At 38.6% G+C, this 72089-nt stretch overlaps 1 protein-coding gene across 1 annotated transcript; it reads right to left on the bottom strand.

The window, feature by feature from the left end:
• Positions 1-5146: 5146 nt before the first annotated feature.
• Positions 5147-31894, bottom strand: YEATS4 (YEATS domain containing 4). The gene is made up of 7 exons (XM_037847719.1): positions 31623-31894; positions 28868-28987; positions 19334-19400; positions 19149-19243; positions 15077-15169; positions 14904-14991; positions 5147-6432 (listed from the first exon to the last, which is right to left on the bottom strand). Exons 1-7 carry the CDS (start codon positions 31671-31673, stop codon positions 6263-6265), a joined length of 684 nt encoding a protein of 227 aa, XP_037703647.1. The 5' UTR covers positions 31674-31894; the 3' UTR covers positions 5147-6262.
• Between the last annotated feature and the right edge of the window lie 40195 nt (positions 31895-72089).

Below are 72089 nucleotides of genomic sequence, written 5' to 3' on the forward strand. Positions count from 1 at the left end.
CTGTCAGTCCTCAGTGTTTGTAGAACACCAGCAATAACCCAGGTGGAGACGTCAAACATTTCTGCATTTTCCCCTAGCTCCTCAGGGGAGCCTACATATATGTTTTTATTCTCTGCCCAAATTACTTTGGGATGTATTGTTATTTCACACTAACCTGTACAAACCTACCACATCTCACTTCCTATTCAAAGTTCCATGTAATTATGGTGTTTGAATAAATTGACTGAACAAGTTAAATTATTTAGTGGGCTGTAGAATATATATATCCTGCACCAAATAAACATCTCTTCCCTTGGTCTCACACAGAAGTTGAAGTTTAAAACACAGTCAGTATCATCCTTTACTCTTTGGCCTGATTTGCCTTAGCCCTAACCAGATCTGCTTCATTCATATCTCTAATTGAAGTCTGGACTATATTTCTGCCTTTTTAACAGTTGCTGTACATGCTAATACTGACATTCATATCTATGGAGCTCTAGCTCTGAGTTTCAGGTGTCACACAGATACCCAAAGTTCCAGAGACTGATCAGATTATACACAAAGTGATCAGCATCTCAGAATTTGGAGACAGCCATCACAATTCAGGAATAGATGTGACCGCTTGTAAGAGCTTACAGTCTAGGGACCATTACAGTAAGTGTTCCCCTGATAAGCTGTGCTCTAAGATTCAATTCTGAGTTTACACATTGTAGTTAGTCCATATTGGTGAGGCATTATAATGACTGTCTTTTCGTTTCTGGCGTACTTCACTCAAAATGCTGTCTACAGGATCCATTCACCTCGTTGCTCAAATGCATTCTTATCATTAAAACTAACCATCAGTGGTTGGTCATTATACACATTTACTGTCATAGATTCCTTGTAATTTTAAACCCAGACCCTGGTAACACCAATCTGGGTCATCTGGTGGTGGTGGGAGGGCTTCAGGAAAATGGACGGAGAATGATATGTAGTGTGATTTGGGGGCTATCCTTTGAACCAAATCAATGGAAAATTTTCCTTCCTTGTGATAAGTGCACCTGGCTAAGCACTATTTGGAAGTGTTTACCATTCTGAAAACCATCACAAGGCCACTGTGAATGTCTTGAATTCTGGGTCTTTCCCTGGGGCCAGACAATCCCTTTGCAATGTATCTCTTGGGCAAACTGCAGTTACCTAACTAGAAGACAGCAAATATAAAAAATCAAGAGAATTTAATTTTTCTTGCTTGCTAGATAACAAATTAAACCTTATTAGAGTTTGGGGGGAGGTGGAGTGGGGTGAACAACCAATTAACCAAGTTAAATTCCTTGTACCTGTTTGCTCTTCGAAGCAGTCTGCAGGTGAGTTAGTGCTGGGCAGCAGAAACAGAGAATTGCAGCTGGGATGCAGCACCACTTTCTGCTTTTCTTCCACAGAGGTAGGACTCAGGGTCCTGGAGAAGCTAGGCCAGGGGATCCAGCTGCCTCTGGCTTCCAAGGCAGATGTAAGTGCTGACAGAGCATGATAATTAGAAAACAGATGTGAGTTGACCTTCCAAAAATGTATTTCAAGGATTCTTAATCTTCACAGGAATCCTTCAGAGTGACAGATGCCACCTTTGGGCAGTGATGCTCATGACACTTTAAGAAGGCCCCGATCCTCCCTCCACAGCTCTTGCCTTGCACTTTCAGACAGCTCTCCCCTCAGCATCCATTTCACACATGGTCATCTTTCTGCACGTTTCCTGTACCTGTCCCCACACACAGAAAATCATGGCTTTCATAGACATAGCTACCTTTTCCAAGTATTGAGTCCAGTCCTCTCCCATTTTTGCCAATGGATCCATATTTGTTTGAAATTGTCACTGTTCACAGAGTATATTTCTAGCTCCAAGTACTTTTTTTGACACCAAATGTTGGTTTGGAACCACTGAGTACATTATACTTTTGCCCACTTAAAAACTGAAGTTAGAAATACTGGAGTAGAAGGTGACAAAAGCCAACTGGGGGAACAAGTTTTCATGTTATAATTACCATGTGTTGTTAAGTTTACCAGAGGGGCTAGCTCTTCTAGGAGGAAAAAAGATTTCTTCATTTGCACTTTTTACATAATGCCCTAGACAGATTTCATTTAAACGGGTCTTTTCGACAAAAGGTATGTTGCACAAAGCACCTTCCTTGTGTGGCCTCAACACCTTCTTTGACACTTTGAACGTTCCATAGCCTAGGTTGTAGCCCTGTTCACGTGGTCTTGATGGACTGTTCTGATTAGTTTTCAAATGTGCCTGAGCAGCTCTGGGGAATAGCTTATCAGTTTGGGTCTCACCATAGAGAAATGGATTTTCATTAGCAGTTCTACCAAAATCCTTCTTGGGCTGTCTCTAGCCTCTGGCAACACAAAACACACTCCCTCAGGCTCTATTGTCAGTCTTTTTCTTTATTGGTTACTAAAAATAATAGAATTATTAATTTGTGATTATTATGGTCATTTTGACTGATTATTTCAATACTCATTCCAACTATTATGTGACACATACAACAAAAAATATAATAGGAATACGTTACCATGTGGTAGTTACAGGGCAGTGGATTTGGGCTCATTATTAAAACTTCTAACAAGTGGACAATCAGGATCTAAAATGGGTTGACTTTCAATTTCCCAATCATTGGAGATGGCCTGAAATATCCAGAAAAGGCAAATCTATAGTCAGAAAGAAAATCAGTTGTTCTCTGGGGTGGGAGTGGGAACAGGAAGTGACTGCAAATGAGAACAACGTTTCTTTTAGTGGTGAGGAAAATATCCTAAATTAGATTTTGGAAATGGTTGTACAACCCAGGACCATCTGTTAAAAAGACTATTCTTTCTTCATTGGATGGCCTTGGCATCTCCATCAAAAATCAATTGGTCATGCAACTTTGCAAATAAACTCACTACCCTCCCCCCTACATGGGACATGACTCCTAGAGGTGTAAGTCTCCCTGGCAATGTGGGACATGACTCCCAGGGATGAGCCTGGCCATGACATTGTGGGATTGAGAATGCCTTCTTGACCAAAAGGGGGAAAAGAAATGAAATAAAATAAAGTTTCAGTGGCTACGAGATTTCAAACAGAGTTGAGAGGTCATTCTGGAGATTACTCTTATGCAAGCTTCAACCAGATATTGCAAGTCGCCACACAATGCCAAGCCCCAACCAACAATATTCCTGAAAACCCTAAAGAATACCCTGGGCTCTTTCTAAGACTCTATAAAACTTTTACTTATGTTTATTTTTTCAGAAACTTAAGGCCTCCAGATTTTTCCTTTGCCCAGTAAGCCCTGAAACCCAGAGGTACCAGTCTCTCCAAGAACATCAACCAGTTCCATTTCTCTACCCCATAAGGTTGACACCCCTTTCCAGCATGAAGAACCCAAAATGGTCATTGTTCAGACATCCCTGAAGGTGGAGAGAATGATCAAATGAGAGGGAAGAGGTGTAACTGAGAAATTAGGATTTGACAAATGATTATGACTACTCACTCATATTTTCTCTTCCGTGTCTAGTGTATCACAATAGCCAGAAGGAAATACCAGAAATTGTTCATCTGTAATCCAGTAGCTTTGATCTTTGATAATGATTGTATAACTATATAGCTTTCATCATGTGACCATGTGATAAAAACCCTGTGACTGACACTCCCTTTATCCAGTGTATAGGTAGATGAGTAATAAAAGAAAGGCATGCATGAAAGAAATAAAAATAATAAGTTGGGAATATAGGGAAAAAATACTCCTATGTAAACTATGGACAATAGCAATAGTCCTACTTTAATAATCTTTCATCAATTCTAACAAATGTAATTACTGTTAAAAAATAGAATTACAAAGTGTTATCATCTGTAACAAATTTTCCACACCAATGCAAGTGTTTGTGGTAGGGTGGTATATGGGAATCCTGTACTTTTTGCATGGTTGTTCGGTAAACCAACAACTTCTCTGATAAAAAAAAAAGAGAGAGAGAAAAAAATCAATTGGCCATGAATGTATGGACTTATTTCTGGACTCTAAATTCCATTCATTGAACAAAATTTCTATCCTTATGCCAGTACCTTGCAATCTTAATTACTGTAGCTTTTTTGTAAATTTTGCAATTGGGAAGTTCTTTTTCAAGATTGTTTTGGCTATTGTGGTTCCCTTGCATTTCCATATGACTTTTAGGATCATCTCCATTTGTGCAAAAAAGTAACCTGGGATTTTGATATGGATTGTGTTGAATTTGTGGTCAACTTGGGGGGTGTTGCCATTTTAACAATATTAAGTCTTCCAGACCTACCCCCATGGACTTTGGTTTTATGAGGCAAAACATTCTTGGGAGCTACTCTGACTTTAAGAATGAAGAAATGATCTTTAATGTGAGGGCTCCTCAAGTGGAATGGGACTTTTTCCCCTCAGTGTTTTTCTTATCTATCCCCAGGCCTTACCCTACCACGGGGAATCTCACTTTAATGGGCCTGGCTGGCATTGGGCTAAGTAGAAGGGAAAGTTGGATGATGCCTGGCACAGTAAGAAGTACTACCCCTCAGATGGCCTGACAGAAATTTCAGACCGCAGAGACCTTTGCAGACCTCCATGTGTTTGTAAATGTCACACCTTAAAAAATCAAAGAGCAATGGAGTAAAAAGTAACAACTCACCAGGGCAGATAGAGTAATATATATATATATACATTTCAAAGTGCTAGAGTAGCTAGTTCCCATTCCACAGAGAACAGAGAATCCTGCATTAGGCATAAGTGTTAGAAACAAGCATTATACAAAAAATGCTCATCCGGTTCTGGAGGAGAAAAGAATTTATTTACGATCTTGCAAGAAAGGACACACAGCCAAAAATGTGGTAGGCTGGTGCGCCAGAGGAAGAGAATGGCGATCTTTAAATCTTCTACTCCTAATGTGCGTGTCCCTCCCATTTCCCCATTGACTGGGTACTACAGAGGTTACAGCCTATCCGAGAGAACTAACTAATTCATTTTTGAGATTTTAATTTGTACAGCCTATCCAAGACAGCCAACTAGCTCATTATTGAGATTTTGAACTGACCAGCCTATCCGAGAGAGTTCAGTTAAAAATTTTTTTGCTGGGAGTTCCCGCCTCTGATTTTACCTCATATCTCTTATCATTCCAGTAACCATGGTTACTTTTCCATATAAGGAGCTGGCACAGATTCTCTCTTTCTTCCCTTTACCATAGGGCTTGTTTAAGCTGATTCTGCCTCCATTTTCCTTATTCCATGCTGTCTCTATGTGAAAGCTAAACTTATCCCTTTCTTACAACAGGCATGACTGTCACTCTTTAGCAGCTATGTAACTTATGTTAATATTACATGTTCTCCAAAACACTTTCCTACCTGTTATTGTTGCTAGTTTGCCAAAGATGGTTCAGCCAATATGCCCTTAAAGATGAAGTATTACTTAATGTTCGAACTTGACAAGCCTAAAAATAGAGGGTTCACCATGGGGAGGTCATCAGGAGAGGCTGAGGAGAAGGTAGAAAAATTACAGATGATAGGGCAAACTGATTTACAGCTGCTTCCTTTGTGTCTCTGGAATATTCATGAGGGATTAAATATTTTTCTATGTGAAAAATAAGCACACCGTGGTATGATTTTTGCCATCAAAAGCTTCTGTGTTGCACTTCTATTTTTTGTTTAATAAAGTTGTGGCAACATTAAAAAAAAAAAAAAAGAGCTTCTGTGTGCTACAATGAGTGCCAGTAAGAGATGTGTGTGGTCTTAGTGCTATGGAGATATATTAATTACAATGAGGGAGCTTCAGGAGGTCTTCAAAAAGGAAGCAACAAATCAAGAGTTGGAAACAGGATCTGTAAACCACATTTACTGAGCAATTACTGGGCATATCATGCACAAGAGTTAGAATGGGGGCAGGTAAGAACTTGAGGAAATTAACTATACACATTAATTCTAACTATGGGAGAAGTTCAAATTTGAAATTATGATGTTTTTTGAAAGGATAATAAGCTAAGTATTAATGCAATAAAATTTCTTTGAAAATTGTGCTTAACAAAGAATTACCCTAAAATGAGTTGGTAAAATGCCTATATACCATCCATTCTTATTATACACATAGATTTCACATTTAAGGTTTCTTGAATAGTACAAATATTCGACCCACAGCTGAGAAATCCATGGTCGACAACTATATATACAGTTCCTCTAAGAAACATAATACCATTTGCATTAAGCCCATTTAACCTTTAAAGTCCACCTTATTTTTGATTTAGCTTTCTACCAAGTTCTCTTCAGAACAGTTTATATCTCTTTTGTCTGATCATCTTCTTCAAGTTTCCTGATTTCATTTTTTAAACAATTTATAGTTTCACGACTTGCTTTTAATCTCTCTTTAAGCTCCGCAATTTCAAAGCTTGTTTTTTTCTTGGCAGCTTCTAATTTTTCTCTAGTTTTCACTTCAAGTTCTGCAACTACAGAAAACAAATACTTTATGAATTATGTCATTTTTTTCTCACATGTCTAATACATGTCATAGACTCATAAACATTACATTTCTTTGGAAAACATGTCCATGATGAAATGTATACAACTTGAGATATATAACATTAAACCCAGGAAAGTCTTGAATTCCCAAGGAGAGGATTTAAGAAGTTTTCTACAACCAAGAGTGAAATTCTGGACACTAATATTTTAACTCACAATTAAGACTTTACAATACCATTTCCTCATTTTTCTCCACATAGAATTTAATTTGAAAATAACAGGGCATAGATATCCAGAAGACATCCAGCTAATAGCTAACTTCTTAAATATATGTATAAGTGAAACTTACATAACCAAAATAATACTGTCAAAACAATATGTACACCCCTTTTCAAAAGAGATAACAATAACTGCCTGGGTTTGAATTCCAGCTCTTCCACTTATTAGCTATGAGATCTTGATTATTTAGCCTCTCTATGCTCATTTCTTCAATTGTACAACAGAGATTATAAAAGCAAATACTTCATAATATTATTTATTGAGAAGATTTTAAATGAATTAATGTATATAAAGTACTCAGGATAGTAATGTTTATAAAGTACTCAAAATGGAACATAGAAAGCTATATTAACTATTATGATGCTATCACAACAACATTAAATGGTATTTAAAACATTCCACCTGGCTGTATATCAAAATACTAAAAAATGTCATTACTGCAAAACAGAATACATTTACTTAAATATTCCATTAGGACAGTGGAGCATAATGATTTACAAAGAAAAAGGTCTACTTTCATCCTACATCTCCATCTTGTGGACATTTTCGGTAATTGCTGCTGATGACTATTAAAGAGCAGTTCAACTTTCGTTAATATAGGATGGTCACTAATTGTAAGCAGCATAGTTTGGTGAAAAAAAGATCAGTGTTGAAATCTGAAAAGACCTGCACTTAAATACACCTTTGGCTCCTTATCAGCTGAATGCTGAGGATTAAACAATGCATTTCCCAAAGAATTTATGGAGATAAACTATAGTAATATATGTAAAGCATACAGCACATGAAAAACATGCAATAATGAATACTTTCATCACTCATTGCTGGTGACCTGACTTTTGTGATATACTTAGTAACAGAGGTAAATCTAAAACCCTTTACAATTTCCTTGCTTTTATTTTAAAAATTGTTTTAGTTTTAAAAATAGGTAGTATATACACGTGATATAAAACTAAAAGGTAGAAGAGGGTAGACAGTGAAAAAATGTCTCCTCCCACCGGTCCCTATACCAATCAATTCTTCCTCCCCGAGATTATTGCTATCAGGTTTCTTTGATATACTTCCAGAAATAGTCTGTTCATATAAAAGCATAAACAGAAGTACAAATTTCCTTTTATTTCCCCTGACACAAATACCATACAAATTTTTCTGCATCTTACTGTTTCAATTGACATTCTATCTAGAAGTTCATTCTAGATCATAGAGCTGCCTCATTCAATGGCTACATAGGGTCTCAATGAACAGATATATGTAATATGTAATTCATTTAGTCTACTGATGTATATTCAAAGTCTTTGCAGTTTTTTCTATTACAAACAATACTATATTGTGTATGTTGTGCATAATTATTACAGTTACTAGTAGGATAATCAGTATACTTGTAGGATAACAGTATACTTGTGAGAAAACAGTATACTTGTAGGATAAATTTTTGTAAGTGGAATTGTTACATCAAAGGCTATATGTGTTTTTAATTTTGAAATAATACCAAGGGGCTTTCAGAAGGTCTACCAATTTATAATCCCACCAGCCCTTTTTTTCTGTTTCTATACCCCACTAATTTATTAATTATCATTACTATTCCTTACAAAAACAATCACTACTATTAAAAGCTAGATTATTAATGTTTAAGTTCACTGATAGAAATATCTTTATAAGCACTTAAGATTCTCCATAATGGGCAATTCTTATTCTAAAAATTACTTGAAATCTTTAGAGTCCAAGTTCTGAAGACTGCTTGGCTCTGTTAGTAACTGACCATGTGAAGTTGGGCAAGTTTCTTTAGCTTCCCGTGCCTCAATTTCCTTATCTCAAATATGATTACCTAATAGAGTTGTTGTAGGATTAAGAGTTTATACTTGTACAGATTTAAGAGTTCCTTGAAATAGTAAGCACTCAATAAATGTACCTGATAATTCTATTAGCAATTATTTAGTGTAATGACCTCAAATTGGTAGAAGTATACATATCTTTTTTAGGCCTTTCATTAATATTCCCAAATTTTTTCCCTAAAAGACTGAAGCAATTTATACACAAACAACACATGAGAATGCAAAGTTTACAACATCCTCCCCAGCACTGGGTTTACCCATTAAAAATCTTTTTGCTACTTTGATAGCAAAATTTTGGTCACTCATTATAGTTTTAACATTTTAAAAATTATTAGCAGTTGGAGGTTAAAATAAGGGAATGTATAAAACAGTGAATCTTGTGGTGGACAATGTCCATGATTAACCGTACAAATATTAGAAATATCTTTCATGAACTAGAACAAATGTATGATTCTATAGCTAGAAGTTAATAATAGATGGGTATATAGGGAAAAATATACCTAATTCAAACTATGTACTACAGTTAGTAGTATTTTAACATTCTTTCAATAGTAAAAAATGTACTATACCAATACTATGAGTCAATAATGGAGGAGGGTTGGTAAGGGTATGGGAGGATTTGAGTTTTCTTTTTTATTTCTTTTCTGGAGTAATGAAAAAGTTCTAAAAATTGAAAAAAAAAATTGTGGTAATGGATACACAGCTGTACACTGGTACCATGGGCAATTAATTGTGCACTTTGGATGACTGTATGATATCTGAACAATCTCAGTAAAACTGAATTTAATAAAACAAAATTATCAGCAAGACAAATCTTCTCCCATTTTATACTAGTTATCTCTTCTTCCATCTGTCTGTCCATGTCTTTTGCCCATTTATCTACTGAAGTTTTAAAAAAAATCTATTTTATCTGATTTAGGAGTTGTTTAAAAAGATATTAATCCTTTCTCATATGTTCTGCAAATTTTTCTTCTTTGCCCTTTTGAAATGCATAAATTAAATACTTTTTTATGAAGCCAAGTCTGTCTGTTAATGTGATTTTTTTTTAACATCTTAAATTTAGAAAGTCCTTCCTAACCAGGGTAGATAATTCGTTTCTCTTTTTAAAAAAATTGGCTGATTTTTAAAAAGTCATTTAATTAATTTCAATTATCTTTAATTAAACTGGAGTTTGTTTTGGTAAATGTTAAGAAGCAATGATCTACATTAAGTTTTCTTCCCCAAAGCTTACCAGTTGTTGCAACACCATTTATTGAATTATCTTTTTCTTCACTAATGATTTGATACAGTGTATAAGAAAATGAACTGAAGATAATATGAAAAGTGTATTTTACTGACAAAAATGTCTGCACATTATACTGCTCCATCCATGAGCTTTAGCACATTAAGGTAGTTATGCAAAAGCCTTTTTATAAAACACAGTATTTGTATCAACCTCATTATACATAAATGAATTAATGCTATTAGTTTGTTGAAAACACAAAAAATGTGGGCACCTGAATTTTAAAAAAGACATTTCCTCTAGGAATTGGGTATATTTTCATGATACGGGAGGAAGATTTATAAAGGAGAGAAAATGACCAATAACAAATTAAAATAGCATGTAAGTAGTGCTTTTTACTTTTTCAAAGTGATCACACACTTAGCTGCTTTATGTTCTTTGATAACAAAGTAGGCCAAGTAAATATTTTTACAAATGTGGAAATAGAAGTATAAAAATTTTAAAAGACTACCAAGTGGCAAAATTATTGTTAGTATCCAGATCTTTAACTCCTAGTCAATGGGCTTTTTTTGTGCAAATACAAACAAAACACAAATTGTGCTATAACCATTAATTGTTGAATAACAACTCTCTCTTCTCCACTTTATTGCTGTATTATCATTCCCTGACTCCTCCTTCTATTGGATCGCTGCTTTCAGCATACAAATACACTGGTTTATTTCCCTCTGAAAACAATACCCTTTGACCACAATCTCACTTCTGCTATTGCTTCAAGGACTACTGCTCCCCTTTACAGTGGAGCTCCAAGAGAGAGTTGTCCTCTGGAGTGCCTGTCTTCAATTTCTCTAATCTCATTCTCTCTTCATCCACATCAACTGATCTTCTGTTCTCATTATTCTTCTCAAACTGCTACTGTTAAAGTCATCAAAGACTTCCACCTTGCTTTATCCAATTTCTTGGCCCTCAGCTTACTTGACCTATCAGCAATATTTGACACAGCCTTTCTTCACTTGGCTTTCGGGACATTATATATTCCTGGTTTTTCTTCTTCAGTACTCACTCTTCTTTCCCAATTTCCTTTGCTAGTCATCTCTCTACCTCTAAATGTTGGAGTCCCTGGGGCTCAGTTTTGGATGTCTCTTCTATCTTCATTCAAGACCATTCTGTCTCACAATATATAATTCCATCTTTACACCATTAACTTCCAATGTATATCTTTAGCCTAGACCTCTCCTTGAATACTATATTTTGGGGTGCAATTCCCTTAACAACACCTCTGCTTAGATGTCTACAGACATCCCATATCTAGCATGTCCAAAATTGCACCAAAATTGCACCTAAACGTTAGGTCTTCCAAGGCTTTCCCAACTCTATAAAAACATATTCTTGGTTCCTCAGGCCCAATACCTTAACAGTCATCTTTAGCTCACCTCTCTCACATTCTATTATTCAAATCATTAGCAAATCTTATTTGTACCTATTTTAAAAACAGAACTGGAACCTGACCCATTCTCGCCACCTCCATTTCTACTACTCTGGTCCAAGCCACCATTCTATCATTTCTGGTTTACTGCAACAACCTTGTAACTATTCTCTCTGCTTCCACCTTTTCTGCTTTGCAGTCTATTCTTAACACAGCAGTTTGGGTAATCTAACTTCTCTGACCTCATCTTCTACTCCTCATTCCCTGGTTCACTCCACTCCAGCCACACTGGCCTCCCTGCATTTCCTGAGGTATGCCAAGCATGCTCCTCCCTCAGGAGTCTTGCTATCAGGTTTCTTTGATATATGGAACTTTCTTTCATCAGTCACATGGCTGACTCTTTTACTGCTTTCAGTCTTTGCTCAAATGTTACGATTTCAGGAAGTATTCCCTAACTATATTTAAAACTCCAATCATCTCCTCCCACCAAGGGCAATCCCTCTGCTACTATATTTTTTTCCATAGCACCCAATCACTACCTTATACTTTATTTAATCTATTTATTAATTATTGTCTTTCAACAACTAGAACATAAGCTCTGTGAAAGCAGGGCTTTTTGTCTGTTTTGAATACTACTCTACTCCCAGCATCTGTAACAATGCCTGGTATGTAACTGGCACTCAATATATATTATAAATGAATGAAGATTTATAACAATGACTGAATGAACAGGGACATAAATGTTAACACAGAGATAGGAAATCGGTTTCATCTTAAGTGCCAACTCTAAATGACTGGCAGCATGGAATGGTGAGTAGAGGATTATGAGTTCACACCCACTCAAAAGGAAAATGTACCATGATTACCAATATGGCAATCACCACCCCAGCATTAATCTGAAACTGTAGGTTAAATGACATGGGTGAAAATATGACATAAACTAGTTCACAGTGCACAAAAAATATTTTTGGCATACCTCATTTTATTGTGCTTTATAGACACTGCTTTTTTTTTTTTTTTTTAAATTGAAGGTTTGTGGCAGCCCTGCATTGATCAAGTCTGTTGGTGCCATTTTTTCAACAGCATGTGCTCATTTTGCATCTCTGTGTCACATTTTGGTAATTCTCACAATATTTCAAACTTTTTCATTATTATTATATTTGCTCTGGTGATCTGTGATCACTGATCTTTGATGTTCCTCTTGTAACTATTTTGAGGACACCACGAATCATGCCTATAAAAAGACAGTGACCTTAATCAATAAATATTGTGTGTGTTCTCACTGTTCCACCAACCCTTCCTGTCTCCCTCTCCTTGGGCCTCCCTATTCCCTGAGACACAACAATATTGAAATGAGGCCAATTAATAACCCTACAATAGCTTCTAACTGTTCCAGTGAAAGGAAGAGTCACATGTCTCTCACTTTAAATCAAAAGCTAAAAATGATTAAGCTTAGTGAGGAAGGCATGTTTAAAGCCAAGACAGGCTGAAAGCTAGGCCTCTTGCACCAAACATTTATCCAAGTTGTGAATGCAAAGGAAAAGTTTTTGAAGGAAATTAAAAGTGCTACTCCAGTGAACACACAAATGATAAGAAAGCGGAACAGCTTTATTCCTGATGTGGAGAATGTTTTAGTGGTCTGGAAAGGTCAAACCAGCCACAACATTCTCATAAGCCAAAGCTTAATCTAGAGCAAGACCCTAACACTCTTCAGTTCTATGAAGGTAAGGAAGCTGCAGAAAAAGTTTGAAAGTAGCAGAGGTTGGTTCTTGAAGTTTAAGGAAAGATGCCCTCTCCACAAAACCAAAGTGCAAGGTGAAGCAGCAAGTGCTGACGTAGAAGCTGCAGCAAGTTATCCAGAAGATCTAGCTGAGATAATTGATGAAGATGGCTATACAAAACAACAGATTTTCAATGTATACTAAAAAGCCTTATATTGGAAGATCCCATCTTGGATTTTATAGCTAGAGAGAAGTTAATGCCTGGCTTCAAAGCATCAAAGGACATGCTGACTATTGTTTAGGGGCTGATGCAGTTGGTGACTTTAAGTTGAAGCCAATGTTCATTTCCCACTCCGAAAAACTTGGGGCCTTAAGAATTATATCTACTCTGCCTGTACTTTATTAATGGAACAACAAAACCTGGATGACAGCACATCTATTTACAACATGGTTTACTGAATATTTTAAACCCACTGTTGAGACCTAATGCTCAGGAAAAAAGATTCCTTTCAAGATATTACTGTACATTGACAATGTACCTGGTCACACAAGAGCTCTGATGGAGAGGTACAAGATTAATGCTGTTTTCATGCCTGCTAATACAACATCCCTTCTGTAGTCCATGGATCCAGGAGTAATTTCAACTTTCAAGTCTTATTATTTCAGTAATACATTTTATAAGGCTATAGTTGCCATAGTGATTCTTCTGATGGATCTTGGGCAAAGGAAATTGAAACCTTCTGGAAAAGATTCACCATTCTAGATGTCATTACAAACATCAACCGATCATGAATTCATGATTCATGGGAGGAGGTCAAAATATCCACAATAACAGAAGTTTGGAAGACACTGATTCCAATTCTTATGGATGACTTTCAGGGGTTCAAGACTTCAGTGGAGAAAGTATAACAGCAGATGTGGTGGAAACAGCAAAAGAACTAGAATTAGAAATGGGGCCTGAAGATGTGACTAAATTGCTGTAATCTCATGATAAAACTTGAATGAATGAGGAGTTGCTTCTTATGGATTGGCAAAGAAAGTGGTTTCCTGAGATGCAATCTATTCCTGGTAAAGATGCTATGAATATTGTTGAAATGACAACAAAGGATTTAAAATATTACATAAACTTAATTGATAAAGCACAGTAAGGTTTGAGAGGAGTGACTCCAATTTTGAAAGAATTTCTATTGTGGGTAAAATGCTATCAAACAGCATTGCATGTTAAAGAGAAATCTTTCATGAAAGGAAGAGCCAACTGATGAGGCCAACTTCATTGCTGTCTTATTTTAAGAATTTGTCAGTCACCCCAAACTTCAGCAACCACCACTCTGATCAGTCAGCCACCATCAACATCGAGGCAAGACCCTCCACCAGCAAAAAGATTATAGCTCGGTGAAGGCTCAGATGATGGTTAGCATTTTTTAGCTATAAAGTATTTTAAAATTAAGGTCTGTACATTTTTTTTTTAGATAATGCTATTGCATACTTCATAGACTGCAGTATGGAGTAAACATAACTTTTATATGCACTGACTGGGAAACCGCAAAATTCATATGAATTGCTTTACTGCGGTGGTCTGGAACTGAACCGGCAATCTCTCTGAGGCATACCTGTAATTTCGTTCTTTGAGGTTCTACACACAAATTTTGTTAGGAAAAATTAGTAAACAGAAAATAACTGAGTGACAGGTTAAGCAAGACTAAGGAAAATCTACGCTTAAATGTAATTAGTAACAAAATACACAAATAAGTATTTCAGTGCCTATAAGAGCCTGTCTTGACCTTTTTGAAAATAGGCCTACTTTGGGAACAATTTAAATATCCTTCTTGCAAGGTTCTACAGTTAATATATATTTTGTTTTTTAACTCATAAAATTTACTCACATCATTAAAAAAAAAACGTAAAAACCAGTCTTCATACAATCCTTTCATCATTATAGAATACTTTCATTTTTCAAGATAAATTATGAATACATGGCACTTACATTCTGTTTCATGCTTATAGGCTCCTAATGTTAGCTGACGAGATGTTGTTAATAATTGTTGCATCATGGCTGTTGGATCTTGAAATATCTAATGGAATAGAATATGAATTCAATAACTTCAAAGGTCTCCAACTTAAAATGCTTTTAAAACTGTCATTATAAAATCCTCTTACCATTTCATCATAGAACTCTGAAACCACTGTTTTTTTCCCCAGCATTGCATTAGTGTCTGACTGAAACAGTTTTAATAAATGATACAGAGTTACCTGTGAAATAAAAAAAGATGTGATATCTGTGCAATAGTTTTCTTTATCATCATGAGATACCATCATTTCTGCAATTGAATTAGAGACGGGTTGGTAAACATACCACATTCGGGATCCTGTTTTAACTGCAACTCACTGTGACAAATCATCCAAACTCTGTGTACTTTTATTTTCTTATTAGATACCACTATCCATTCGCATCTACTTAACATGAATGTTGCGAAGAGAAAGAATAGGATGAGTAAAGATCTGTTCAAGTTTCTCTAAAGAGTGACTGTATATAAAAACAACATAAGATACAGCTATAGAAATTAAGCTGGAAAATCACTAAGATGAATTCCTTTACTTATACAAGTGATAATTAGATCAATTTTAACAGTTTTGTGGAGATTAAATCTGACAAATATGTGGTAAAAAAGATTTAATACTTTCAAAAGGAATGATCAATATAAAATACTCAGTGAGAGCAAGATAATCTCTTCAGTGATCTCTAAGATTATTACATAAGTGACATGTAATAAACAAAAAGTAGGTCAGCCAACAACTCACTTTGGCAAAAGCAACAAGTGTTCAAAATACTTAAAAACAGGTATAGTCACTAATGCAAAATGTTAAAAATGGGGGCGGGTATATAGGAATTGTATTTTCTGTGTGATCCTTCTGTAAACCTACAACTCTAATAATAAAAAAAAAAACAGGTGCAGTAGTAAGGCATCAAAGAAAGAGCTCTGTAGCACAATGTGTGATTACTTTAGGAAAACAAACAAATAAAAGCTAGTTGGCAAAACATGAGCGTTCAAGTGGAAGTTGTAGAAACCAACTGGAGGCCACAAAGAATTTTCCAAAACAGCTAAAATTATAAGGTAAGGCTCTTCTTCAAAACACTCACGAAATAGGGAGCAAAGGGACCCTGAAAAAAAAACAACATAAAAATCCTTGCAACTGAGTGAGAGATGAACAATTTGAACAAGCATTACTGACTCCCCCAGCTCAAGTTATAGAAATGCAGATTTCCATGGACAAGGCTCAACCAGAGGAAAGATCCTACTTAAAGGGTATCTTTCAGGTTCAGATGGTGTTTGCACAAAAGGGAGAAGGAAAATCCACAGAATTCCACCAAAATAACAATAAAAATACACAATCTGAAAATGAGAGCATATGCCATATTTAAAGCAGATAATCTGAGAAACTGCAGAATAGACAGAAAACAGATGAGACTACACTGATGGATAAATCATATAACAGAGAAACACCACAACCTGAAAACTCAGAGAAGAAAACTGCTCCAGAGGTGGAAGTCAGCACTCCCAGTGGAGCCCCAGAGAGGCTCCAAGCTCAGAGTTGGCAGGTATTAAAATCAAGAATGCTGAGGGGCAGCTGGGCCTGTTGAATGCCCCTTCTGCTTCCAGTCATACACAAGCCAGCATAAAAGGTCTCTATGGAACTGAGAACTTTATACCCAAACAATTAATCAAGCAGGAAAGCAAAATAAAGATATTTTAAGACAGGCAACAACTCAGAGTGTTTATTTCTTAGGCATCCATTTTGAAAAAATGTCTCCAGAAAGATGAAAAAAGAAACAAAGAAAGAAAAAGAAAAAGGATCATCTGCCACTGTTAGGAGCTGATAGACACTATCTAAAGTTGAGAAATCCAAAACTAGGGGGTAAATATGAGATGTATGGGGATAATTTCCAAAGGAACTGCTAAAATGTAGTTTTCCTGGAAGGGGCTGGGAATGGTGGAAAGGGAGACTTTCACTTTTAGTTTAATAATTTTTTTAAAAAAATCATGTGTTTGACTTTTAAAATTTAAATGATATTTTAAAATATTTAAAAACTTCCCTTCCCTAAAATTTATTATTCAAACTTCCAGTGACCTCCATGCAGATACAGGCAATTAAAATTTTCAAGACAGATATTGCTAAATTTGAATGGTGTTTGCAGATTCTTAGACCAGTGCAAATGCCTACACTTACCACAAAGATATTTCTAGGAATGAAAATCCAACTCTTATATTTTCATTTTCAAAACAAGCATTCCATTTACAATGGCTTATGACATAATAAGTTATAGCATAACAGAAGTAAATCACCAGTTGTCCATATCTTTCTTTTATATTATGTATTTAAATAAACCTTCATACGAATTATTTTCTGTAAGAGCTAAGTATAATAGTGTCTTATTAAAAGAATGCTTTTTAGGGAACAGAATTCAGCTCTATATTGTTCTATAAGGGAACCTGTTAAATAGATTAATCATTGTCAAAATGCAACAGACAATATTACTTGACCTCCCCAATAATGGACTATGAGAACTTTCTCATAATGATTCACAAGATATAATGATTTCCTTCAGAGATGTATTTTTTTCTGGGGGCAAGAGGGGAGTGACAGATGGGGACATGACACAGAGATATAAAGTAGCACATTCTCAAAATAAAAATGAATCCAAAGAAATCTTACAAAGTTAGAAAGAGCTTCTGCTCTAATAATATTATCAGCTTCTTTCTTTTTCCTTCTCAACATCTGCCAAATCCTGTGTTCTATTCTTCCTAATAGACTATTTTCATTAAAGACAGTGTCTCATCTTTGTTTCCTTCATAATCCCTTGAGAAGTATCTTGCAAATAGTGGATTTTAATAATTTCTTGCCAAACAGAATATAATGTCTGTGAAGAGTATTCCAAGAGGGCAACAAGAATGGTAGGTGATCTGGAAACCTCATCACATGAAAAATATTTAAATGAGATGGATGTTTATTCAGAAGAAAACAAAACTAATGTATGAACAGTTATCAGTAAAAAGTTCAAAGAAACTCAAGAAAAAGTAGACCTTTCTTAAAACCAGAACTACCCCAAACCTGAATAGGATGTTTTACTTAATCATAGAACTAAGTATCTGCCACATTGGAGATATTCAAGCCCAAACAAGAAGCTCATTTGAGGGACAGCATAAAGGAATTCCTACATAGGATGAGTGTGTGGCCTACATCAGTGGATCTGTATTTTTTAAAAGAACCTCAAGCATTTCTGATGTAGCCTAGTTTGGAACTGTTTCTTTGAGCTACTGATTCAGGTAATATTCAACTCATATCCTTTAAAAGCATATATGTAAAGTTTAAAAAATCTAGTAAGATTAATAAAGTATGAACATTGGTGAAGCAATGAGTGATTCTAACAGGACAGAAAATTGATGAGGATGAATGTTAAAGCCCTGTAACCCAGCCATACACACATGGAATGAGAGAGCCATAACTGAGCTGCGACCCTAAATATTAAAAAAAAGGTTTCAAAGTTTTAGTCAAAAGAAAGAATATGGAAAGAATGAGATCTAAATGCAAGTACCTGGGTTCAAAAACTAGCTCTGCCAAAATTAACTGAGTGTTGTTGAGCATGTGACTTGACCTCTGAGCCTCAGTATCCTCAGCTATAAAATAAGAATGTCACCAACCTCACAAAGTTGCTGAGGGAATCAAAGAGAAAACTTTGGAGATTCTTAACATTCTCAAGCAACAATATGATAAGAAGAGATCAAAACATAAAAAGTATGTAGCTATAAAAAAGAATTCATGAATAGGATGTGAAGTAAAGCTGCTAGTACTGACAGCAGCCTGAAAAAGCAAAACGATGTTCTAAGGCTTTTTACTATTAAAAACTGGATACTCTCATTCCAGACAGCATATGGAGTCAACTTATTTATTAATAACAACCAAATTAGACTAATGAATTAAAAAAATTATCCCCCTGCAGTAATCAAGTGATTTCCATAGTTTCTCTCCAATAATGCTCATATCATATCCCTTCTTTCTATGGTTAGGGAAAAAAAGGGGAGTTTGGAAGGTACACACGATGTAATAAGCTTACATAAAGTGCAGCTGAATGAAAATGTCAACATTTTAATTAGCTGTTAACTAAATGGTCTTACATTTCCACAATTACTAAAAATTCTATTTTATATTTGCAAAGGTTAATATTACTCACAGGTCTTTCATTAGGGTCAATGAAAAATATTTTGATGATTATTTCGAATTCACCCCATCCTGTTTCAGTAATTTCGTATGGAGGCTTAGTAACAACTGAAGAGGAAAATAAAAAAATAAAACCATTGTAAATTATTCCTAACTTTTAAAATTTGTATATTATGAATCAAAAAAATGGTACTATACCTCTTAAAGGATTGCCATAGCTTTCATGTAATTTAAACTGGATTTTCTTCACATATGCTGACATATCCTAAAATATAATTAGAGGAATTAATTAGTTCTGCCATTTACATATAAAATTAGGAGAAAACTACATTCTGCATATATACCTAGTTTTATAAGACACATTTCCCCTAGAATTTTATGGGATCCAATTTTCTAAATATCAGACATCATACCTGGTGTTTTAGTTTGCTAAAACTGCCAAAATGAAGATACTATAAAATGGGTTGGCCTTCACAATGGGAATTTATTAGTTTACAAGCTTACAGTTCTTTACAGGCTGTAAAAACGTCCAAATCAAGGTACCATCAAGGCAATGCTTTCTCCCCAAAGACCATCTGTTAAGAGATCCTGGACTCCTGTCACATGCAAGGCACGTGGCAGCAGCTGCTGGCCTCTTCCTTCTCTTCTGGGTTTGGATTCTGTGACTTTCTCTCTGTGTCTTTCTCTGAATTCCATCCTCTTATAAAGGACTCCAGTAAGGGGATTAAAACCCACGCTTAATGAGGTGGTTCACATCTTAAGATCCTACTCACCAAAAGATCTTACTTACAATGGGTCCACACCCGCAGGAATGGATTAGTTTTTAAGAAGATGATTTTCGGGGGCCCATAAAGCCTCCAAACCATCAGACCTGGGAAGTTGTTTTTTTTTTTTTTAAACAAAGGAAGCCTATGCTGAATTCTCTCATAAATTTTAATATATAAGAATAGGAGGGCGGGGCAAGATGGCGGACTGGTGAGCTGTATGTTTTAGTTACTCCTCCAGGAAAGTAGGTAGAAAGCCAGGAACTGCGTGGACTGGACACCACAGAGCAATCTGACTTTGGGCATACTTCATACAACACTCATGAAAACGTGGAACTGCTGAGATCAGCGAAATCTGTAAGTTTTTGCGGCCAGGGGACCCGCGCCCCTCCCTGCCAGGCTCAGTCGCGTGGGAGGAGGGGCTGTCAGCTCCGGGAAGGAGAAGGGAGAACTGCAGTGGCAGCCCTTATCAGAAACTCATTCTACTGATCCAAACTCCAACCATAGATAGACTGAGACCAGACACCAGAGAATCTGAGAGCAGCCAGCCCAGCAGAGAGGAGGCAGACATAGAAAAAAACAGCACAAAAAACTCCAAAATAAAAGCGGAGGATTTTTGGAGTTCTGGTGAACATAGAAAGGGGAAGGGCAGAGCTCAGGCCCTGAGGCTCATATGCAAATCCTGAAGAAAAGCTGATCTCTCTGCCCTGTGGAACTTTCCTTAATGACCCTAATTGCTTTGTCTCTTAGCATTTCAATAACCCATTAGATCTGTGAGGAGGGCCTTTTTTTTTTTTTTAATCCTTTTTTTCTTTTTGTAAAACAATTACTCTAAGAAGCCCAATACAGAAAGCTTCAAAGACTTGCAATTTGGGCAGGTCAAGACAAGAGCAGAACTAAGAGAGCTCTGAGACAAAAGGCAATAATCCAGTGGCTGAGAAATTTCACTAAACACCACAACTTCCCAAGAAAAGGGGGGTGTCCGCTCACAGCCATCATCCTGGTGGACAGGAAACACTCCTGCCCATCGCCAGCCCCACAGCCCAGAGCTGCCGCACACAACCCAGTGTGATGGAAGTGCTTCAAATAACAGGCACACACCACAAAACTGGGCGTGGACATTAGCCTTCCCTGCAACCTCAGCTGATTGTCCCAGAGTTAGGAGGTGGAGCAGTGTGAATTAACAAAGCCCTATTCAGCCATCATTTCAGCATACTGGGAGCCTCCCTACATAGCCCAGCAGCCCAGAACCGCCCTGGGGGGATGGCACTCACCTGTGACATAGCACAGTCATCCCTCAACAGAGGACCAGGGGGTGCACGGCCTGGAAGAGGGACCCACTTACAAGTCTCAGGAGCCATACACCAATACCAAGGACTTGTGGGTCAGTGGCAGAGACAAACTGTGGCAGGACTGAACTGAAGGATTAGACTATTGCAGCAGCTTTAAAACTCCAGGATCACCAGGGAGATTTGATTGTTAGAGCCACCCCCACTCCGACTGCCCAGAAACACGCCCCATATACAAGGCGGGCAACACCAACTACACACGCAAGCTTGGTACACCAATTGGACCCCACAAGACTCACTCCCCCACTCACCACAAAGGCAAAGCAGGGGAGAACTGGCTTGTGGAGAACAGGTGGCTCATGGACGCCACCTGCTGGTTAGTTAGAGAAAGTGTACTCCATGAAGCTGTAGATCTGATAAATTAGAGATAAGGACTTCAATTGGTCTACACATCCTAAAAGAACCCTATCAAGTTCAGCAAATGCCAAGAGGCAAAAAACAACAGAAAATTATAAAGCATATGAAAAAACCAGACCATATGGATAACCCAAGCCCAAGCACCCAAATCAAAAGATCAGAAGAGACACAGCACCTGGAGCAGCTACTCAAAGAACTAAAGATGAACAATGAGACCATAGTACAGAATACAAAGGATATCAAGAAGACCTTAGAAGAGCATAAAGACATTGCAAGACTAAATAAAAAAATAGATGATCTTATGGAAATTAAAGAAACTGTTGACCAAATTAAAAAGATTCTGGACACTCATAGTACAAGACTAGAGGAAGTTGAACAACGAATCAGTGACCTGGAAGATGACAGAATGGAAAATGAAAGCATAAAAGAAAGAATGGGGAAAAAAATTGAAAAAATCGTAACAGACCTCAGGGATATGATAGATAATATAAAACGTCAGAATATAAGACTCATTGGTGTCCCAGAAGGGGAAGAAAAGGGTAAAGGTCTAGGAAGAGTATTCAAAGAAATTGTTGGGGAAAACTTCCCAAATCTTCTAAACAACATAAATACACAAATCATAAATGCTCAGCGAACTCCAAATAGAATAAATCCAAATAAACCCACTCCGAGACATATTCTGATCACACTGTCAAACACGGAAGAGAAGGAGCAAGTTTTGAAAGCAGCAAGAGAAAAGCAATTCACCACATACAAAGGAAACAGCATAAGACTAAGTAGTGACGACTCAGCAGCCACCATGGAGGCGAGAAGGCAGTGGCACGATATATTTAAAATTCTGAGTGAGAAAAATTTCCAGCCAAGAATACTTTATCCAGCAAAGCTCTCCTTCAAATTTGAGGGAGAGCTTAAATTTTTCACAGACAAACAAATGCTGAGAGAATTTGCTAACAAGAGACCTGCCCTACTGGAGATACACAAGGGAGCCCTACAGACAGAGAAACAAAGAAAGGACAGAGAGACTTGGAGAAAGGTTCAGTACTGAAGAGATTCGGTATGGGTACAATAAAGGATATTAATAGAGAGAGGGGAAAAATACATATGACAAACATAAACCAAAGGATAAGATGGCTGATTCAAGAAATGTCTTCATGGTTATAACATTGAATGTAAATGGATTAAACTCCCCAATTAAAAGATATAGATTCGCAGAATGGATCAAAAAAAATGAACCATCAATATGTTGCATACAAGAGACTCATCTTAGACACAGGGACACAAAGAAATTGAAACTGAAAGGATCGAAAAAAATATTTCATGCAAGCTACAGCCAAAAGAATGCAGGTGTAGCAATATTAATCTCAGATAAAATAGACTTTAAATGCAGGGATGTTTTGAGAGACAAAGAAGGCCACTACATACTAATAAAAGGGGCAATTCAACAAGAAGAAATAACAATCGTAAATGTCTATGCACCCAATCAAGGTGCCACAAAATACATGAGAGAAACACTGGCAAAACTAAAGGAAGCAATGGATGTTTCCACAATAATTGTGGGAGACTTCAACACATCACTCTCTCCTATAGATAGATCAATCAGACAGAAGACCAATAAGGAAATTGAAAACCTAAACAATCTGATAAATGAATTAGATTTAACAGACATATACAGAACATTACATCCCAAATCACCAGGATACACATACTTTTCGAGTGCTTATGGAACTTTCTCCAGAATAGATCATATGCTGGGACATAAAACAAGCCTCAGTAAATTTAAAAAGATTGAAATTATTCAAAGCACATTTTCTGACCACAATGGAATACAATTAGAAGTCAATAACCATCAGAGACTTAGAAAATTCACAAATACCTGGAGGTTAAACAACACACTCCTAAACAATCAGTGGGTTAAAGAAGAAATAGCAAGAGAAATTGCTAAATATATAGAGACGAATGAAAATGAGAACACAACATACCAAAACCTATGGGATGCAGCAAAAGCAGTGCTGAGGGGGAAAATTATAGCACTAAACGCATATATTAAAAAGGAAGAAAGAACCAAAATCGAAGAACTAATGGATCAACTGAAGAAGCTAGAAAATGAACAGCAAACCAATCCTAAACCAAGTAGAAGAAAAGAAATAACAAGGATTAAAGCAGAAATAAATGACATAGAGAACAAAAAAACAATAGAGAGGATAAATATCACCAAAACTTGGTTCTTTGAGAAGATCAACAAGATTGACAAGCCCCTAGCTAGAATGACAAAATCAAAAAGAGAGAAGACCCATATAAAGAAAATAATGAATGAAAAAGGTGACATAACTGCAGATCCTGAAGAAATTAAAAAAATTATAAGAGGATACTATGAACAACTGTATGGCAACAAACTGGATAATGGAGAGGAAATGGACGATTTCCTGGAAACATATGAACAACCTAGACTGACCAGAGAAGAAATAGAAGACCTCAACCAACCCATCACAAGCAAAGAGATCTAATCAGTCATCAAAAATCTTCCCACAAATAAATGCCCAGGGCCAGATGGCTTCACAGGGGAATTCTACCAAACTTTCCAGAAAGAACTGACACCAGTCTTACTCAAACTCTTTCAAAACACTGAAGAAAATGGAACACTACCTAACTCATTTTATGAAGCTAACATCAATCTAATACCAAAACCAGGCAAAGACGCTACAAAAAAGGAAAACTACCAGCCAATCTCCCTAATGAATATAGATGCAAAAATCCTCAACAAAATACTTGAAAATCGAATCCAAAGACACATTAAAAAAATCATACACCATGACCAAGTGGGGTTCATTCCAGGCATGCAAGGATGGTTCAACAGAAGAAAATCAATCAACGTATTACAACACATTAAAAATTCAAAAGGGAAAAATCAAATGATCATCTCAATAGATGCTGAAAAAGCATTTGACAAAATCCAACATCCCTTTTTGATAAAAACACTTCAAAGGTAGGAATTGAAGGAAACTTCCTCAATATGATAAAGAGCATATATGAAAAACCCACAGCCAGCATAGTACTCAATGGTGAGAGACTGAAAGCCTTCCCTCTAAGATCAGGAACAAGACAAGGATGCCCGCTGTCACCACTGTTATTCAACATTGTGCTGGAAGTGCTAGCCAGGGCAATCCGACAAGACAAAGAAATAAAAGGCATCCAAATTGGAAAAGAAGAAGTAAAACTGTCATTGTTTGCAGATGATATGATCTTATATCTGGAATACCCTGAGAAATCGACGATACAGCTACTAGAGCTAATAAATTTAGCAAAGTAGCGGGATACAAGATTAATGCACATAAGTCAGTAATGTTTCTATATGCTAGAAATGAACAAACTGAAGAGATACTCAAGAAAAAGATACCATTTTCAATAGCAGCTAAAAAAATCAAGTACCTAGGAATAAACTTAACCAAAGATGTAAAAGACCTATACAAAGAAAACTACGTAACTCTACTAAAAGAAATAGAAGGGGACCTTAAAAGATGGAAAAATATTCCATGTTCATGGATAGGAAGGCTAAATGTCATTAAGATGTCAATTCTACCCAAACTCATCTACAGATTCAATGCAATCCCAATCAAAATTCCAACAACCTACTTTGCAGACTTGGAAAAGCTGGTTATCAAATTTATTTGGAAAGGGAAGATGCCTCGAATTGCTAAAGACACTCTAAAAAAGAAAAACGAAGTGGGAGGACTTACACTCCCTGACTTTGAAGCTTATTATAAAGCCACAGTTGTCAAAACAGCATGGTACTGGCACAAAGATAGACATATATATCAATGGAATCGAATTGAGAATTCAGAGATAGACCCCCAGATCTATGGCCGACTGATCTTTGATAAGGCTCCCAAAGTCACTGAACTGAGTCATAATGGTCTTTTCAACAAATGGGGCTGGGAGAGTTGGATGTCCATATCCAAAAGAATAAAGAGGACCCCTACCTCACACCCTACACAAAAATTAACTCAAAACGGACGAAAGATCTCAATATAAAAAAAAGTAGCATAAAACTCCTAGAAGATAATGTAGGAAAACATCTTCAAGACCTTGTATTAGGCAGCCACTTCCTAGACCTTACACCCAAAGCACAAGCAACAAAAGAAAAAATAGATAAATGGGAACTCCTCAAGCTTAGAAGTTTCTGCACCTCAAAGGAATTTCTCAAAAAGGTGAAGAGGCAGCCAACTCAATGGGAAAAAATTTTTGGAAACCATGTATCTGACAAAAGACTGATATCTTGCATATATAAAGAAATCCTACAACTCAATGACAATAGTACAGACAGCCCAATTATAAAATGGGCAAAAGATATGAAAAGACAGTTCTCTGAAGAGGAAATACAAATGGCCAAGAAACACATGAAAAAATGTTCAGCTTCACTAGCTATTAGAGAGATGCAAATTAAGACCACAATGAGATACCATCTAACACCTATTAGAGTGGCTGCCATTAAACAAACAGGAAACTACAAATGCTGGAGGGGATGTGGAGAAACTGGAACTCTTATTCATTGTTGGTGGGACTGTATAATGGTTCAGCCACTCTGGAAGTCAGTCTGGCAGTTCCTTAGAAAACTAGATATAGAGTTACCATTCGATCCAGCGATTGCACTTCTTGGTATATACCCGGAAGATTGGAAAGCAGTGACACAAACTGATATCTGCACGCCAATATTCATAGCAGCATTATTCACAATTGCCAAGAGATGGAAACAACCCAAATGTCCTTCAACAGATGAGTGGATAAATAAAATGTGGTATATATACACACGATGGAATACTACATGGCAGTAAGAAGGAACGACCTCGTGAAACATATGACAACATGGATGAACCTTGAAGACATAATGCTGAGCGAAATAAGCCAGGCACAGAAAAAGAAATATTACATGCTACCACTAATGTGAACTTTGAAAAATGTAAAACGAATGGTTTATAATGTCGAATGTAGGGGAACTAGCAATAGAGAGCAATTAAGGAAGGGGGAACAGTAATCCAAGAAGAACAGATATGCTATTTAACGTTCTGGGGATGCCCAGGAATGACTATGGTCTGTTAATTTCTGATGGATATAGTAGGAGCAAGTTCACAGAAATGTTGCTATATTATGTAACTTCCTTGGGGTAAAGTAGGAACAGGTGGGAAGTAAAGCAGTTATCTTAGGTTAGTTGTCTTTTTCTTACTCCCTTGTTATGGTCTCTTTGAAATGTTCTTTTATTGTATGTTTGTTTTCTTTTTAACTTTTTTTTTCATATAGTTGATTTAAAAAAGAAGGGAAAGTTAAAAAAAAAAAAAAAAGAAAAACAAGGAAAAAAAAAAAGATGTAGTGCCCCCTTGAGGAGCCTGTGGAGAATGCAGGGGTATTCGCCTACCCCACCTCCATGGTTGCTAACATGACCACAGACATAGGGGACTGGTGGTTTGATGGGTTGAGACCTCTATCATAAGTTTTACCCTTGGGAAGACGGTTGCTGCAAAGGAGAGGCTAGGCCTCCCTATATTTGTGCCTAAGAGTCTCCTCCTGAATGCCTCTTTGTTGCTCAGATGTGGCCCTCTCTCTCTGGCTAAGCCAACTTGAAAGGTGAAATCACTGCCCTCCCCCCTACGTGGGATAAGACACCCAGGAGAGTGAATCTCCCTGGCAACGTGGAATATGACTCCCGGGGAGGAATGTAGACCCGGCATCGTGGGACGGAGAACATCTTCTTGACCAAAAGGGGGATGTGAAAGGAAATGAAATAAGCTTCAGTGGCAGAGAGATTCCACAACGAGCCGAGAGGTCACTCTGGTGGGCACTCTTACGCACAATATAGACAACCCTTTTTAGGTTCTAAAGAATTGGGGTAGCTGGTGGTGGATACCTGAAACTATCAAACTAAAACCCAGAACCCATGAATCTCGAAGACAGTTGTATAAAAATGTAGCTTATGAGGGGTGACAATGGGATTGGGAAAGCCATAAGGACCACACTCCACTTTCTCTAGTTTATGGATGGATGTGTAGAAAAATAGGGGAAGGAAACAAACAGACAAAGGTACCCAGTGTTCTTTTTTACTTCAATTGCTCTTTTTCACTCTAATTATTATTCTTGTTATTTTTGTGTGTGTGCTAATGAAGGTGTCAGGGATTGATTTAGGTGATGAATGTACAACTATGTAATGGTACTGTAAACAATCGAAAGTACAATTTGTTTTGTATGACTGCGTGGTATGTGAATATATCTCAATAAAATGATGATTAAAAAAAAAAAATGAAGGGTAAAGGTAGACAAGGTGAACAAGGCACAAATGATATGTTTCTTCTACATCTTAGACATCATTCCAGAAATATTTTATGCACATGGTGGAAATATTCTTTTCTCACCATTTTTACATAAACATTAGCAAATAATATACTCTATTCTGCTTTTTAAATGTAGAAATATATTTTGGAGGTCTTTCATATATGTGCATAAAAAATATCCTTGCTTTCTGATAGCTGCATACTGGTACATTATAACAATGTTCTATAATTATTAACCACTCCTCTACCGATGGATTATTAGGGTATTTCCAATCTTTTGCTGTTATCAACAAGGTGGCAAAGAATATCATTGTACATATTTTTAGTGCAAGGATATATGTAGATCAATTCCTATATGGGAACTGCTGAAACAAAGGGTGTGAGATGCAAATATTTTCTCCTAGTTTACCTTTTATATTTTACTTGTTTATAGTGGTTTTCATTTTTATGTAGTTGAATTTACCTTTCCTTTTATGACTTCTAACTTTTTTGTCAAAAAGGCATTTTTTTACTCAGAATTTTAAAAATTCTTAGTTTCTTCTAGTCCTTTTTTGGGTTTATTTCTTTCATTTAAATATTTGATCATTTGGTACATGGTTTAACTTTCTCCTAAAAGGCTTCCCAGTTGTCCTAACACTTAAATAGCTTTTTAATGACATGATCACATATTAACAGTAAGTAGGACAACTAAGATACAAGAGAGAGTCTGCTTCCAAAACACACACACATAACATGCACACACAGACTTATATGCACAGCCTGGAAGGGGAAAATTATTTAGTGACAATTAGATTTTAAAACGTTCTTTCAAACACCTTTTTTCTTTTATAAAATTTCTACAACAGACCAATTTTATAATGAGAACAAGACTATAAAAGAATATTAACAATTTCTCTTCAAGCAGAACAAACTAGTTTTAAAAAGGTATAAAAAGTAAGTGCTTACCTCATTTCTATATGGTTTTACATACACTGTCCACTGATGGGTGTGTCCATCTTCTTCTCTTTTCTTTCCAAAATATCTAGCAACATTACCATAAACTATTGGTTTCACAATAGTAACCCCCTAAAAGAAAAATAATTTAAAAACCAGTAAACATTGTACCATTACCTAAATAAACAGAATAAGAACTCTGAAAGCTTGTTTTAAGGAATGGATTACCATCACCATCTAACAATCTAGAGTTTGGTTATAATATCATGGATTTTTCTCAGCAAATCAATTTCAGACATTAATCCTCATTTGTATTAGCACAACAAACGAAATACCAGGTTAACTAAAATTTCCCATTTTGAAAATGCCTAGTTAAATTACCATAAAGCACTTTGAGGATTTTGTAAAAAGAAACACAAAAGGTATTTTACCTGTAAACTTTAAAGCTAGGTTCCAGAATAAAAATTGTCAACTTTGACTATCATCACCTGATGGTTATGTCAGTAGTTTGTAGACATTTTAGTCAATCATTGCCTTACTAATCAGCCTGTGGAGTGCTTTCCAACACATGGTACAAATTTAGGTAGAATATCTGTAAACATTTTTCATTTTTAATGTTTATTTTAATCAGTATTAGAAAACACATCATCATAAATAGCAAATGAAACCCACAATTTCAAAAATATTAGTGCTTAGGAAGTGGCTTTTAAAATCAAATTGATTTAAATAAAAATGTCAAAATAAATATTACAGTTGGACTCAGATATGGCAAAAATGATAAAGTGGCATTTGAGTGACTGAAGTTTGGTAAACACTAGCCTATAGCATGTATGCTACATTAATGCTCATTTCTGAAATGTACATGCATGTTCCTTCCTCATCACATCTGACAAGTGTAAAGGCAGTGAGTTTTGACAGATTACGACAGAAATGAAAAGGAGAGAGAAAAAAATTTCAAGTGAGGAGAAAATACTGAATGTTGCACATGAATCTGGGACCATTCAGAGCAAGTCATACCACGCGTGAAAGGTGCTGTGCCAATGTAATCAACAACTAATAAGAAATGAAGAAAAGCAGTAACCAAAATGGAAACAATTTTAATTGTGGCTGGATAATTAACAACTAAATTCAATTCCTATAAGCCTAAAGTTAGTGCGGAAGAAGAAAAGGAGCTTGTACAAGAACTTAATCACAGTTTCTGCTATCTATGGGTTGCTATTGTACAATCACCCTGTGGGCTTCAGGTTCGAAGCCTGACAAGACTGACTTATAGAAAGTGATGATATGGTGAGTGCATAACAGATTCGATAGCTGCTATGGTGTTGCTAGGAACGTGCAGAATTTGTCAATGATGAAAAGAGGGCAAACCTGCCTACAGATTTTAAACCTGGATAAAATGAAATTCACCTCATCTGGAAAAAGATGCCTGAAAGAGCACAGAAACAGCAAACAGAGAAATAAATCCCTAGTTTTAAAGCTTTCTACAAGTACTCACACCTACTTTTGGGTGGAAAAACATTTGTGGATTGTAGGCTTAAACTCAAGTCACTTTGGACTTAAACTTACAAACTTCTAGAACCTAACATGATTATAGGTAGAGAAAGTTCTGTAACTTTTTCCCCAAAATCTAATGTTTTCGACTTTGTTCTGTAAAGTTTCCTCTCAATCCAAAACACTGCCCAAAAGTTTAGGCAAGAACTAAGGATTTTTTTTTACTAAGAAATTTTACCTGGCCTCTCCTTCCCCTTCCACGAAATTTCAGTATTTGAAATTTTCAAAGAATTCCCAGTTTATATGTGATATTAAAACAGTGTATGATTACTATATACATCATTTAATTTAACATATGTAAAAATATGACATGGATAAGGACTATTAAACACGAATTAGCTGCTAAATGGTGCAACAGTGGGTAATTTCATTTTAAGAAATACTTTCTTTTCTGCAATAAATACAAACCTAAAGGTGTAAAAATAGCTTATTATCAGAAGCTATCCTGCCTTAAACAGCTAATCTGCCAGAGGATGTGGGAAAGTAGGACGGAAGTAAGTGTTACAGTGTCAAACATTATGTTAGGGTCTATGATAATTTTCATTAGAAACAACAGAAACTCAACATTTACCGAATGTTTCCTAAGTGCCAGGCACAGCGTTAGGTTCTTTACATGCCTTGATTAATATCCTGGCCGGAGGCTTGAAGCTTTGTGAACACCAAAAACCCGGGCAAGTTTCTTAATTTTTATACCCCTTCGGTTATCGCACTTAGTAAATACCGCGGGTAATACTGACTGTGTAAGGTTGTTGGGAGAATTAAATACTAGAATTTAGGTAAACGGTTGGCCACTGGATTTGGCACATAGTAAGCGTTCTCGAATATTTGCTACAGGTATTATTACCCTCACAATCCTACCAGGTAGTGGCATCCCCCAGTTTACTGATAACCTGGGCGGGCAGAGGATGAGCACCAAGCTAGCACTCCCCAGCTCTGGGAGCTTATTTCCTCTACAACAATGTCCAGCTCTCCCAAAACCATTACTGATAGCCTTCCTTTCCTGGCGGGTAATGGAGTGTGGGTGGGGAGGTAACGCGGCCCAATGAAACACTGACTTTTTGCTCAACGGCTTTGACTCGCCTTCCGCCTTTAAATTGCGTCAAACCGGAAGAAGGAAGGCGAGAAAGGTAAATAACCCGGCTCTCCGCGCGCCACGTAAAAAGCGGCCGGGGCGTGAGAGCCTCACCCGCAAGGGAGGTGTGTGCCGGGCACTGACCTTCACTCTCCCGCCGGAGTCAGGCCCAAATTCGGCCATTCTCTTGAACATATTGTCCCAAGGAAGAAACCGCTGCCGCCAGGGAAAGAGATCGCGGCCGGCGGGATCGCCGCTCCCCTCACAGGCCCCGCACCACGCACGCGGGCCCAAAGAGTTTGTGGCCAACGGAAAGCGAGTCACCAGAACCAAACCGCCAGCTGCTCGCGGAGAGCGAAGTCGCCAAAACCCATTCAGACGCGCGCGGCTGGAGAGCGGAACGGGAGGCGACGGCGCCGCCGTGCGCAGGCGCGATGAGCTCTCGCACGCTGCGCACGCACTCGGGGTCTTTTTTCACGCAGAGCGGATTGCTTTGCGGTGGGGGACAGGACCCTGTGGTTGTTCAGTCGCGGTTTTCCGCTCTTGGACGGCTTAGAAATTGGTGAGAAATTGTCTTTTTTAGAAAATTCCTTGCCATTGCTAAAGTGTTTGTATTCTGAAGTCAAATTCGTGAAATCTACTCGCTCACCCCAAACCCCACCCACAATTTTTATTTGTGTCCATCCAGATCTCCACTTTTGACCCATCTAATTTCTTTGTAGCAGCTCGTTGTTCCTTTATTTTCCTACTCAGTTTAGATTCCAGTGCCCATAACTTGACACAATCATCCCCTCCTTTGCCCTGCGTGGCACGACTATTGCATAGATTAGTGCTGTGTGAAGTTAATGGTCTAATTAATTGAAGTCTTGGGTCCTCTCCCTTTCTCTTCAGTAGCTATTCAGTAGCTCTCTTTAATCTCAAAAGTCAAACCCTGAAACCAACCCCCTTATTCTTATGAGATGATTTTGCAGGTCAGGTGATCCTGCCTCACAGAGAAAACAGACCCCATGCCACCAGACTTGAACACAAGCTTTGGCTTGCTTAACATCCACCCTCCCTTCCTTTCTTCCCTACTATTGAAGAAGGAGTCTTTTCTTAATTTTAACACCAATCCCTCCATCTATATTCCTGACCTTATCCTTTTTGCTTTCTCAAGGATTATTTTGCACCATCGGCCATCCCCACTCTGCCCAGTAACTTCAACTTTTCCCTCTTCTTTGGCTTTTTCCGAGAACAGCTAAAACACGCTTAAACTTTTCCTCCTTAAAATCAACCTCTACTCCCAGATACCTGTTTTTGCGTTGTCCTTTACAGCGGAAACTGACAAAGTTGTTGACATTTTTTGTTTCTGTTTCCATACACTCCTCAATCCATCACCTATTGACTTTCACCTGATGAAAGTTAGACTTCTGTCTCAGTAAATCCAAAGGTTTTGCTTTACTTGACCTCTTGGCACGATTTGGCACTGCTATTCACCACCTGCTTCTGTGAGGCCAATTTTCTTGGTTTTCCTCCTACTTCTCTGGCAACTCCTTGATTTCCAGGTTGTGATGGTTAGGTTCATGTGTCAATTTGGCAAGGTGATGACATCCAGGTTTCTGGTCAAGCAAGCACTGGCCTAACTGTTACTGCAGGGGCATTTGTGGCTAGTTAATAAACCAGAAGTCTAGTTTAGTAAATCATCGGTAAATTGACTGCACCTGTGACTGATCACATTAATGAAGGGTGTGATTTCCACCATGAGAGAATTCAATCAGCTGGATTTAATCCAATCAGTTGAAGACTTTTAAGGGAGAAAGAGAGAGGACCTTCACTTCTTCAGCTAGCCAGCGAAGAACAGTTCATTGAACACCTTCATCAGAGTTACCAGTTCATTCGCTGCCTGCCCTACAGAATTTGGACTCATGCATCTCCACAGTTGTGTGAGACACAGAACCAACAATAAAATCTTATATTTACAGATATCTCTTGTTGGCTCTGTTTCCCCGGAGAACCCTAACTAATACACAGGTGCTCAGTCACAGTCTCCTGTAGGTTCCCATAGTCCTGGGGGAAAGGGTTGGGGGATAGGAGGTGTTGTAACATTTATCACATTATATTTTGATTATTTGTGAACTCAATGAGAGCAATAGCTGAATCTTATTCAGTTTAGTAATGCCCAGCCCCTAGTGAGCATTTGGGATGGCACATAATTTGCTGAATTAACAAAGGAATGAAAACTGGAAGTCGAGATTTAAGGGTATATTTCATTAGGTGGTTGAAATCAGTAAGATCTGTTAAATCATTCTGTCATGCCACTGCATCCACACACAATATAGGACTTTTTGTTCCCTGTGCCCTTTCTGGATTTCACTTTTTTCTATCCATGGCTTTCAGAATGTGATCCCTGGACATCAGATTTTCTCTTTATAATTACTTCTCTGGCTTTTTCTTTCTTCTTTCCCCCTGTTTCTCAGAGGATTTTTATTCTTTGTTTAAAATGTTGCCGGAAGTATTATTGTTAAGGTAAAGTAATATTTAATAAAATTAAATAAATTAAACAAATACATAAATAAAATAAGCGTATAAGTTAAAGAAGTTAAATGAATACTTAAAATACATTGGGAACTTTTGGGGAAGGATTATCGATTGAACACACATCTTTTGCTTCCTCCCCAAACAAGTAAAGGGATTTTTTAAAAGTCAAATAGCCATGAGAATAGAGAAAATGAGAGAGAAGGCAGCAACAAAAATTTGAGTTCCGGAGTGCAAGTATAAAGCAGTAAAGGCAGAGCTGAGTGCTGAGCAGCCAGAGCTAATCAACAACCCAATTTACACTGTAGAACACTCTCACATCCACCCCAAGTCTCAAGAATCTGTGGTTATACAGATCTCTTTAAGTGAGGAAGGACGATCTAGCATAAAAAGGATGGTTAAAAGTCTGTTTAAGAAATATCAAGGTCCATACGGTCCAGCAATCACCCCTTATCTACCCAAAAGGATAAAATAAAGAGTAAAACAAGTCTCTGCACTGAGTCAACATCAGAGTTGGAGGAGGAATATCATACAGAAAACAGATTAACCAAATATATGCATATATACTAGGTACTGAGAGCCCCACCACTAACTCTGCTTTTTAAATGCTGGCAACCAGGCCTTTTTATTTCTAGCAAAGGATAGGGAGTGGCTTCTCTGAAGAATCTGAATAGCCTAAGAGGAGAGATCTAAGGATACTCAGTGAAACTGGCCCAAGCCAACTTGATCATTCTATGCCAATGTACACAGTGATCAAATTCACTTATGCTCTTGGAGCTTCAAGTTAACTTATTAGTTTCCCACATCTAAAGTTAAGTAGATGAGCAAGGATTATCAGATATTGGATAAGCATCTGTAATATGAAAGATATAATCCAAAATATGGTAAAAATAAGGAAACATGAAGAAGAAAACTGAAAATGATGTGAACCAAATTTACCAGTATACCCTGATAAAATTTGATATAGCAAATGTGACACAAAAACATGAAAAAGGATCATTCAGAGAACAAACAAAATAGCTGTGGAATTGGGGACTCCTAATTTAATAAGCCAAGCCCTCAGTCTTGAGGCTGACCCTTATGAAATTTTTTTCTGTAATGGTGAAGATAAGCCTACTTATAAGCCTGCCTAAGAGTCACCCCCAGAGAACCTCTTTTGTTGCTCAGATGTGGCCTCTCTCTCTCTCAGCCTAACTGCAAATAAACTCATTACTACCCCCCATGTGGGACATGACTTTCAGGGATGTAAGTCTCCCTGGTAATGTGGGACATGACTCCCAGGGATGAGCCTGGTCTTGGCATCGTGGAATTGAGAATGCCTTCTTGACCAAAAGGGGGAAAAGAAATGAAACAAAATGTTTCAGTGGCTAAGAGATTTCAAATAGAGTTGAGAGGTCATTCTGGAGGTTACTCGTATGCAAGCCAGGTATTGCAAATTGCCATGGTATGCCAAACCCCAACCAACAGCATTCCTGAAATCCCTAAAGAAAACCCAGGGCTTTAGGACTCTATAAAAGTTTTATTAATTTATTTTTCAGAAACTTAAGACCTCCAGATTTTTCCTACACGAGATAAGCCCTGAAACTTAGATGTACCAGTCTCCCCCAGAATATCAACCAGTTGCATTCCCCTATCCCATAATGTTGATACCCCTTTACAACATGAAGAAGTTAGAATGGTCATTGCCCAAATATCCCTGAAGATTGGGAGAAAGGTCAAATGAGAGGTTGGAGTTGTAACAGAGAAGTTAGGATTTAACAAATGATTATGACTATGAATCATTATATAGATATTTCTTTTTAGTTTCTAGTGTATTAGAACAGCCGGAAGGAAATGTCTGAAATTGTGGAACTGTAACCCATACTATATTTGAAATTTGCTCTATAGTTACTTGTTAAACTGTACTTTTATATTTATCACTTTTCAGCAAATGTTATATTTCACAATAAAAAGTGTTAAAAAATTGCCGTAGAAATTAAAAATATGATAGCAGAAATGAAAAAACTAAAAAAATTGGAAGATAAAAATGAAGAAATCTCTCAGAAATTGGAACAGAAGACAAAAAGATGGGAAATAGGACAGAAAAGATGAGAACATCAGAGGACCAGTCTAGAATTTCCAGAAAGAGAAAACCAAGTAAGTGAAAGGCAGATGTGGTAGATTGAAAGAATGGCCCCCAGAAGATCATGTTCTAGAACATGAACATAAAGCTAATCCATTCCTGTGGGTGCAGACCCATTGTAAGTAGAATCCTTAGTGAGTAGGATCTTAAGATATGACCCACCTCATTCAGGGTGGATATATATTTTTTTAATTCAATTTTATTGAGATATATTCACATACCATGCAGTCATACAAAGCATACATTCAGTTGTTCACAGTACCATTTTACAGTTGTGCATTCATCACCAAAATCAATTTTTGAACATTTTCATTACCACACACACAAAAATAATAAGAATAAAAATTAAAGTGAAAAGGAACAAAGAAGTAAAAAAGAACACTGGGTGCCTTTTTTTTTTTTTTTTTTTTTTTGCCCCCATTTTTCTACTCATCCATCCATACACTGGGCAAAGAGGAGTGTGGGCCACATGGCTTTCCCAATCACATTGTCACCCCTCAGAAGCTACATTTTTGTACAATCGTCTTCAAGATTCAAGGGTGCTGGGTTTTAGTTTGATAGTTTCAGGTATTTACTGCTAGCTATTCCAATTCACTAGAACCTAAAAAGGGTTGTCTTTATTGTTAAGAGGGCCCACCAGAGTGACCTCTTGGCTTATTTCATTTCCTTTCACATCCCCCTTTTGGTCAAGAAGATGTTGTTCATTTCAGGATGCTGGGTGTAGATTCCTCCCCAGGAGTCATATTGCACATTGCCAGGGAGATTTACTTCCCTGGGTGTCAGATCCCACATAAGGGGGAGGGCAGTGATTTCATCAGTGTGGATATTAATCCTCTTACTGGAGACCTTTATAAGAAATGAAACACAGAGGATAGAGGGAAAGACACAGAAACTGAGAAAGAAGGCCACAGACAGAGCAGCCAGAAGCTGAAAACAATGGAATCTGGGAGAGAAGGGAAAGACTAGCAGATGCCACCATGTGCCTTGCCATTTGACATTAAGAGTCCTGGATTGCCAGTAGCCAGCCTTTGGGGAGAAAGCATTGCCAGTGTTTGCCTTGATGTAGATATTTTCACAGTCTTAGAACCATAAGTTTGTTAAGTTAATAAATACCCATTGTAAAAGCCAACCCATTGTATGATATCTGCATTTCAGCAGCTTTAGCAACTAAAACAGCAGGTAATCATCAATAAATGATTCAAGAAAGTTTTCTAGAACTGAAGGACAGGTTTGTTTCCAAATGCAAAGATCCCATTAAGTTTCCAAAAACAAAGAAGAAAGCAGACTGTGACAAGGCCCATCATGGTGAACTTTCAGAACTGTAGAGATAAAAGACAAAATTCCACAAACTTTCAAGCTATAAAGATTCAGGAAGAAGAGTGGCTTCAGAATGATCAACAGCAACATTGGAATTTAGGGGGCAATTGGGTACCATCTTCAAAATTCTATAGGAAAATTACTTCCAACTTAGTATTCTATACCCAGCCAACTATCAACCAAGTGTGTGAAAGGAATAGAGGCAATTTCAGATATTCCAAATCCCAAATAAAAAGTACCTCTCATGTACCCCATTTCTCAGGGAAATCCTGTGGGAAAATGGCCTGAGCTTGGAATGCGTCCTTGACATACTCAAGGGTACGGACATCGGAATACCAAGTCCTGCCTGGATGGAACCCTGTCCAGGGCAGCACCCGCATTGTTGATACAAGAAGCGTGCTAGTCTCAAATGGGCTGTCCCTGACTTCCCTATCTTACTAGCTTCTTTATCTTGCCTTCTCCAGCCTGTTAGTAACTCTCCTATTTCTTATGATAAAATAAAGCTAATAAATATGATATGGAGCAAGCGGAGGCACTCTTTGTCAACTAGGCTCTGAGTCCTCTGCTCCCTTAACTTTATATTTTGTGTCCATGTTTCATTCCTTCGTCATCCTGTTAGCAACAAGTGACGCCCAATGTGGGGCTCGAAGAACTGGACCTGGTTCCTGACAGAAGAATCGCTTGAATGACTGAGATATAACGGGGTTGCAACTCGGGTGGAGGTAACGGCAGTCTTTTGTATGCGTTCCTTGTAGAATGACCCCGAGCATTATAGCAGGGTAATGGGTAATGTGGAAGGACATGATAAATATGTGCCATATATTTCTCTGTTACGACAACTGCTGTGGGCTGTTGGTGTTAAGGCTGGAAAGTCGCAAATTTTAGAATTGTTACAAGTTATTGAAAAATACTATTCCTGGTTCCCTACCCTTAGCTCTCTTGAATTGCATGACTGGGAACGCGTAGGCAAAGAATTAAAGCAGAAACATTTGCAGGGAGTTAACCTACCCATTACTATCTGGTCCACTTGGACTTTAAATCTGTTCTTGAGCCTTTGAAAACTGATGATGAGGAGGAGGAGGAAGAACTTGAGGGCAACTTAGGACTGACGCCCTTTCAGATGATGAATCTGCTCCAGTTAAGAGTACAAAAGTCCTCTGTTCTGGCTCACATCCTCCTACAGCTCCTTGCTGGGAGGAATGGCCTCCGCCTCCTCCCCCATCTTTCCCTACGCCTGGCGGTGCCCCTTTAACTAAACCAGCCTGCCTTCCAGGCGTTCAACAGGGTCTTGTGGAGGCTAAACGGCATGGGGATTTAGAAGCTATGTGCTATCCAGTTGTTTTTCCCATCACAGTCACTGAAGAAGTGCCCCCTGGCCAGGATGCAAACCATCAAAATGGACTATATAGCTTTTTGCATGAATCCATTCCTTTTGAGATTATTAAAGAACTCAAGAAATCAATCCAAACCTATGGGCTTCACTCTTCCTTTTACATTTGGTATCATTCAGGGCTTGGCTGAGGGCTCCCAGCTAATCCCTATTGACTGGACAACTAGCTTGAACAGTTCTTAGCTCGGGGAAATATTTGCAGTTTAAGACTTGGTGGATGGAGCATGCAGAAACACAAGCTGCCTATGACGGGTTCCAACCTGACTGCAGCAATGTTGGCTCTTATTGCTATTTCTGTGAGTATATCTCCGGCATGTGCTCATTCTGGAAATTATACCTATTGGGCCTACATTCCTAATCCCCCATTGCTACAACCTGTAGAGTGGGATCATCCCTCCCCCACCGTATATTTTAGCAAAAGTACTTGGCTGCCTCCTCCAATTGATGTAAGACTTCCCCAGTTTCCTAAGGATGAAGGAAAAAATTATTCTCAATCATTGGCTTTCACGCAGTTACCTTTGTGTGTGGGCTGGGGTGAATGGTGTTTAACCTTAACCTGGCAGGTATGGTTGTTGGTCATACCCAAACAAAATAATATTTCAAAGTCATCCTTATTTTTAATATCTGGATATAGTTTTGCCTATAATGAAAATATTACTATTACTGATCATGCTCCCCAACAGCCTATTTGTCACATACCACGATATTGGTTGCCGAAAATGCAGAGGGTACATTGGGATGATTGTAGAGCAACTAATGGAGCGTTGGTGCAGAATGGTTCCTATGGTCCCCTAAGGGGTATGCAGTTCAGAATTGTACCAACGCAAGTTGCTCTGATCACAAGAAGTTGAGTTGGAAGGTCAGTAACTATAACCACTCCATGCTCGATGACTCATATAGTATTCAAACCCAGGCTAAATATCCTATTATTTGGCACGGCATTGGCTGGTCCCCACCCAGACCTGCTTTAAATAATTCCTACGTTCAAGATACACTTTGGAGGCTCCCCATTAGTCTACACAACATCTCTTGATGGGATGGGAATTATACGGATAAGACTAATTATACTCTAAATTTTACAAAAATAGATACTTTTGGAATACAAGCCTGTGTTAAAGATCCTTATGTGTTTTGGATAGGAAACCTAACCATTAATACTACTACTAAAGAAGTTAGTTGTATGAAAAATAGAAGTTGTTCATTATATACATGTTTAAATAATACTATAGATTCTACTAATATTACTATCCTAATTCTTAGACGATGAAAAGGTCTATGGCTCCCTGTTTCACAGCACAGATGTTGGGAATCATCACCTGATATGCATATGTTACTACAAATTTTAGAAAAAGTATATAAAAGAACAAAAAGATTTCTTGGATTCTTAATAGCTTTTCTTATTGGTTTAATAGCTATTGCCACAACAGCCGCTGTTGCAGGGATAGCATTACATCAGTCTATTCAAACTACAGAATTTGTTGAAGAATGGCATCAGAATGCAAGCAAAGCTTGGGGTAAGCAGTTGCAAATTGATAAGGAAATTAATGCCTGCCTCGTGGACTTAGAAAATGCCATTCTCCTTTTGGGGGAGGAGGTGGAAAACTTGTGATATCAATTTAAGTTAAAATGTGATTGGAATACATCAACATTTTGTGTCACTCCTCATAAATATAATCACATGCTTTTCCATTGGGATAAAGTTAAAAAACATCTACTTGGACATTATAATAATCTTACACTAGACATTTTAAAATTGCAAGAAACTGTGGATGATATACAAAGTACAAACTTCAATATCCTTTCAGAATCAGAAACTATGCAAGGCATTGCTGATGGCCTCAAATGGTTAAATCCTATGGTATGGGTTAAATCCCTCGGTGGTGGGTTCCTGGGTAGCATTTTCATAATCTTATTAATCTTGTTGTGTCTTTGTTTAGTCCTCAGATGCACAAGAAAAACCCTCTCAGACCTAAAGCAGAAAGAAGCTGTTTGGTCCATCTCGTCAGCATTGAAGAGACAAAAAGGGGGACATGTGGGAAACTGAGTCTTCCATGTTGCTTAGGCCATGTCTAGGGTGGTGGCTTGGAATGCTAAGCCACATGCTTGCATGGAATGCTGCAGGCACACCTCATAAAGATGTGTGTCTTGGGACCATGACGACAATGTTTACTATTCTTCTGTACCTAGATTGTTCCTTCAGATATGCGACAAGATATAAACATTGGCAATGCAAAAGAAAACAGCTCACTCAGTTTTCTTCTTCTTACAAAGACAAAAAGGGGGAGATGTGGGAAAATGGCCTGAGCTTGGAATGTGTTATTGGCATACTCAAGGGTATGGACATCGGAATACCAAGTCCTGCCCAGATGGAACACTGTTCAGGGCAGCACCCGCATTGTTGATACAAGAAGTGTGCTAGTCTCAAATGGGCTGTCCCTGACTTCCCTATCTTACTAGCTTCTTTAGCTTGCCTTCTCCAGCCTGTGAGCAACTCCCCTATTTCTTGTGATAAAATAAAGCTAATAAATATGATATGGAGCAAGCAGAGGCACTCTTTGTCAACTAGGCGCTGAGTCCCCTACTCCCTTAACTTTATATTTTGTGTCCGTGTTTCATTCCTTCATCGTCCTGTCAGCAACAAATCCTCTAGATGTGATCCATGAAAATGAGGGAATAAATCAAGAAAGAGAACATCGTGAAATAAATACAGGAAACACAATAACTATCAAACATGGAGAGAGAAAAAGAAAATCCCAACATGATGCCGAAATAAAGAGCATAGGGTGACAGTTATGTTCTAGGCTTAGACAGAAACAAGTTCAAATTAGTGTCAGTCAGAAATATTTGGGAGTTACTACTTTAGAAGGATAAAACTAACAAAATTCTAGCAGTGTCTGAAGACTTGAGGGAAGATTTAAATATTAGACTTAGAGTTTGAGAGTTGAATTAATGACAGCTACTCAGACAAATAAGCAAATTTAAAAATCATGCAGTTATTATAGGAAAAAGAATATCTTGTGTAAGAAAAGAGTAATTGTGTTTAAGACACTATAAAAATTGAGTGTTTATACTAATAAAAATAATAATATATTTACATGGAAGGATGGGCTTTGGGGAAGGGTGCATGTGTGATGGGGATGGGGAGATAAGAAATAAACTCTTAATTGCCTTGGTGGGAAGTCAGTATCCTAAAATGAAAACATCAAGAAGGACCAATGTAAGCCTAATGTTTAAAGATATGGAGGTAAATATGTATTTTTAAGCTAAAAGAGTAGAGACTGGTTGAATCTGAAGAGGGGGAAGTTGGAAAGGTACTTTTTTTTTTTTTTTTTTTTAACAAATCTTGTAGAACTAATTGACTTTGTAAATATTGACGATTTATAACCCTTTTAAAATAAAAACCAGGAGATGGAAGAAGATGGTGGCAGAGAGAGGAGTGGAAGTTAGTTAGTCCCACTTGAACAACTAATAGACAACCAGGAACAACTAGTAAATAATCTGGAATAACTGCTGGGGGACAATCGTGACTGTCCACACATCATACAGCAGCCTGAATTGGGAGAAGTGCTGAGATTGCAGCATAAAATCTTAAGTAAAAACTGCGGATGTGAGCCAGGAGCCCCTCCCCCCACAGCCTGAATTGCAAAGCCTTACTGTGATAGAGAGCAGCACTCCCTGAACAAGTGAATATACCTCAGCCCAGCTCCAACTTTGTTTTATATTTTTATTTTTATTTTTTATTTTTATTTTTTGAAATAAATTCAAAGTTATAGAAACAGTTGCAAAAACAATACTGACCCCATACACAGAATTCCATCATTCCCTGACCCTAGCCCCCCGATAGCCCAATCCACCAACTTTAACATGCTGTCACATCACTATTTCTTTCCCTCCCTCCCTCCCTCCCTATCATCCATCGTCTATTGCTCTGTCTTCTGAACATATGAGAGCTAGCTGCACACACCCTTGAACAAACACTATAATTCACATATACACTTCCCATGAATAAGAGCATTCTTTTATGCAATCCCATTAAGTGCAGCTAAGAAGTACAAGAGATTCAACAATGATACAAACCTCACATTCTATATTTCCTTTTCCTTATGTCTCAACTGTGTCCCTTTGAGCCTCCTGTCCTCCATCCCCCAATCCCATCCAGGCTCATCCTTGACATTCAATTGTCATCTATTTAGACTTTTTTTTTTTTCAATTGTGGAAACATATATACAGCCTAAATCTTCCCATTCCACCCCCTCCCTAGCCTTCCATTAGTAGGATTAATCACATTTAGAATGTTGTAATGCTCTTTGCCACCATCCATTACTAGAAATTTCCCTTCACCTCAAACAGCAACCCTACACTCATTTCTTAACTCCCCATTGCCCTTTCCCCCATTTCTCTTAACCCAAACTCTACTTTTCATCTCTATGGTTATATTCTCTGATAATTTCTTTGTGTTTACTGTGGGGCTTAAAATTAACCTCTTAAATCCATATCAATCTTGTTTTTTCTTTGATACCACCTTCATTTCAATAGGACACATAAACTATGTTCCTATACTCCTCCATTCCCCCACCTTTATATAGTTGTCTAAAATTACATATTTTATGTTGAGTTCAAAACCACTGATTTGTCATTAGAGTTTGTGTATTTTACATCATGTAGGAAGTAAATAGTAGAGTTACAGTTAAAAAATTATTGACTTCTATTTGTATTCCATGTGCTTTGAGTATATTCAAATTTTTTTTTTTTTAAATTTCTTGAGGCTTGTTTTATGTCCTAGCTTATGGTCCCTTCTGGAGAAAGATCCATGATCACTAGAGAAAAATGAGTGTCCTGGTGATTTGGGATGTAAGGTATTATATATGTCTGTTAAAATTCTCTGTATCTCTTTCTCCTTTCTTTGTTTCTCTGTTGGTAGGGCTCCCTTTAGAATCTGAAGTAGGGCAGGTCTTTTATTGGCAAAGTCTCTCAGTATTTGTCTGTGAAAAATTTAAGCTCTCCCTCAAATTTGAAGGAGAGTTCTGCTGGATAAAGTATTCTTGGTTGGAAATTTTTCTCTCTCAGTATTTTAAATATGTCATGCCACTGTCTTCTTGCCTCCCTGATGGATGCTGAGTAGTCACAACTTAGTCTTATGTTGTTTCCTTTGTATGTGGTGAATTGTTTTTCTCTTGCTGCTTTCAGAACTTGCTCCTTCTCTTCAGTATTTGACAGGCTGATCAGAATATGTCTCAGAGTGTGTTTATTTGGATTTATTTTATTTGGAATTCACTGGGCATTTATGCTTTGTGTATTTATATTGTGTATAAGGTTGGGGAAGTTTTCCCCAACAATTTCTTTGGATACTCTTTCTAGATCTTTACCCTTCTCTTCCCCTTCTGGGACACCAATGAGTCTTAAGTTTGGACGTTTTATTTTATCTATCGTATCCCTGAGATCCATTTTGATTTTTTCAATTTTTTTCTCTATTCTTTCTTTTGTTCTTTCATTTTCTGTTCTGTAGACTTCTAGGACACTGAGAAGTTGTTAAACTTCCTCTAATCTTGTATTGTGAATATCCAGAGTCTTTTTAATTTGGCCAACAGTTTCTTTTATTTCCATAAGATCTTCTATTTTTTTATTTACTCTTGCGATGTCTTCTTTATGCTCCTCTAGGGTCTTCTTTATGTCACTTATATCCTGGGCCATGGTCTTCTTGATGTCCTTTAAATCCTTTGCCATGTTTTCATTCCTCAATTGTAGTTCTTTGATTAATTCTGCCAAGTATTGAGTCTCTTCTGATATCTTGATTTGTGTGTTTGGAGTTGGAGTCTCCATATCATCTGGTTTTATCATATGCCTTAAGATTTTCTGTTGTTTTTGGCCTCTTGGCATTTGCTTTGCTTGATAGGGTTCTTTCAAGTTGTTAAAAAAAAAATCTAATTTTTCAGAAACACAGTTTGGTGATGTACACTTTCTCTAACTAACCAGCAGATGGCGTCTGTGAGTCACCTATGTTCCTCAAGTGAGTTCTCAATCTTGTTTCCACAGTGTGTGGGGAAATGATTTTTGTGGGGTTCAGTTGGAGAGCTCAGTTTGGGTGTGTTGCTGGAGTCATCCACCCTGAATGTGGGGCGTGTGTATGGGTGGCCAGGAAGGAAGGGCAGCTTTAATATTCAAATCCCCCAGGTTCCTGGAGATTCAAGGCCGCCGCAAGAGTCTAAGCCTTCATTTCATTTCAGCCCCAGACCCTCTCTCTCACTGTCCCACAAACCACCGGACTTGGCGTAGTGTCCCTGGGTTCTCCGAGTGGGTCCCCCCTCCCAGCTGCTATCCTCCAGGAGCTCTGCCAAGGGAATGCTGTGCTACGTCAGAAGTGTGTGCCATCCCTCAAGGGAAGCCCAGGGTCACAGGGCTGTGCAGTGGCGCTCTTAGCTTGATGCAAAGATGGCCAAACGGGGCGTCTCAACCCCCCCTCCTCGCACAGTTCCTCCTTCCCAGCTTCAGAACAACTGGCAGGGCTCTGGGCTGTGGGCACGGCTCAGGGCAGGAGTTTATCCAGCCCTCCGGGGAGCCAGCTGTGAGCCGCAGGGTTTCTTTCAGCTTCTGGCTCTCCCCTCTGTTGCCTCGGCCCCGAGGGTATCTGCAGTGGGCTATCCTCCAGGTCAGACCCCTCTTGCTGTGTTTTACTGTGTGGTTCCCACTCCCGCAACTGCAGCCGCTCCTGGGTTTTTCCCTTCTTTTTTTTTTTTAAAAAAAGAGCCAGTCAGTCTCCAGACGCCAAGCCCTGGCTTCCCCAGACTACCATGTGGCTGCGGGTCTTCCAGCCAGCTTACTCACTCGTTTCAGAATGCAGACTCCCGGTTTCACCTAGTATATGGCCCCTGTGGAACCAGCAGATCTCATCCAACTGGGGCACCGCTGTAATCGGTATTCTGGGTCACTTTCTGGTTTTTATCTAGTGTTTTTCATGGAGGTGTTTTTTTGTCCTGTCTCACCTAGCTGCCATCTTAGTTTCTCTCTCCAACTTGGTTTTTAATTAACAAACATGGACTACTCAATACAAGCTATGAATCCCCAACAAGCAAACAGAGGCTTTTGGTAACAACTGAACTTGGAGAGCCAGAGAACCTCTCTGGGAGGGAGGGGGAGCCCAGAGGACCAGGTGCTGTCTCCGGCCAACAGGTGAAACTGAGGGGGGGCTGCAGACTGGCCCTGAAGGGGGGCTTTCTGTCCCTTTTTCAGTTCAGTGGAGAAAGCCTCAGCCATTTTCGGTTCCCAATGCGCTGACCCAGACAAGGGTGGAGATAGCAGAGTCAGAGAGACTATTCAAATGCAAATGAATTCTCCCTAGGGGGTGTATTTTCCCTAGGAGGAAGAAGGTGGTGCCAAGCTCTACTACCTGCCTTCCATTCAGAACCAGACCCTAGAGCCTGGGGAAAACAGGCATGAGCCACACTCCTTACACCAGTTGGGTGTGACAGGCTGACAGGTGCCACCTGCTGGGCAGAAAAGCACAGTGGCTTGAGGCCTCACAGGGTGTGCCAAACCTCTAAGAAGAAACCTGATACTGAATGTTGCCTCCTGCTGAGACCTGAGCCCACTCTGGTCTGGGAAAACCTGATTGGGGTAACCAAGGAAACCAGATGCCTAGACAACAGAAAACTACCACCTACACTAAGAAAAACAAAGTTATGGCCTAGTCAAAGGAACAAACTTACACATCAACTGAGATACAGGAATTGAAACAACTAATGCTAAATCAATTCAAAAAGCTTAGGGAAGATATGGAAAAAGAGATGAAGTATATAATGAAAACACTGGGTGTACAGAAGCTAGAAATCAAAAGTTCAAAAAAACAAGTGGCAGAATCCATGGAAACGAAAGACACAACATGAGAGATGAAAGACACTATAGAGATGTACAACAGCAGATCTCAAGAGGCAGAAGAAAGTACATAGGAACTTGAGAACAAGACACCTGAAAGCCTATACACAAAAGAACAGATAGAGAAAAGAATGGAAAAATATGAGCAATTTCTCTGGGAATTGAATGACAACACGGAGCACAAAAATTTAACTGTCATGGTTGTCCCAGAAGGAACAGAGAGGGGAAAAGGGGCAGAAGCAATAATAGAGGAAATAATAAATGAAAATTTCCCATCTCTTATGAAAGACATAAAATTACAGATTGAAGGAGTGCAGCATACCCCAAACAGAATAGATCTGAGTAGACCTATGCCAAGATACTTAATAATCAGATTATCAAGCCTCAAAGACAAAGAGAGAATCCTGAAAGCAGCAAGAGAAAAGTGATCCATCACATACAAAGGAAGCTTGATAAGACTATGTGTGGATTTCTCAGCAGAAACCATGGAGGCAAGAAGGAAGTGGTGTGATGTATTTAAGATGCTGAAAGAGAAAAATGGCCAACCAAGAATCCTATATCCAGCAAAACTGTCCTTCAAATATGAGGGAGAGTTCAAAATATTCTCTGACAAACACAATGACTTTGTGAGCAAGACACCTGCCCTATAGGAAACACTAAAGGGAGCACTACAAACTGATAGGAGAAGACATAAATGAGAGGTTTGGAACACAATTTTGGGTGATGGTAGCACAGCAATGTAAGTACACCGAACAATGATGACTATGAATATGGCTGAAAGAGGAAGGTTAGGAGCATGTGGGACACCAGAAGAAAAGAGGAAAGATAAAGACTGGGACTATATAACTCAGTGAAACCTAGAGTGTTCAACAATTGTGATAAAATGTACAAATATGTTTTTTCACGAGGGAGAACAAATGAATGTTAACCTTGCAAAGTGTTAAAAACAGGAAGGTTTTGGGGGAAAAATACAATCAACATAAACTAAAAACTATAATTAACAGAATCATTGTATTATGCTTCCTTTAATGTAACAAAGGCAATATACCAAGGTAAATGCAGATAAGAGAGGGGCATAGGGGACGAGTGTGAGACACTTGACATTGGTAGTAGTGTCTGACTCTTTGTTCTACTTTGATTTAAGGTTATCTTTCCTTTTGCTGCTTCCTAGCTGTTGTGGTTTTTTCTTTTTTCTTTTTCTTTTGCCTCTCTACCTTCTTTGACTCTTCCTCCTGCTTTGTGGAAGAAATGTAGATGTCCTTATATAGATAGTGGTGAGGGTGGTGAACACATAAATATGTGACTATACAGGGAACCATCAATTGTTTACTTGGGATGGAATGTATGGCATTTCAACAAAACCATCTTAAAAAAAAAATGAGTTGATGATGAAACCTTGAGGGCAGTATACTGAGTGAAATAAGCCAGACACATAAGGACAAATATTGCAGGGTCTCATGGACAGGAACTAATTATAATACGTAAACCCATAGACATGAAATATAAGTTACCAAGATGTAGAACAAGGCTAAAGAATGGGGAGCGGTTGCTTAGTATTAGCAGAATGTTCAACTAGGATGAACTTAAATGTTTGGAAATGAACAGAGGTGACAGAAGCATGTTGTGAGAATAACTAACAGTGCTGAATGGTGCATGAATGTGGTGGAAAGGGGAAGCTCAGAGTCATGTATGTCACCAGAAGGAAAGTTGGAGGTTAAAAGATGGGAATGTATAAAATTGAATCCTGTGGTGGGCAATGTCCATGATTAACTGTACAAATATTAGAAATCTCTTTCATGAACCAGAACAAATGTATGATCCTACAACTAGAATTTAATAATAGAGGGGCTTATAGGGAGAAAATATATATCTATTGCAAACTACATACTACAGTTAGTGGTATTTCAATGTTCTTTCATAAACAGTAACAAATGTACTATACCAATACAATGAGTCAACAACAATGGAGGGGGGATGGTTAGGGATGTGAGAGGATTTGAGTTTCTTTCTTTCTTCCTTCCTTTCTTCCTTCCTTCCTTCCTTTCTTTCTTTCTTTCTTTCTTTCTTTCTTTCTTTCTTTCTTTCTTTCTTTCTTTCTTTTCTCTTCTTTGTCTTTATTTCTTGTCTGGAGTAATGAAAATGTTTTAAAAATTGAACAAAAATTAATTGTGGTGATTGATATATAGCTGTATGAGGGTACCAGGGGCAATTGATTGTACACTTTGGATCTTTGGATAATTGTATGGTATGTGAAAAATCTCAATAAAATTTAAAAAAAGGTAATAGGTATAATTAAAAAATGACAGTTACAGAAAACAGTAAGGAAAGTCTCCAATAAATATTGCTTTCCCTCTTCAGCCAACTTACACTCAGTTTGGCTGTTTCCTCAGAGAGCCTGAGTTCTTAGACCACCCTGACTCTTCTTTGATATGTCCCATCCGGGTTTTTGGCTGCCATCCTGCGAGTTTCTATCTTCTAGCTCAATCCAAACTTCATACCTCTTGGTGACTACTGCCCCAGCTTTCTGGGTTTCTTCTTGTGTGTATAGTCCCAGAACTTAAGCTACTCTTGTGTTGGATCCTCAGCTGCCATCCCTTTCCCCATCCCTGCCCATGGCTGCTCTATGCTACTACATTCACATGGATTTGAGCTTGACCCTTGGAACCACAGAAGCTGTCCTTGTAGAATTAAGTGAGTTTGAAGAGTGAGAAAAGTCTTGGAATGATCAACATGGGGGAATATACTAAACAATCAGCATGAGATTTATCCTATCAACCAATATTTAGTGAGAGTGTATTATGTTTAAAGCTCTGTCCTAGATATTTGGGATACAGGAGTGACCAAGAGTTAGCAAGTTCTGCCCTCCTTCCTATAAGTACAGTGGGCCAGAATAGTGTATCAGAGCTGTAAAACAGTCAGGAGGGCATCCAGGTATGGGCGGGACAAGGAGGAGATAATCCCATGGGGACTATCAGAGCCACAGTGAGGTAAAGAAGATTTTTTTTACATGATGTGGCAATGTTGGGATATTGATAAAATACAGGCAAAGGGAACAAATGTATAAAGATACATTTTAAGAATATTAAGGATAATTGGTTCCAGGTTTCTCACAATCAGGGAAGGTAGTTATCAAAATGGAAAGGCAGAAAACTGAAATGACACTGTGGTGTGGGATTGGAATTGGAGAAATGGTGTGAATTCATGATTTTCAATATAAATTGATAGAGAAATAACTATAGTGTAAATATATATATCTTGTAGCTCTGTCCACTGTTAGAACTTGAGAACAATGACACCTTAACGACTTGATCTTGTTTTTTAAATATCATTATCTACTAAGGGGAGCCAGGGCTCCTGGGAGAAATGACTGATTCTAGGAATGAAGCAGAGAAAGAACAGGAAGAAGCCTTAGACCGTCTTGTGCTGGAAAGCAAGAAGTGCTCAAAGAATGAGGGGGACATGTCATAATGACATGGAAACCACCTGGGAGTGGCTTCATTAGCCAAAGAGTCAACATAAACTTCAAAATGAATGACTGCAACAAATTGCAGCTCATTATAAAATGAATAAAATAGGAAACCATGATTCATACTGATGTGATAAATACATGAATAAATAGAAAATGCAATGAGGAACCATCTCGAAGTTCACCCCAAAGTTGTTCTTAGAAATTTTGTTATAAGTTTAGGTTTAGTTTACTTTATTAGGGTGAGGTAGGAATACTAGGAAATTCTTTTTCTTTTCTTTTTTTTTAAATTCAATTTTATCAAGATATATTCACATACCATGCAGTCATACAAAGTGTGCATTCAGTTGTTCACAGTACCATTATATAGTTGTGTGTTCATCACCAAAATTAATTTTTGAACATTTTCATGACCAAACACACAAAAATAATAAGACTAAAAATTAAAGTGAAAAAGAACACTTAAAGTAAAAAAGAAAACTGGGTGACTTTTTTTTTTGCCCCCATTTTTCCACTCATCCATCCATACACTAAACAAAGGGGATTGTGGTCCATATGGCTTTCCCAATCACATTGTTGCCCCTCATAAGCTACATTTTTATATAATTGTCTTCAAGATTCAAGGATACTGGGTTGTGGTTTGATAGTTTCAGGTATTTACTGCCAACTATTCTAATTCTTTTAGAATCTAAAAAGGGTTGTCTATATTGTGTGTAACAGTGCCCACCAGAATGACCTCTCAGCTCCTTTTGGAATCTCTCTGCCACTGAAGCTTATTTCATTTCCTTTCACAACTCCCTTTTGGTCAAGATGTTCTCCACCCCACAATGCCAGGTCTAGATTCCTCCCCAGGAGTCATATTCCCCATTGCTAGGGAGATTTACTCCCTTGTGTGTCAGATCACATGTAGGGGGGAGGGCAGTGATTTCACCTGCCAAGTTGGCTTAGCTAGAGAGAGAGGGCCACATCTGAGCAACAAAGAGGCATTCGGGAGGAGGCTCTTAGGCACAATTATAGGCAGGCCTAGCCTCTCCTTGGCAGCAACAGTCTTCCCAAGGGCAAGTTCCATGGTAGAGGACTCAGCCCATCAAACCACCAGTCCTCTATGTCTGTGAGCACATCAGCAACCATCAAGGTAGGGAAGCCCAACACCGCTGCATTCTCCACCAGCAACTCAAGGGGGCTCTGCATATTTTTTTCATTTTTTTTAATTAACTCTTTTTTTTTTTAATTAACTATTAACTATATCAAAATTTTTTTTTAAATACAATAAGAAAAAACATTTCAAACAAACCATAACAAGGGAGTAAGAAGACAACTAACCTAAAATAACTACTTTACTTCCAACATGTTCCTACTCTACCCCAAGAAAATAGCCTAATATAGCAACATTTCTGTGAAATTGTTGCTACCATACCCCCCCAGAAATTAACAAACTATAGTCATTCCTAGGCATTCCCAGAATGTTAAACTTACCCATGATAGCTTATCTGTTCTTATTGGGTTATCATTCCCCCTTCCTTAATTGCTCTCTATTGCTAGTTCCATTACATTCTACATTATAAACCATTTACTTTACATTTTTCAATGTTCACAATAGTGGTAGCATATAATATTTCTCTTTTTGGGCCTGGCTTATTTTGCTCAGCATTATGTCTTCAAGGTTCATCCATGTCGTATATTTATATATCACATTGTTTCTTCTTACTGCCTTGTAGTGTTCCATCGTGTGTATATACCACATTTTATTTATCCACTCATCTGTTCAAGGACATTTGGGTTGTTTCCATCTCTTGGCAATTGTGAATAATGCTGCTGTGAACATTGGCATGCAGATATCTGTTCGTGTCGCTGCTTTCAGATCTTCTGGGTATATACTGAGAAGTGCAATTGCTGGATCGAAGGTAGCTCTATATCTAGTTTTCTAAGGAACTGCCAGACTGACTTCCAGAGTGGCTGAACCATTATACAGTCCCATCAACAATGAGTAAGAGTTCCAATTTCTCCACATCCTCTCCAGCATTTGTACTTTAATGGCAGCCATTCTAATTGGTGTGAAATTGTATCTTGTTGTGGTCTTAATTTGCGTCTCTCTAATAGCTAGTGAAGCTGAATGTTTTTTCATGTGTTTCTTGGCCATTTGTATTTCCTCTTCAGAGAACTGTCTTTTCATATCTTTTGCCCATTTTATGATTGAGCTGTCTGTACTACTGTCATTGAGTTGTAGGATTTCTTCATATATGCAAGATATCAGTCTTTTGTCAGATACCAGTTTTCCAAAAATTTTTTTCCCATTGAGCTGGCTGCCTCTTCACCTTTTTGACAAATTCCTTTGAGGTACAGAAACTTCTAAGCTTGAGGAGTTCCCATTTATCTACTTTTTCTTTTGTTGCTTGTGCTTTGGGTGTAAGGTCTATGAAGTGGCTGCCTCATACAAGGTCTGGAAGATGTTTCCCTACATTATCTTCTAGGAGTTTTATGGTACTGTCTTTTATACTGAGGTCTTTGATCCACTTTGAGTTCATTTTTGTGTAGGATGTGAGGTAGGGGTCCTCTTTCATTCTTTAGGATATGGATATCCAATTCTCCCAGCCCATTTGTTGAAAAGACTGTTATGTCCCAGTTCAGTGTCTTTGGGGGCCTTATCAAAGATCAGTCAGCCATAGATCTTGGGGGTCTATCTCCACATTCTCAATTCAATTCCATTGATCAATATGTCTATCTTTGTGCCAGCACCATGCTGTTTTGACTACTGTGGCTTTATAATAAGCTTCATAGTCAGAGTGTAAGTCCTCCCACTTCGTTTTTATTTTTTTGAGTGTTTTTAGCAATTCAAGGCATCTTCCCTTTCCAAATAAATTTGATAACTAGCTTTTCCAAGTCTGCAAAGTAGGTTGTTGGAATTTAGCTTGGGATTGCATAGAATCTGTAGATGAGTTTGGGTAGAGTTGACATCTTAATGACATTTAGCCTTCCTATCCATGAACATGGAATATTTTTCCATCTTTTAAGGTCCCTTTCTATTTCTTTTAGTAGAGTTATGTAGTTTTCTTTGTATAGGTCTTTTACATCTTTGGTTAAGTTTATTCCTAGGTACTTGATTTTTTTAGTTGCCATTGAAAATGATATCTTATTCTTGAGTGCCTCTTCACTTTGTTCATTTCTAGTATATAGGAACATTGCTGACTTATGTGCATTAATCTTGTATCCCACTACTTTGCTAAATTTTTTTATTAGCTCTAGTAGCTGTATCATCAATTTCTCAGGGTTTTCCAGATATATGATCATATCATCTGCAAATAATGACAGTTTTACTTCTTCCTTTCCAATTTGGATGCCTTTTATTTCTTTGCCTTGCTGGATTGCTCTGGCTAGCACTTCTAGCACAATGTTGAATAACAGTGGTGACAGCGGGCGTCGTTGTCTCATTCCTGATCTTAGAGGGAAGGCTTTCAGTGTCTCACCATTGAGTACTATGCTGGCTGTGGGTTTTTCATATATGCTCTTTATCGTATTGAGGAAGTTTCCTTCAATTCCTACCTTTTGAAGTGTTTTTATCAAGAAAGGATGTTGGATTTTGTCAAATGCTTTTTCAGCATCTATTGAGATGATCATTTGATTTTTCTCCTTTGATTTGTTAATGTGTTGTAATACATTGATTGATTTTCTTATGTTGAACCATCCTTGCATGCCTGGAATGAACCCCACTTGGTCATGGTATATGATTTTTTTTAATGTGTCTTTGGATTCGATTTGCAAGTGTTTTGTTGAGAATTTTTGCATCTATATTCATTAGGGAGCTGGGCCTGTAGTTTTCCTTTTTTGTGGCGTCTTTGCCTGGTTTTGGTATTAGATTGATGTTAGCTTCATAAAATGTGCTAGGTAGTGTTCCATTTTCTTCAATGTTTTGAAAGAGTTTAAGTAAGATTGGTGTCAGTTCTTTTTGGAAAGTTTGGTAGAATTCCCCTGTGAAGCCATCTGGCCCCAGCATTTATTTGTGGGGAGTTTTTTGACAACTGATTGGATCTCTTTGCTTGTGATGGGTTGGTTGAGGTCTTCTATTTCTTCTCTGGTCAGTCTAGGTTGTTCATATGTTTCCAGGAAATTGTCCATTTCCTCTACATTATCCAGTTTGTTGCCATACAGTTGTTCATAGTATCCTCTTATAATTTTTTTAATTTCTTCAGGATCTGCAGTTCTGTCACCTTTTTCATTCATTATTTTGTTTATATGGGTCTTCTCTCTTTTTGATTTTGTCAGTCTAGCTAGGGGCTTGTCAATCTTGTTGATCTTCTCAAAGAACCAACTTTTGGTGATATTTATCCTCTCTATTGTTTTTTTGTTCTCTATGTCATTTATTTCTGCTTTAATCCTTGTTATTTCTTTTCTTCTACTTGGTTTAGGATTGGTTTGCTGTTCATTTTCTAGCTTCTTCAGTTGATCCATTAGTTCTTTGATTTTGGCTCTTTCTTCCTTTTTAATATATGCGTTTAGTGCTAAAAATTTCCCCCTTAGCACTGCTTTTGCTGCATCCCATAGGTTTTGGTATGTTGTGTTCTCATTTTCATTCATCTCTATATATTTAGCAATTTCTCTTGCTATTTCTTCTTTAACCCACTGATTGTTTAGGAGTGTGTTGTTTAACCTCCAGGTATTTGTGAATTTTCTAAGTCTCTGATGGTTATTGACTTCTAATTGTATTCCATTGTGGTCAGAGAATGTGCTTTGAATAATTTCAATCTTTTTAAATCTATTGAGGCTTGTTTTATGTCCCAGCATATGATCTATTCTGGAGAAAGTTCCATGAGCACTAGAAACGTATGTGTATCCTGGTGATTTGGGATGTAATGTCCTGTATATGTCTGTTAAATCTAATTCATTTATCAGATTGCTTAGGTTTTCAATTTCCTTATTGGTCTTCTGTCTGGTTGATCTATCTATAGGAGAGAGTGATGTGTTGAAGTCTCCCACAATTATTGTGGAAACATCAATTGCTTCCTTTAGTTTTGCCAGTGTTTCTCTCATGTATTTTGTGGCACCTTGATTGGGTGCATAGACATTTACGATTGTTATTTCTTCTTGCTGAATTGCCCCTTTTATTAGTACGTAGTGGCCTTCTTTGTCTCTGAAAACATCCCTGCATTTGAAGTCTATTTTATCTGAGATTAATATTGCTACACCTGCTTTCTTTTGGCTGTAGCTTGCATGAAATATTTTTTTCCATCCTTTCACTTTCAGTTTCTTTGTGTCCGTGTGTCTAAGATGAGTCTCTTGTATGCAACATATTGATGGTTCATTTTTTTTGATCCATTCTGCGAATCTATATCTTTTAATTGGGGAGTTTAATCCATTTACATTCAACGTTATAACCGTGAAGGCATTTCTTGAATCAGCCATCTTATCCTTTGGTTTATGTTTGTCATATTTTTCCCCTATGTTTATTAATATCCTTTATTGTACCCATACCAAATCTCTTTAGTACTGAACCTTTCTCCAAGTCTCTCTGTCCTTTCTTTGTTTCTCTGTCTGTAGGGCTCCCTTTAGTATCTCCAGTAGGGCAGGTCTCTTGTTAGCAAATTCTCTCAGCATTTGTTTGTCTGTGAAAAATTTAAGCTCTCCCTCAAATTTGAAGGAGAGCTTTGCTGGATACAGTATTCTTGGCTGGAAATTTTTCTCACTCAGAATTTTAAATATATCGTGCCACTGCCTTCTTGCCTCCATGGTGGCTGCTGAGTAGTCACTACTGAGTCTTATGCTGTTTCCTTTGTATGTGGTGAATTGCTTTTCTCTTGCTGCTTTCAGAACTTGCTCCTTCTCTTCTGTGTTTGACAGTGTGATCAGTATATATCTCGGAGTGGGTTTATTTGGATTTATTCTATTTGGGGTTCGCTGAGCATTTATGATTTGTGTATTTATGTTGTTTAGAAGATTTGGGAAGTTTTCCCCAACAATTTCTTTGAATACTCTTCCTAGACCTTTACCCTTTTCTTCCCCTTCTGGGACACCAATGAGTCTTATATTTGGACGTTTCATATTATCTATCATATCCCTGAGGTCCATTTCGATTTTTTCAAATTTTTTCCCCATTCTTTCTTTTATGCTTTCATATTCCATTCTGTCATCTTCGAGGTCACTGATTCGTTGTTCAACTTCCTCTAGTCTTGTACTATGAGTGTCCAGAATCTTTTTAATTTGGTCGACAGTTTCTTTAATTTCCATAAGATCATCCATTTTTTTATTTAGTCTTGCAATGTCTTCTTTATGCTCTTCTAGGGTCTTCTTGATTTACTTTGTCTCCCGTACTATGGTCTGATTGTTCATCTTTAGTTCTTTGAGTAGCTGCTCTAGGTGCTGTGTCTCTTCTGAACTTTTGATTTGGGTGATTGGGCTTGGGTTATCCATATCGTCTGGTTTTTTCATATGCTTTATAATTTTCTGTTGTTTTTGGCCTCTTGGCATTTGCTGAACTTGATAGGGTTCTTTTAGGATTTGTAGACCAATTGAAGTCCTTATCTCTAATTTATCAGATCTACAGCTTCGTGGAGTACACTTTCTCTAACTAACCAGCAGGTGGCGTCCACGAGCCACCTGTTCTCCACAAGCCAGTTCTCCCCTGCTTAGCCTTTTTGGTGAGTGGGGGAATGAGTCTTGTGGGGTCCAATTGGTGTACCAAGCTTGCGTGTGTAGTTGGTGTTGCCTGCCCTGTATATGGGGCGTGTTTCTGGGCAGTCAGGGACGGGGGGGTGGCTCTAACAATCAAATCTCCCTGGTGATCCTAGAGTTTTAAAGCTGCTGCAATAGTCTAATCCTTCAGTTCAGTCCTGCCACAGTTTGTCTCTGCCACTGACCCACAAGTCCTTGGTATTGGCGTATGGCTCCTGAGACTTGCAAGTGGGCCCCTCTTCCAGGCCGTGCACCCCGGTCCTCTGTTGAGGGATGACTGTGCTATGTCACAGGTGAGTGCCGTCCCCCCAGGGCAGTTCTGGGCTGCTGGGCTGTGTAGGGAGGCTCCCAGTCTGCTGAAATGATGGCTGAATGGGGCTTTGTTAATTCACACTGCTCTACGTTCCCAACTCTGGGACAATCAGCTGAGGTTGCAGGGAAGGCTAATGTCCATGCCCAGTTTTGTGGTGTGTGCCTGTTATTTGAAGCACTTCCGTCACACTGGGTTGTCTGGGGCAGTTCTGGGCTATGGGGCTGGCGATGGGCAGGAGTGTTTCTTGTCCACCAGGATGATGGCTGTGAGCGGACACCCCCCTTTTCTTGGGAAGTTGTGGTGTTTAGTGAATTTTCTCAGCCACTGGATTATTGCGTTTTGTCTCAGAGCTCTCCTAGTTCTGCTCTTGACTTGACCTGCCCAAATTGCAGGTCTTTGAAGCTTTCTGTATTGGGCTTCTTAGAGTAATTGTTTTAGAAAAAGAAAAACGGATTAAAAAAAAAAAAAAAAAGGGCCCTCCTCAGAAATCTAATGGGTTATTGAAATGCTAAGAGACAAAGCAACCAGGGCCATTAAGGAAAGGTCCCCAGGGCAGAGAGATCAGCTTTTCTTCGGGATTTGCATATGCGCCTCAGGGCCTGAGCTCAGGCCTGAGCTCTGCCCTTCCCCTTTCTATGTTCTTCAGAACTCCAAAAATCCTCCGCTTTTATTTTGGAGTTTTTCATGTTGTTTTTTTTCTATGCCTGTCTCCTCTCTGCTGGGCTGGCTGCTCTCAGATTCTCTGGTGTCTGGTCTCCGTCTATCTATGGTTGGAGTTTGGATCAGCAGAATGAGTTTCCGATAAGGGCTGCCACTGCAGTTCTCCCTTCTCCTTCCCGGAGCTGACAGCCCCTCCTCCCACGGGACTGAGCCTGGCAGGGAGGGTGCGGGTCCCCTGGTCACAAAAACTTACAGATTTCGCTGATCTCAGGAGTTCCACGTTTTCATGAGTGTTGTATGAAGTATGCCCAAAGTCAGATTGCTCTGTGGTGTCCAGTCCACGCAGTTCCTGGCTTTCTACCTACTTTCCTGGAGGAGTAACTAAAACATACAGCTCACCAGTCTGCCATCTTGCCCCGCCTCCCAAAGAGTTTTTTAAATTCAGTTTTACTGAGATATATTCACCTACCATGCAATCATCAACAGTGTACAATTATTCACAGTACCATCATACAGTTATGTACTCATTATCACAATCAATTTTTGAACATTTTCATTACTCCAGAAAAAAAAAATAGTAAAAATGAGAATAAAATAAAAGTAAAAAAGACACCTAAAACATTCCATCCCCCCACCATCCCACCCTATCCCACCATATTCCAAAGGGTTTTTAATTGATGTGTTTTCCAAAATACAAACTCTCCAGGCTGCAGAGTTTTGGGGTTGGAGTCAGGTAATGCTATCTCCCTTTGAAGCCTTCTTCAGTCTGTGAAACATAAGCTCAGGAGTAGTTCCTTAGTGCCCTCACAAAATTTAAGTAGGCCTTGTTTGGCAATATTAAGTCTATAAATAAAATGTAAGGAAGTAGTACAGATCTTCCAGTAACAATTTCATGGAATGTGAGTTTATGCTTTCCAAAGGGAGTTGAGTAATGTTGATCAGGACTGGTAGAAGTATTTTGGCCAGAGTAATCTAGAGAGTCATTAAGCTCAGATGATTGTGGTTTACACCATTGGCCCATTACACCAGATTGGGGTGACATAGGCAATGAAGCCTCTGATATACAGGGAAGATTCTGCATATTTCTTTATTTATTTGTTCTGTAAAATGAGTTCCTTGATTGCTAAAAAGTTTGGTTGGGGCACCCAAAGTTGTAATGATATTTTCAAGTAGTTTCTTGGCTACAAAAGAGGCCATAACTTGTCCAAAATAGAAGGCTTCTACAGGGAGAGAACATACAAATCATTACTAGCACAAATTTATATCCATGAGAAGGAGGATACTGGATAAAATCCATTTGTCAGATTAGCATTGACCTGTGGTTTAGTTTATTGGGCTGCTCCCCAATAAATGGTCTGGCTTAAACAATGGGAATTAATAAACGGGTTGGCTTAAACCATGGGAATTTATTGACTTACAGTTTTGAGGCTGAGAAAATGTCCAAAACAAGGCATCATCAAGGCTATGCTTTCTTCTCTAAGACTGACTGCCATCCATCTTGGCTATTCTGTCACATGGTAAGGTACTTGGTGGCACTTGCTGGTCTTTCCCTCCTCTTTTGGGTTTCCTTGATTTCAGCTTCTTGCTTCTGTGGCTTTCCCCCTCTGTCTCTGTATTCATTCCATTTATAAATGACTCCAGTAAGAGTATTAAGACCCAACCTGAATGGGGTGGGCCACATCTTAACTGAAGTAGCCTCATCAAAAGGTGCTACTTCAAAACTGTGTGATGGTAACACAATATTGTAAGTATAATGAACAAAGCTGAGTGTGAATTCATTTGAACAGTGATGGCTAGGGGCATGAATGGTACCAAAGGGAAAGTTAGTGGATAGAAACCAGGACTGTAAAACTTGGTAAAATATACAGTGGACAATTATGGTGGTTAATTGTACAAATATAAGAAAGCTTTTACATGAATGAGAACAATGTATTTCACTGTTACAAAGTGTTAAAATGGGTTATTATATGTAAAAAATACAATTAATGTAAACTGGGCTCTATAGTTCACAGTAATATTGTAATAGTCTTTCATTAATTGTAACAAAGGCACTATACCAAAGCTAAATGTCACCAAGAGGGGATATAAGGGAGGGGTATGGGATTTTGTTTTGTTTTGTTTTCTTATCCCTTTTGGGAAAAAAGAAAATGTTCTCATATAGACTGTGGTGGTGAATGCATAACTGTGTGATTATACCAAGAGGTATTGATTGTACATTTAGGATGGATTGTGTGGTGTGTGAATAAAACTGTTTAAAAGATAAACAGAAAACTACAAATGCTGGAGAATATGTGGAGAAAGAGGTATACCCAGTTACTGCTGGTAGTGAAGTAGATTTGTGCAGCCCCTCTGGAGGGCAGTGTGGTGGTTCCACAGGAAGCTAAGTATAGGGTTACTATATGATCCCTTAGTCATGTTACTAGGTGCATACTCAGAAGTACTGAAAGTAGGGACATAAATGGACATTTGCACACTGATGTTTATGGTGACATTATTCACGAATGCCAATGGATGGAGGTGGCCCAAGGGTTCACTGACTGATAAGTGGAAGGGCAAATTATGGTGTATACATATGATGGAATATTGTATGGCTTCAGAAAGGAATGAAGTTGTGAGGCATGCAATGAGGTGTATGAACCTTGAGGGCATTATGTTGAGCAAAATAAGCCACAAACCAAAGGACAAATATTGTGTGGTCTCATTGAGATGAACTAACTATAATGAGCAAATTCTGAGAATTAAATTTGAGAGCATAGGTTATCAGAAGATAGAAAGTAGGCAGAGATTGGACAATTAATGATTAAGAAGTACAGAATGTTCAATAAGTTTCATTGTAAAGATTTGGAAATGAATAGCACAATACTATGTGACGGTAACACAATACTGTAATACACAAAGCAGGGTGTGAGTATGGTTGAAATAGGAAGGCTAGAGTAATGTATGTCACCAGATGGAAAGCTATGGGATAAAAACTGGGACTGCATAATTTAGCAAAACCCAGAGTGGGCAATGATGATGGTTCATTGTATAAATAGAAGAGAGGTCTTACATGAAGTAGAAAAAATGTACCTCAACATTACAAGGTGTTAATATTAGGGTGTTATATGGGAAAAATACAATTAATATAAACTAAGATCCATAGTTTAACATTGTAATATTCTTCCATTAATTGTAACAAAGGCACTATACCAAAGCTGAATGTCAATAATAAGGGGATATAAGGGGTAAGGGATTTTTTTCTTTGGAAGAAATGAGTATGTTCTTATATTGACTGTAGTGGTGAATGCATAACTATGTGATTACACCAAGAGCCATTGATTGTACACTTAGGATTGATTGCATGTGTATGAATTAAAACTATTAAAAAAAAGGGAAGGGGCTACAAAGGAAAAAAAAAAGGTGCTACTTACAATGGGTTAACACCCACAGGAATGGATTAATCTTAAGGCCATGTTTTTCTGACATACATATAGTTCAAGACCACCACAGCCTGGAAGGTATAGTAAAATGTCCCAGAGGAAATGTTAATAGCTTTTCTGTATTGTATGGTTGACTTGTTTAACAAGAGGTGTAGACCTGGAGAGCAACATTATAAAAACATCCCCACCAGTGTTTTTCCATTATTTCTATCATTTTGGCTGTTCTGAGGTGTGAGTGAATGAAGTGCTTGGAACATTGATTATTTTAGGGCATCTGGTAATACTGTGCCACTGTTAGATCCTATCCAGATGTTTGATAAGGGTCTAAATTACAGCCTGATTCTTTCCATAAGCTCTTCTCTTTGGGAGTTGCCGAATCTTGATAATTTATTAAGTCACTGGGTCTGTTCAATTGGCTTTTTTTTTTTTAATCTTCATTTTATTGAGATTTATTCACATACCACGCAGTCATACAAAACAAATCGTGCATTCGATTGTTCACAGTACCATTACATAGTTGTACATTCATCACCTAAATCAATCCCTGACACTTTCATTAGCACACACACAAAAATAACAAGAATAATAATTAAAGTGAAAAAGAGCACTTGAAGTAAAAAAAAAACACTGGGTACCTTTGTCTGTTTGTTTGTTTCCTTCCCCTATTTTTCTACTCATCCATCTATAGACTAGACAAAGTGGAGTGTGGGCCTATGGCTTTCCCAATCCCATTGTCACCCCTCATAAGCTACATTTTTATACAATTGTCTTTGAGATTCATGGGTTCTGGGTTGTAGTTTGATAGTTTCAGGTATCCACCACCAGCTACCCCAATTCTTTAGAACCTAAAAAGGGTTGTCTAAAGTGTGCATAAGAATGCCCACCAGAGTGACCTCTCAGCTCCTTTTGGAATCTCTCTGCCACTGAAGCTTATTTCATTTCCTTTCACATCCCCCTTTTGGTCAAGAAGATGTTCTCCGTCCCACGATGCCAGGTCTACATTCCTCCCCGGGAGTCATATTCCACGTTGCCAGGGAGATTCACTCCCCTGGGTGTCTGATCCCACGTAGTGGGGAGGGCAGTGATTTCACCTTTCAAGTTGGCTTAGCCAGAGAGAGAGGGCCACATCTGAGCAACAAAGAGGCATTCAGGAGGAGGCTCTTAGGCACAATTATAGGGAGGCCTAGCCTCTCCTTTGCAGCAACCATCTTCCCAAGGGTAAAACCTATGGTAGAGGGTGCAACCCATCAAACCACCAGTCCCCTATGTCTGTGGTCATGTTAGCAACCATCGAGGTGGGGTGTGGGTCCCCTAGCCACAAAATCTTACAGATTTTGCTGATCTCAGCAGTTCCACGTTTTCATGAGTGTTGTACGAAGTATGCCCAAAGTCAGATTGCTCTGTGGTGTCCAGTCCACGCAGTTTCTGGCTTTCTACCTACTTTCCTGGAGGAGTAACTAAAACATACGGCTCAACAGTCCGCCATCTTGCCCCACCTCTCCCAACTGGTTCTTTTTGAAGAATTTGGACTGCCACCTTAGCAGCCCAATTAGCCAAGATATTTCCCTTGCTTTCATCTGAATTGAGGATTTCAGTAGTGTGAGCTTTGACTTTGATAACTGCAATAGACTTAGAGGGTAAAAGAGCTTCTCTTATGTTAGCTACATAATTTCTGTTCCTAATGCCAGTTCCAGAGGAGGTAAGGAACATTTGTTCCCAGAGCACACAAAAGCATGTACTCAGCAAAGGCATATCTGTTACCAGTGTAAATGGTTTGCTCTTAACCCTTTAAATATTTGGCAAGCTTGAAAAGAGCTATTAATTGGGCCTATTGAGTGGCAGTTTCTTTTGGAATGGGACTGCTCTCATGAACCTTTGTTAAGGTAGTTACTGCATATCCAGCTTGGCATCTGCTGTTCAGCTTTAGTTTTACATATGACCCAACCATAAATAGGATTAGATCTGAATTGTCTATAGGGGTTTTCCTAAGGTCAGGCCTAGGAAAAACTAGGTTTTTGTTAAGAATTATGTAGTCATGATCATGTGCCCCTTCCTCAGGGAACAGAGGCTGAGTGGCAGGGTTTAAGGGGGAGGCCTTATAAATGTGCCTATGAGAGGGAGAGAAGCATAAGCTCAAAAGATATGAGTCATGTAGCAGAGATATGTTGAGCTACAGCAGAATTAAGCAAGGTTTCCACAGCATGAGAAACAAAAAGATCAAGTTGGTTATGTATAACTACATTTGCAGTACCTTCTCGTAGTTTGGCTGCTACAGCCACTGATGGGAGAGACGCTGGGTATGCTTGGGCTACAGTACTGAATTTTATACTATGACATCCAAAGGTTCTCTTGACTCCTCCATGCTCTTGGGTTGATACTCCTAAGGCATTTCCCTTTCTTTCATGGACATGCAATTGAAAGGGGAGATCATAGGTAGACAAAGGGAAGGGACTTCCTTCAGCTTATTAAAGGTATCAAGCTGGCTTTGGTTCCAGCTCAACTTCCTTTAGGCGTTCACAGAGAGGTTGTGCTAGAAGGGGGAATTCTGGCATATGGTTCAACAACAATACCCACAAGGACCCAAGAATCCTTTCAGTTGCTTTTTTGCCTGGGTTTGGGAAAGTCTTGTATAGAAGGGATTCACCTGATATCTAATAGAGTCCTGGTTGGAGAGGTTGTGCATTAGATATTTGACTCCTTGCTGAAGGAATTGAAATTTGTTCCCAGAGGCTTTATGACCCTTTAATACGAGCTATTGTAGTAAATATAGGGAGCCAACCTGACATATTTGCTCATTAGAGGAATATACAAGGAGATCATCAATATATTTTATAGGGGTAGAGCCTGAGGGAAAGATTATATCTTGTAAGTTATTTTTTACTGGTTTGAGAAAAGCAACTGGGAGACTCTGTGAATACCTGAGGCATAACAGTCCAGGTATATTGTAATTCATTCCATGTGAACTTGAAAAGATACTGGCTATTAGGACAGACTAGTATAGTAAAGAATGCATTGCAGAGGTCAACTTCTGTGGTAGGAGTAGATGAGGATTTGGGACTATGGGGAAGTGGGGAATGACAGTTTTATTTATTGCTCTTAAGTCTTGGACTAATCTCCATCCTTTTCCATGGGGATTTCTTACAGGGAGGTGGGAGTATTGCAGGGGTTATTGCGTGAGATTATTAATCCTGTTGTATGAAGTCTTGAATAATGGGAGTTAAACCTCTACTGGCTTCTGGTTTGCGGGGATATTGGGAAAGTTTGGGAAGGGTTTTGGAGAGGTCTATTTGGACTAAAATTGGTTCTGTGCTTTTGATTTTTCCTACATCTGTGGGATATTGGGACCATAACTCTTCAGGGATTTGGGGTAGGAGGTTAGTATCTACTGATTGTTTTAGGGTGGAATCAGTTTTTAGGGTCAATGCATATAGGCCACATAGAAGTTATTCTTGGTCTGAAGGGATATCTGGGTTAGGTGAGAATAAAATTATTTCCTTCATTTCATTAAACTTCAGATCACATTTCCATTTACTTGGGAGATCTTGTCCTAATAATTAACTGGGATGATATCACAATATCCATTTCTGTGATGGTCCTAGATTAATTTAGATTGAGGCCAATTTGGAAGTGGTTTGAACTTGATTAGATATCCCCACAGTATCTACAGTATATTCACTCCAAGGTATGTGCTGCATCAATAAGGAGGTTTAATAGTGGAAAGAGTAGCACCAGTATCAATTAAGAAAGCACAAGTTTCTCCATTAATTTTGAGCTTTGTTTTCCTTGCTGGTTAACTGTGAGGGCTGGAAGCAACCCCAAACTACCCTCCCAGGGCAGTCAATGGGTATTCCATAGTGGAGGGTGTGGATTGGCCACATTGTCATGAAGTTTGCGTTTTAATTTAAAGTAGTCTTTTTTCCAGTGCAATAATGATAGACCCCAGGAGATCTTGGGATATGGGGTGGCTTAGGAGGGGCTTGTGATTGTTGTAATTGTAAAGCAAGTAGTTTGCCTTGTTTAGGGCTTTTTTTTCTTTTGAAATAAATTCAAACCTACAGGAATAGTTGCAAAAACAATACAAACCCCATACATAGAACTCCAGCTTACCCCGACCCCCCTCCCCCATTACCCCAATCCACCAACTTTAACACCCTGTCACACCACCACTTCTTTCTTTCCCTCCCTCCCTTCCTCCCTCCCTATCATCCTTCATCTATTGCTCTGTCTTCTGAACATATGAGAGCTAGCTGCACACATCCTTGAACATACACTATAATTCACATATACATTTCCCATGAACAAGAACGTTCTTTTATGCAATCCCATTAAGTGCAGCTAAGAAGTTCAAGAAATTCAACATTGATACAAAGCTTACATTCTGTATTTCCTTTTTCTTTCTTATGTCCCAGCTGTGTCCCTTTGAGCCTCCTCTCCTCCATCCTCAGATCCCATCCAGGACCATCCTTGGCATTTAATTGTCATTATCTATTTAGACTGTCTTTTTTTTTTTTCCAATTGTGGAAACATTTATACAACCTAAGTCTTCCCATTCTAACCTGTTTAGGGCTTTTTTTGTTTGTTTGTTTTTCCTAGAGTGTGAGCCAAGTGTTCAGTTAATTTATTAGCTAGATAATGGGGACCGGGAAACATCACCATTATCTGTTACTCTGTTGACAAACATAACATTAAAAGCAATTCCAGCTCCAGGTTCATGTAGGGATAGTGTGGAATGTTTGGCAAATGTTTTTGCTAGTCTTTCCTGAAAATCAAAGGGAGGTTGTCTTTACCCTTCTTGTAGTCTTGGACCTTGGTCCAATCAATCTTAAGGGAAATGCCTTAGAATGGCTTCTAACAATTGTTGAGATATGATTTTAGCATGATCTAGAATGAGGGGAGCTACTTTAATGTCATTTCTTTTTCTGGGTACTTCCAATTTGCCATTCTAATGCAATTTAGGGCTTCCCAACTAACATAAGAATGAGTTCATAAAGATCTGGTAGGCAGGTTGATAGACCGGAATTAAGATGCAAAATCCCTCACTAAGTTTTTGAGGGTCTTCCTTTGGCTTAGGGAATACTTTAGCTATAGCCCAGAGTTTGACTTTAGACCATTGGGTAAAGGTAATTTGGTCAGGCCTCCAAGTGCCATCAGAGTTGGTGTTCCCTACAGGTTTTGTTCTGAAAGGCATTTGAAGATGGAGCTCAGGGTGGAAAGGAAGTTCAGATAGTGAAGAAGAGGAAGAGGTGGTTGGCCCAGAGGGTTAAGCCGGCAAATGAGGATACAGAGGTGGTGAAGCAGAAGGTATGAACTCAGGAGAATTTGGGAATTGTATTTGTGATTTTAGTTCCTGATTAGGTTGAGATAATATAGAGCCATTGTCTGTATTCCTGGCATGTCATCTGGAGAGAGCTGACTGGTTCTGCTGGTTGGTTAGTTGTTTTCCCAGTGCTGTCCCATCATCTGCATTGCTCTGTGCCTAACCATGACATATGTAAGCCTCCAGGCAGATTTCACTCCATAAATACTAAAGGAAGACTATGAAGGCTTAATACCACTCTTTGTATGAGAGGTAACTTTGAAATAATGACTTCTTTTCCAGTCTGTTTCACATTAGCAGTGTGTACACTACTGTATAATAATTATTAGCTTTATTGTCTTGTAAACCAGGCTCCTCTGAAGAGACTTTGGTGAGGTGAACAGGAAATGAAAATTTCATTTGGCAAAAAGTGAAAAAAAATTTAGGATCTGGAACTCATTTTGAGGCCTCTAAATGCCAGTCAAAAAAAGCACTCCACTGTACTGGTTTTATTTCAGAACAGTGATTTTCCAATTGTGATCATAAAATCACAAGTTGATTTAATGAAAAGGATCCTCAAATTAGCCATTGATTATACAGACTAGTTGGTTACTGATTACAGAAATTCTTTAAAATGGGAACTATTGGGCTGTGTTGAAAAACTGGAAAGATTTTAGTTATGAATCCATAAGAAAAAAGCTTACTTCTTTAACACAGTCTGCCCTCATTATGATTTAGAATCGGGAGAGAATGGCCTAAGAATGGCTCTATAGAAAAGAACACTGTATTAAAGTTAGAATTGTTCCACAAAAGAACATGAGATGAGGTGATGCATAATCAATTCTTTATGGTCCCTTTCAAAAGTATTTCTGTGTTTCTGTTTCTTATGCAACTTTCTATTGTGCCTGTCTGCCTGTCCAATGTATATTCTCATACTTCTGGATGGTAATAGAAAATTAACAAAAATTTTTTAAAGATTCCTATTTAAATTGCTTAAAGATAAATAAGCACTTTTATACATAAATTAGTATGCCTAGAGTTTCAGAGTGGGGAAAGAAGGAAAAGAAAAAAAACCTCTGGGCCACAGGATTCAAAGCCTTAGTTTTTTTAATTACTGTAAACCAACCTGGGCATTAGAGAGAAACCATCCCTGGATTTCCTAAGGAGGCAAAGGGCTACCAGAGGACTGCATCAGGGTAAAGGCAAAGACCTTTTCCAATTTTCCAGGTCACAGCATTTAGTGAAATAAATCTAATAATTACAAATAATTAAAAGAAGGGTGTAAGAACTCTCAAATCCCATCACCCTTACCTAAAACTTAAAAATCCAAATTCTTTCTCTTTCACCCATCCCTGCTGCACTCCAGGCCTAATCACTTAAGGCAGCTATGGGGGAAGAGTGGGTGCAGAGATATGGGGGAGAGAGTCATGGATACAAAAGAATATAAACTTCTGGGAGGGCACCAAGAAATCTCAGCCACTATCAAAGAGTTGGGGTCAATGGAGATAATAATGCCCACCCATAGCCCTTTCAATAGTCCTGTATAGCCAGTATGAAAGCCGGATGGAACATGGCATATGACAGTAGATTAATGGGAGGTAAAGTAACACCACTGATGTATACCACAGTCCCTAACATTGCTGGTTTAGTATAAGATATTTGTACCCAATTGTGTCCATATCATTCTGTATTGGATCTTGCTAATATTTTCTTTTGTATCTCCATAGAATATCAAGGCAGCCTGCATTTGCCTTCTCTTGGGGAGGGCAGGAGTGGACTTCTACTGTGCTTTTCCTAGGCTATGTACATAGCCTTACCATCTTCCATGGTCTCGTGGCAAAGGATTTGGCTAAGCAGAAAAGTCCTGCAAGTGTAACTCTATTTCACTATATTGATGACATCATGTTAACCAGTATCTCTTTCAGAATTAAAAGAAGCCTCAGTCTCATTGTTATTTCACCTTGAGAGTCAGAGATAGGCAGTCAATCACAACAAACTGAAAGTCTCTGGCTGCCCTGCCAAATATTTGAGTGTTGTATGGTCAGGTAAGACAAAAACTATGCCTTCTGCTGTAGTTGATAAGATACAATGTTTCCCCATGCCACAAATGCCAAAGCAACTAATGGTTTTCTTGAGGTTGTTGGGGTATTGGAGACATTTTGTTTCTCACTTAGCCCAAATGTAAAAACCTTTGTATGTTTTGATTAGGAAAGGCAATCCCTGGGAATGGAATACCTCCCCAAAGACTCCTTTTGAAAAGGCAAAAAGGGCAATGGCACAGGCACAAACACTGGTGGGGGGCAGGTGCAGATCCAGACCTGCCTGTAAATTGCATGTAGCCAGTACTGATATTGGCTTTGGAAGGGGTCTGTGGCAGAGGCAACATTCTAAATGAATGTCCCTTGGCTTTGGTCACAATTATAGAAAGGGGCAGAACTGAGATACAGCCCCTTGGAAAAGCAATTGTGTGCTGCATATAATGCCTTATTGCAAATGGAGGGACTGACACAAAGATGCCCAGTCACCTTGAAAATGGCCATCCCTATTCAGGGATGGATAACCAACATGGCTTCTAAGCCATGCTCTGGCAGCATCCAAATGAGCACACTGATCAAATGGAAAGTCTACCTGCTACAGTGCAGCATTTTCAGTACCATCCGTCTGAATGTAGAACTGCATGAGATTCTCAGACCAGTGTGCTATATAGATTCAACAGCTAAAGTTCCTGCACCTAAAATAGCTGCTGAAATGCCCTCTATAGAAGGCATGGGTATCATTCCTGAGTCTGCTTGGTATGCTGATGGGTCCTCTAGCAGGCAGCATCCCACAAGGGCAGCTGTGGCAGTGAAACCCAGTACTGATCCCTTATGGTAGGAGACTGGTGCTATGCAAAGCAGTCAATGGGCTGAATTAAGAGCAGTATGGATGGTAATAGTGCATGAACCAGGAGACTCACAAACTATCTGAACTGACAGCTTGGCTGTTTACAAAGGCCTTATGACCTGGATGGCAACCTGGGAGCAGTAACAGTGGACAATCATAGATCGCCCCCTCTGGTAATTGTGGAATTGTGGAAAGAAAATTGGGACACCTGCCAACAATGAAAGGTAAGTGTCTATCATGCCCCTGCCCACACTCCCAACACATTACCTGGGAATATGGAAGCAGATGCACTTGCATGAGTTTGGAGCAGCACAGCTGAAACCAGGGAATTGGCAGAATGGCTTCATCAGAGAAGACACCAAGGATATCAAACCCTGTGGCATCTGGCCCAGCAATTCCAGCTGTCAATCATGCCAGCAGCTAGTGGACATCACTAGAGAGTGACCTTCATGCTCCCTGCATTGACCACATAGGCTACCATATCAGACGGGATGTATTGGCTGGTCACAAATCCTGGTGACCCAGTGGCAAGTGAATTACATCAGTTCCTTCCCACTCTCAGAGGGGGTGAGGTATGCTTTTACTGCTGTGGACATGGGAACAGGACTTTTGTTAGCTTTCCTGGTGGGGAAGGTGAACAAGCAGGCCACCATATGCTCTCTAGAAAGCGTAAGTGCCCTCTGTGGAATACCTACAAAAATAGACAGTGTTTGAGGGGCCCGTTTTACTGCATAAATGACCCAATCATGGACTATGGACTATGATGTAATGTGGACTGTCCATCTACCTTATAACCCCACAGGTACAGGGCTTATAGAAAGAATGAATGGCCTCTTAAAGGAACAGTTGAAAGATGATAAAAAAAATCTCTACAAAAATGGACTAAAAGGCTTAATCAGGCCTAATCTCCCTGAACTCCACACCTCCAGCTGCAGCACCATCACCCACTGAAATGCTAACAACAGGGCCGATGCAGGTGCTGATGATACAAATTAAAGGGCCAGCCACTTTCTAACTTGAAAAGGGAAATGATAATTTGTTGTTTGTGCCTCAGGCCACAAAACAGGGAAAACAAAGCCAATTGGCTTTGGTACTGGCCTATGCAGCCACATTGATTAGGAATCCTAGGTTCCTAGGGAATAGGAGTTACACAAAATATTGTAATAAGACCTCACATTATACAGAAAAGTGCCTGTTAAAGTCTTTCTCAGCAATCTGGGGCCTCCTATTCCCATGGGAACTTTACATGACTATGTGGACCCTCCTTATTCCTAGATTAAAAACTGAATAGTGGTAGAGGACTCAAGATTTTTATGGGGAGAATATCTGGAACTTAAAACCTCCCCATAATATTCCTCCTCTGGTACCTTGTTATCAACCAATGTAATTCCAGCATGTACATTGTTAGATCAGCAGGAATTACCCCTTATTGTTCCTCATAAACATCTTTCTTCTCATGCATAGTGCCCTACAGTGGTCATCAGTGGTAATTCAGGCTTGCTATTGAACCCAATGTTGGATTTGTGCAGACTTGAAATCTTCAGGTGCTACCAGCCTTCTTTGTATTGTGACCCTGTGAATTGAACTGCTGGCCTGGCAGAATTCAACACAATGGAAAATCTGGAAAAGAATCTTCTCATTTAAGACTGAAATCCAACTACCATTCTACAATGATACTGGGGCTTACATCTTCTCCATTGTACAGGAACAGGTGAACAAGACTTGACTTGTATTGAGGTATTGTGTATAGGATGGTTTAGGGTGATTGGTGGCAGAGGCTGCAACAGTAGACCAAGTTGCCCATGTCCATATGGAGTGACTTGATGGAATTCAATTGTGTAATTTTACTGTTAACCTACAAAACAATAGTCTTCTCCACTGGCAAAATATCTCCAACCAACATGGGACTGTGCTGATTTGAATCTATTACGTACCCCAGAAAAGACTATGTTCTTTTAATGTAATCTTGTGGGAGCAGATCTACTGTGGGTAGGACATTTTGATTAGGTTGTTTCCATGGAGATGTGACTCCACCCATTCAAGGTGGGTCTTAATCCTTTACTGGAGTCCTTTAAGAGAGCTCATGGAGAGAGAGTTCAGAGAAGCTTAGAGAGACAGAAGCTGAGAGACATTTTGGAGACAGCCAAACCAGAACCAGGAGAGAAGCTAAGGTATGTAATCCACAGTTTGCCCTGGAGAACCTAAGAGAGGACTCAGAGATGCTTAGAGAGTCTGAAATACCCTGGGAGAAACAAGCAGAGAGCTGAGAGAAGCTGAGACAGAGGCCCAGAGACATTTTGGAGAAAGCTTCTGAAACCAGAAGCTAAACCCAGGAGAGAAGGATTGGCAGATCCAGCCATGCAACTTCCCATGTGACAGAGGAAACCTGGATGCCATTGACCTTTCTTCAGAGAAAGTATCATCCTGTTGATGCCTTAACTGGAACATTTGCAAGGCCTTAGAACTATAAACTTGAAAATTGTGTTTAAGACCATTATGGAATAATACCCAGCTAATCATTGTCACAAACATTGTAGGTATTTTCCTCCTTGGGATAGGAAAAATCTACTGTAGGCAGGAAACTGTGAATTCTTCCTCTGAATTCCCTCCTATCTGTGTGTCTGTCTGTCTATCTACGTATACCCATAATTGTTATTCCAAACAATGGCTGCAATGCCTTTGTCCAGAGGATTGAAACA

Source organism: Choloepus didactylus, chromosome 8 (genome assembly GCF_015220235.1).
Source record: "Choloepus didactylus isolate mChoDid1 chromosome 8, mChoDid1.pri, whole genome shotgun sequence".
Classification (NCBI taxonomy): domain Eukaryota; kingdom Metazoa; phylum Chordata; class Mammalia; order Pilosa; family Megalonychidae; genus Choloepus; species Choloepus didactylus.

Bases quoted from the DNA above. Each gene is read 5' to 3' on its own strand.
- YEATS4 (XM_037847719.1), bottom strand. From the start codon at position 31,673: ATGTTCAAGAGAATGGCCGAATTTGGGCCTGACTCCGGCGGGAGAGTG. The intron at 14,992-15,076 runs GTAAGAGGATTT...CTATTCCATTAG, and splicing joins CAGAGTTCTATGATGAAATG to ATATTTCAAGATCCAACAGC. The intron at 6,433-14,903 runs GTAAGTGCCATG...TGTTTTCTGTAG, and splicing joins CTATAAGCATGAAACAGAAT to TTGCAGAACTTGAAGTGAAA.